The sequence below is a fragment of the Ursus maritimus genome, unplaced genomic scaffold (genome assembly GCF_017311325.1).
Source record: "Ursus maritimus isolate PB19 unplaced genomic scaffold, ASM1731132v1 scaffold_5, whole genome shotgun sequence".
Lineage (NCBI taxonomy): Eukaryota > Metazoa > Chordata > Mammalia > Carnivora > Ursidae > Ursus > Ursus maritimus.
Window position 1 is genome coordinate 79,402,923 of NW_024426663.1, and position 72,089 is coordinate 79,475,011.

The following is a 72,089-nucleotide window of genomic DNA, read 5'->3' on the forward strand; positions in this document are numbered from 1 at the left end:
TGATAAATGAATTCAGTAAAGTAGGAAGGTTCAAAGCTCATATAAAAAAAATCTATTGCATTGGGGTGCCTGGCTGGCTCAGTCAGTAGAGCACGTGACACTTGATCTCAGGGTTATAAGTTCAAACCCTACATAGGGTGTAAAGATTCCTTAAAAATAAAATGTTTAGGGATGCCTGGGTGGCCCAGTCAATTAAGCATCCCACTCTTGATTTCAGCTCTGGTTTTGATCTCATGGTTCTGGGTTTTAGCCCTATGTTGGCCTTTATGTTCGGCATGGAGCCTCCTAAAAAAAAATAAAATCTTTTAAAAAAAAATCTGTTGCATTTCTATATACTGCTAATGAAATAGCAGAAAGAAATTGAGAAAATAATTCCACTTTCAATTGTATCAAAAAATAATAAAATGCCTAGGAACAAATTTAATGAAGAAAGAAAAACACCTACAATCTGAAAACTATAAAACACCGATGAAAGAAATTGAATATGACACAAACACATGGAAAGATATACCATGCTAGTAGATTAGAAAAATTAATAAGGTAAAACTCTTCCCAAAAAAGTCCATTCTACCCAAAGCAATCTATAGATTCAATGAAATCCCTATCAAATAACCAATAGCATTTTTCACAGTACTAGAACAAATAAGATAAAGATTTGGTTGAACCACAAAAGATAGCCATTAGAATTTTTTCTTTTTTAACTTTTCACTTACAGTTTACCTACTGGAATATTTTTCTCTCAAAAGTTTTTGTGGTGACTTTTTGTCATTCAGATTTCACCTTATATAACACTTTTCCTGAGAAGTTTTTCCCTTGGTGATCTCTCTAGATTAAGGCTCTTGCAATCCTATCACATGAGTTTTTAGTTTTTCATTTAATTCCAGTTAGTTAACTTACAGTGTTATATAGTTTCATGTGTACAATATAGTGATTCAGCAATTCCATACATCACAGCTCCTTATAAAATCTTGAGGAAGAATTAAATTAGAGGATTCACAATCACAGACATCATTTTTTTACAGGTTGAGGAGGGAGAGAGAGAAAGAGGGAGAGAGAGAGGATCTCAAGCAGGCTCTATGCTCAGTGTGGAGCCTGATATGGGGCTTGATCTCATGATTGTGAAATCATGACCTGAGCCAAAATTAATAGTAGGATGTTTAACAAACGGAGCAACCCAGAAGCCCCTCACCATCCCAGATTTTAGGATATGTACAAAGCTATAGTAATTAAAACAGTATGCTCTTGGCAGAAAAATAGACACAGAGATGAATGGAACAGAATAAAGTGCCCACAATTGAAAGCTTGAGGCAAAAATATAAAATTTGAAATAGACAGTCATTTCCATAAATTGCATTGGAAAGCTGGTCAGCTACATGGAGAAAGAAGGAAATTAGACCACGTTCTTACACCGTGCACAAAAACAAACTTTAAAAATAGATCAAAGATCCAGCTGTGAGACCTGAAAACATAAAATAACTAGAAGAATACAGAGGCAGTAATCTGTTTGTTATCAGCCATAGAAAAATTTTTCTACATATGTCTCTTTGGGAAGGGAAACAAAAGAAAAACTATACTACACTAAATAAAAAGTTTTTGCCCTGCTAAGAAAATAATCAACAAAACATGAAGACAGCTTCTGAGTGGGACAAGATTTTGCAAAGGACATATCCAATAAAGGGTTAATATCCAAAATATATAAAGAACTTAAACAACTCAACACCAAAAAAAAAAAAAAAAAAAAAACCCAAACCAAACCAAAACGATAACAGTACAATTAAAAAATGGTTAGATGCAGAGGCAGGAATGAACCATTAGAGACTATGGATTCTGGGAAATAAACTGAGGGCTTCAGAGGGGAGGAGGGTAGGGAATGGGATAGGCTGGTGATGGGTGTTAAGGAGGGCATGTATTGCATGGTGCACTGGGTGTTATACACAAGTAATGAATCATGGAACATTGCATCAAAGACTAGGGATGTACTGTGTGGTGACTAACATAATATAATAAAAAATTATTACAAAAAATAATAAAAATAAAAAAATGGTTAGATGACCTGAATAGATATTTTCCAAAGAGGACATACAGATGCATAGTAAACAAATGAAAAGATCCTCAACATCATTCATCATCAGGGAAAAGCAAATTTTTAAAAATTTAACTTCTTTTAGACAACATAGAGTACATCATTAGTCTCATATGTAATGTTCAACAATTTATCAGTTGCATATAACTCCCCGTGCTCATCACATCATCTGCTCTCCTTAATGCCCATCACCCAGTTACCCCACTACCCCAAACCCTACCCTCCAGCAACCCTCAGTTTGTTTCCTATACTCCAGGGTCTCTCATGGTTTTTCTCCCTCACTGATGACTTCCCATTCCATTTTCCCTCCTTTCCCCTATAGGAAAATGCAAAGTAAAACAAAAATGAGATATCACCTCACACCTGTCATAATGGCTAAAACAAAAACCATAAGAAACAACAATTGATGGCAAGGATGTGGAGAAAAAGGAACCCTTCCTACACTTTGATTGGAATGCAAACTGGTGGAGCCACTGTGGCAAACATGGAAGTTTCTCTAAAAGTTAAAAAGAGAACTACCTTATGGTCCCATAATTCCACTACTGGGAAAGAGAAAGGAAACAAAAACAGTAATTTGAAAAGATATAGGCACCCCTGTGCTTATAGCAGCTTTATTTACAAGAGCCAAGATATAGAAGCAACCTAAGTGTCCATCAGTGGGCAAATGGCTAAGGAGGATGTGGTGTGACAGCCCTCTTCCTCTGGCTGCAGTGCTCCCCTACCAGGTTCCCAGATGCCCTTTTCCTCATCTCCTTCAGTCTTTGCTGAAACCTCACCTTAGAAGCAGGGCCCATCCTGACCCCTCCTTTCAAAATGCAAATCCTCCTGCCTGCACCAGGAAATGATTTGACATACACTTTTTTCCCCCAATTTACTATTATGCTTCTTTCACTGAAAAAATAGGAGCACAATTACAGCATTATTTGTGTCTCATTTGTTCACTAATCTATGGTCTCCATCTGAATATACCGCCTTAAGGATGATCATTGCCATGTGCATTGTTGAGGACCTTTGAAACCTTGACCACTTGGTACATAGTTGTCCAGTGATCAGTTGAGATGAGATGGTGCCTTTGGTCTGATGTTTTGGGGTTTGGTTCCTGTGTTATGAAAGAAGGGGGTACACTGCAGGGATATGAGCAGGAAAGAACCTCTACCTTCCCACAAGTCACACGTTAGCATGGGACCAAACTCTGTAGGGCTCACTTTGGAGAAACCTGAACTAACTGATCATGTTGATAATGTACAAAGAAATCTGGAGTCAGCACTTATCTCATTGGCCTGGGCCCTACACCAATATCAGGGTCATTTTGTTTTTCAACCAGACTGGTTTTTGAAAAATGTAATTTTTTAACAATGTAGTAATTCCAAAAAGAAAAATAAAAGCCACAGAATAAATAGCTTAAGTTATATAGTTATATTAGTTATAGTTTTTATTCTGTATTAAATATTGAATTGAATACTCAGCTTCGGTTATTACTTGAGCACTAGCATTTATATATATTTTAACTAAATCAATGTCGACTTCGACACTCCAAATTGAGCTATGGATCCATAGAAGTCTCAGCAGAGAAAAAAATTACTCTGGATGGCTGTACTTTGACTAGAGCCATAAAAGCCCTTTGTTTTCTAGCAGCTGAAAACAATGAGCACTCCAAGTGTACTTCCTCCTCTGGTCTTGTAGAACTCTCTGGAATCACTTATCAATTTAGGAAGAGACGTTTGTGACCGCAGGTGCTGACTTTAATTAAATCATTTCTGAGCTTATCAAGAGGATTTGTTATAATTTGTGATTCCTCTGGACAAATCAAGAAGCTCACTCTGCACAAACCAGTTTCCAGTCCTTGGGGATCCAGAACCCGCCCCTCCTACAGCCCTGGATCCAGGCCCCTGCACCCAGCTGCAGCCCATCAGAGGTGTCCCCTGCAGTGCTGAGGAGCTCAGATGAAGTCAGTCCTCTCCCTGTCTGCAGCTCTTGCATGAAAGAAGAGACCTGGCCATTTTTGCCAATTTGCTTCTTCAATTCCTTTTTTGTTTCAGATCTTCTTACGCTAACTAAGTCTTTTGTTTTTCACAGTAAGTCTCCTCTCTGTGTGGTCCTACTCCCACACTTAACCATTTTTTCCCTTATCATTTATTTTCTCTTCCGCTTCTCTCATCTCTCTTTCCTTTTCCATTTTTTATTCTTCTGTCTTCTCCTCTCATTGCTCTGCATCTCTAAGTCTCCTTGCTCTGATTAAAATTATCGAGTTTTTCTTTCACTTTGCAATTTTCAAACTCACCTGTTATATTGAGATTTGTTTTATTTTTAATATACCTTACATTTTATGTTTGTTTATGCCTTTACTGATCTTTCACCTTCTATGACTGTTTGCATCCATTCTCATTTCTCTGAGTTTATTTAGTCTTTAAAACTCTATTTTTAATTTAATCCTGAATTTTTCCCTGCTTTTCCTTTTAAACTCCAGTTTTGTTACTCCCTTTCTTTTCTGTGCCTCTGTTTTATTAAATGCATATGTTTTATTCCTTTCTGTCATTTCTTTACATTCTTTAACATAGTTTCTGTACTATTTTTCATTCTTCTATAAAGCCCTTTCATATAAGACTAAGCACCTGTTTCTGTCATTCATACGTGCTCTGCTTTCCTCTTGCACATGTTCTAATTTTATAATAAACTTAAAAACTTTTAGTGAGTTTATTTTCACTCTCGTTTATTCCTGTATAGTGTTCTTTTCATCTACATGTCTTCTATGTCTCTCTTTGCAAGTCTAATTTAAAAATCATTTAAAATATTTTTATGGACCAGTAATGTGGCACAGAATTCAGAAATTTTAAAAACATTAAGAAAATGTGGTGTATAAATTTCAATTCCTTCCAAACTTTACATATCTATATGGAATACTGTCTAAAAATATATCATTCCCACATTCAGATTTATAAACTAATGTGAAAAATAAAAGCTGCTTTCTTTAAGATGAATTTCTAGGTGTTTGCTTCCATGATTTTTACTTATCCAAGTTTGTATAAATTCATATTGTGATTACACTTTCTTCTCTTTCTTCTTCTTTTCCTACTAATTCAGTCCATTCCCTCCCATCTTTGTTTGTTATTAGTGTCTTTTTTTTCTCTTTCTTTCATGCCCACTTTTCTTTCTTCTTCTTCTTTTTTTCTCTTCCACAACTCTTTTTGTTGATTTGGAATTTTAATTTTTAATTCATCTCACCATTTGTTGCCAAATATGGTAATAAAATTCTTTTTTTTGTTTGTTCGTGAATTTTGTTATTAGTTCCTTATTTTTGATTGCTTTCACACTGTTCCTCACACTTGTAAGTGCTTTCTGATATTTAAATTATATCAATTTATATCTTTTTTGAGCTTTATGGTTCTTGTTGATTATGATTGGGAGGACATCCTTTTCCTCTCCTCTTTTATGTTGGGTCTGGGCCCTGCAAATTACACCTCCAAAAGACAGATGAACAGGAGGAAAAACCCCAAATTTGTTCATGGGCCTCTGGGAGCTCACAAAGAATGTCTTGTAAATTACTAAATTAGGAGTTTTTATACCCAAGCTCAATAAGGAAATGGAGTGAGGGTGAAGAGGATTTATGAGATGAACAAGTAGGTCCAGGGGAACAAAAGGGAGAAACAAAAAGTTTGGGATGATCATTGTCTATGCAGGTGTAAGTGGTATTTTTCATCCTTTTCATGGTCATAAAAACTACCCAGAGAGGGGATTTTTTTTTTCTAACAGTTTCATTCCCAGATGTTCCTACTTTCAGTGAGGGAAAGAAGCTCCTAGAAGACTTTTTTCCTGCAACCATTGAATCTCAAATGTCCTTACTTTAAAATTATCTTTATCATAACTTTGAAAGTTTAAGTGTGTCTCCACAATCCTATCTAAATGTTTTCAAAGCAGTTTGCTTCTCAGATAATTAATGCTTCTGGAAAAGTATTCTTTTTTCTTGATTTCCTAAAGTTCCCCATCTCATGATTTCTAATTTATTCTGATGGACATATATCCCAATATTTTTTCTATTTCTTGTTAAACTTTACCTTTACCATAATCCTCGTTTTGCTTCTGTGCCTTTTTTATTTGCACAATTTTCTGTAGCTGTTTGCCTGCCTCCACCTGTGTTCTGTTGTTTGCTTTCTCTCTCTCTTTCCCCTCATTGTGTTTAGCTGATTTCCCTGCTGGGATGACACTACCTCCACCCTCCTGTTCTTTCTAGTTTCACTTGATGCTTCATATTTATTGTCCCTCTCTTTACTTTTTCAATTCGGTTAACTGTCGTCTCCTGATTTTAATTCTCTTTCTCCTATGTTTCCTTTCATCTCTTCCACCTATTTCCTCATTTCTTTTAACGATTCTCTCCACATATTGTCTTGTGTTTCTTCATATTTCTTGGCTTTTCATCATCCTCTGATTTGACAAACAACATATAGAAAGGATTGGTTAAGTTCAATGCAACAAAGGGGTTTAGATTCTGTTGAAAATTGCATTTTGATTTCATTTCATAAATTTTGCATTTTATTTCATAAATTTTAAATATACATAACAATTGACCTTTCATGAGAGTGGATATTCTGATTTATAAATGTCAATGTAGTGTTACTTATTTCTGTCCTTCTTAACTTCTGTCTATTGATTTATATAATTTTATCCGAGAAATTTTTGCAAGAAATTTGAGATTATGCCATAATATTACTGTTATTGTAAATCTTTTATTTTCTAAAATTACATTGTCTAGTCAAGTGTGAGTTGCAGTATCTATTAAATATTTTTCTCTAGAGTTTTTTTTTTTGTTTTTGTTTTAAAGATTTTATTTATTTATTTGACAGAGATAGAGACAGCCAGCGAGAGAGGGAACACAAGCAGGGGGAGTGGGAGAGGAAGAAGCAGGCTCATAGCAGAGAAGCCTGATGTGGGGCTTGATCCCATAATGCCGGGATCACGCCCTGAACTGAAGGCAGATGCTTAACCGCTGTGCCACCCAGGCGCCCCATCTAGAGTTTTAACCTTATATTCAGTGTAGACAATATTATCCTCACTAAATGATAAAACCACAGTTTTTTGGACTTTTGGAGTGCTTATCCTTTACAATTCTTTACCACATATCTTAAGAGATAAAATGCAATAAAAATCGGGACCGGATAGTTGGTACAAATCTGACATTTTTGACTAATAAATATGCAGTGTTTCATAAAGTATTAGTTTGTTCTGTTTATATTAGGTTGCTACCTTGCACAGTTAATACTTTCCTTTGTATTTATAATACACTGTACAATTTTATTTTTATCCACTTATTTTATCCATTTATGATAAAATGGATATTAAATATATATGAATATATTTTTCCCATTTACTGTGATAATCATGCTTCTTTTTTCTTTAGGATGTTAATATAGACGATTATGTGAAGAGATTCCCTAAAGGTAAGACATCTTAGCATTTCCTGGTAAATCAACTCTTCACAGTCCATTATTCTTGTTTATATCTTGGTGCATACAGTTTACAATTATTTAGATGGATATTTATATATTTTATTGAGGTGAAATGAATATGACATAAAATTAACCATCTTAAAGTGTGCCTTTCAGTGGCATTTATAATATTTGCAATGTTGTACCACCACTACTTTGTTAAGTTTCAAAACATTTCATCACCTGAAAGAAAGCACAGACACCCCCTCCCCACCCAGTCACTCCTCTATCCTTCATCCTTCTAATCTCTAGCAACCACATGTATGCTTTCTGTCTAAGGATTTATGCATTTTGGATATTTTGTATAAATATAATCATACTACATGTGACTTTTTTATTGTGAGTGTTTTACTTCTGGGCTATGCTTTCTCATGCAAGTGCAGTCATGTCAGTAGTTAACTAGGGGATGACTGGTGTGTCATATGAGTTTTGATGTTGCTTGGAATGGAATGGCTTTGCATATAGTTTTGGAATTTGGCTGAAGATTTCTTCTCTGTGGTTGCTCAGCCCATGAAAGTCTAGGATGCGTCACATGGTGGTGTGGTGGGTTTGCAATGAGGTAGGACAGCAAGCTGCACCTAAGGGCACTTATCAAGATATTGCTTGTGCCATGTTTACTCTACTCAGACTGGCCAAAACAAGCCAAGTGAAAACCCACATTAAAGGGACAGAGAAAAGCCACCTCATGGGTGCAACCTCAAGGTCAGGGGAGAATTTATGGGCATTTTTGCAGTCTACCACTTTCCGGGATCAAGAGCAATTGAGATGTAAGAAATTGGAAACAAGGTATAGAGACAATTCCTCAGAGGAGAATGGTTAAAAAGAAAAGAAGACGTTGTTCAAGAAATATGCAAGAAACACAGTACATTTGCATGTTGAGGGGGGGAATTTGATAATGCCTGAGACAGAAAAGAATGACATAAGAGAGGATCTTGAGCAGGAAAGATATTTCCAGATTTATTGCACAAAGTCATGGATGGAATGTGACAAAAAACATAGACAACCCATTCTCAGAGCCAGAGGACAAAGCTGAGGTTCTGAGCAAGGATACAGAAAGTGGGATTGATGTACTGGTGGAATTTGGGGGAATATCTTTTGATTGATTTATTTTTCTAAATTAAATATGGAGATCATTGATGGATAAATGAATGAAGAAAATATGGTGTATACACATACACAATAGAATATATATACACACATATATATAATGGGATATTATATATAATACATACACACACACAATATATAATGGCCTATTCATACATATGATGGAATATGTATATATATATATACACACACAATGGAATATAATTCAGCCACAATAAATAAGGGATTCTTGCCATTTGCAAGAATGTGGATGGAACTTGCTGGTATTATGCTAAGTTGAGTAAGTCAAACAGAGAAAAACAAATACTGTATGACCTCACTTACATGTGGAATTAAGAAAAATTCCCAAAATGTCCACTGAATTCATAGATACAGAAATCAGACTGGGAATTGACAGAAGTAGAGATTGGAGGGTGGGTGAAATGGATGAAGGGAGTCAAAAGGTATAAACTTCCAGTTTTAAAAAAATAAGTCATGGGGATTTTATGGGCAGCATGGACACCATAGTTAATGGTGCTATACTGTATATTTGAACGTTGCTTGGAGTGTAGAATTTAAAAGTTGTCATTACAAGAGAAAACATTGTAACTATGCGTGGTGATGGATGTTAAATTGACTTATGATGTTGATCATTTTGCAATATATACAAATATCAAATTACTGTGATGTATATCTGAAACTAACAGAGTGCTTCATTTCAATTATATCTCAATAGAAAATATGCAATGCACCATCAATTGAATATGAGATTTTTCTTTTCTTTTCTTTTATTATTTTTTTGATGTAAAGTTCAATGATTTGGAGAGGATTTGTTGGTAGTTGGAGAATGGACAGGTTATGAAATAATCATCAAGAGGAGTGAGAAAGTGAATACTCAAAGAATACTCTAGAAAATTTAGTGTGATTGCTGGCTGAAACGAAAGCTTGCTGGAGCTAAGTGGTGAAGAATTTAATATAAGTTCACTTAATATGGTTATGTCTTTTTCTCTAGCCTTGTTTATCTGAGTAGAATGATGTGAACTAGGCAGACTATGTGTGTCTGTGGGGACTATAGAGGCAGGAATAAAGTGAAGGCATCATATCCCTTTGCAGGAAATGATTATAATCTTGGAGTAAGGAAGTTTAGGTGAAGAGGAGAGATGAGGAGATATTGTGGAGAGCAAAGAGATCAATGCTTTGCAGACACAGGTGATGTCAAAGTAATTTTGGAGTCAGAGATTACATAAAGTAAGCAAGAAATAACTCGTACCAGGAGGATTAGATGCTTGGAAGTGACACATAATGAATTTACAATATTGGCAATGACAAACTCTAGTATGTGGGTGGGAGAGTGTGGATGAGGTGGGGGAGGGCAGAGGAGGAGTGTTGGAGGAGAGGAAATCACAAATGTGAGAGGTTGAGGATACTGGAGAAGTCATTTGTGTGGATACTATGATCACCAAAAATGTGACAGGAGGTTAACTGGGGAGTGTTACAGTCAGTCAAGTGCTAAGAAAGGGAGTGATTTGGGGTGAGTAGATTACCTCCACATGGGCAGTGGTGGATGTAGACTGATGACAAGTTGCTTCAAAGCTGGAGTGATGAAGAATTATCTGAACATGCTGGGGATCAAAGAAGACATTCCCTCCTTCAGGCCTGGTATTATAGGGGACAGGGGAGAGATAAATCCCACTACCTGAGAGAGATTCAAGAGAATCAGTGACTTTAGTGTAGAATAAAAAGGTGTGTGAGTTTTCAAAACAGAACTGGAGGATGCAGTGTACTGACCCAGGAATGATATGATATCATGTACATTGAAAGGGTCTTGGAGTTGGGAAAGGTGTGTAAGAGGGTCAGAAAAGACATTTAAAGAGCCAGATGGTCATGCCTGACTGTGGGGTTGGAGTCTTCTCCTGATGAAAGATTATAACAATAATGTATGTGTCATGTACAATAGTAACGTAATTCTATGCATTAAAATATGTAATAATTTTTTATTATTCATGGCAGAAGATGGAAATTCATTCAAATATTTGAGCTTAAGTTCATAACATACATATAGAACATAAATGGAATCTGTATAAATCTGAAATATTTTTTGACGAACAAAAATAATCTACTTCAGATACTTATTTCTTAGAATTACAGTTATGTTTTCATAAAAAGCATGCTTTATCTCATCCAATATGTATTTCCGTGAAGTGACATCAATAATCCTTGATATTTACCTCTAGAACTAATTCTTACTTTCCTGAATGTTGTTACAGAGCATCTGCACAACTACTGATCATCATACCTTATGGGGTCTCCATATGATTCCATGATTTCCATCAGGCTTACAAAACATTTGGGGTTCCTTTTTAATCTGTGCAAGAGTGTATCAAAGTAAAGAGGTCAATGAATGTGATAGTGTCAAGTGATACTATTTTGGGAGTGTTCATTCTCTTTCAAATTGTTATTGCTTCTATTGGAAACAAATTGCTACTGGTTTTACTCATCAACACCTTCTTAGTCCCGCTACTTACAAAGAAGCCTATAGATGTGATATTTACCCATTGATGTTAGTGAATTTCCTGACAATTCTTTTCAGTGGGATTCCAGAGGTAATGAATGCTTTTGGAGTAAGAAATTTTCTAGATGACATTAGTTGTAAGGTAGTGATGTACCTGTACAGAGTCTTCCGAAGTCTTTCCCTCTGCACCACATCTTTCCTGAGTATTGTTCAGGCCATCATTATCACTCCCAGCAACTCTAGGTGGGCATGGCTCAAGCCCAAATTCTCCACATACAATTTTTCCTGCCTTCTGTTCTTTCTGGATCATCAACATGCTGATCTACATCTGTGTCATCATAAACTTTGTGGCCCCCTACAACAGCACAGAACATGACAAATTCTATTTTTGGACATACTGTATTGGGATGAATCATGATTACATTCAATCAGCTGTCTTTCTAGGGTGCATGGTCTTACGAGATTCCCTGTGTGTGTTCCTCATGGTCTGGACCAGTGTGTACATGTTAAAGTTCCTATTCACACATCGCAAGACAGTCCAGCATGTCCACAGGACCAGCCTCAGCCCAAGACCCTCTCCTGAAACCAAGGCCACCCACACAATCCTGGCGCTGGTGAGCTGCTTTGTTTTCTTTTACTGGAGTAATAGCTTCCTTACCATTTATGTAAGTTATAAACGTAATGTAAAAGGGCTGGAGAACATCACTATAATTCTATCCCATTGTTATCCAGCAATCTGTCCTTTGGTACTGATCAAAAATCAGTACAAATGATTCTGAACTGTGCCTTTGCAAAGATGAGAAAATCCTCTCAACACACAATTTCTGTCAACACACGATGCCCTCACATACTTTACTGACCCAAAGGGCCTCAATTAGAACGTCCCACCCTTAATGTAGGGAGAGTCAAATTGTGAAACAGTGCTAAGTATTTTCCCTTTGGACATCTCTCAAACCATTCAGCTTCGTGAACATAGGGGATAAACAGCTAGTCTTGTGGAATGCAACGTATTTGAGAGAGTTACACCTGGATGGGGCAATTTTTATTTTATAATACTTCTCAAAAATTCATTTTGATTTTTTTGCATTACCCTATTTTTAAGAGACCTTTCCTAATGTGACAGATCTATTGGTTCAGTTACAGTAACTACTCTTATCGGATTATGCTACACAGATCTTCCCTTAGACCAAATGACTCGTTATCTGCACTCTACCATACTTTACACCTTGGAGAGAATATACGAATTTACCATATATTCTCACTTATATCTGGTTTAACCATAAACAGTGATATGTGTAAATATAATCATGTTTCCCTCCTTTTATGAATAACACCCCAATCCATAAGAAACCATCTTCATATCCTTCATGAGTCCCCACTTTAATCCTTTATGCACACCTTTCAACCTATTTGCATCACTGGAGGTATTTCTTGAATAGGTCTGTTTTTCGAAGGCATGTTTTTTGTGTCAATAGCAAAATAATGTTTTGTTTGTAGATTTCTACTTTTAGAAAGAAATATGGAGCTATTCCCTTCTGTCACATTATGCTATATCAGAATACCTCAACAATTCTGCTAGAAAATGCTAAAATTTTCAAGAAAATATTTTAAAGTATTTTTTCCTTAAGAGCATGTTGGAACAAGTATAAGGGAGCAAATATCACTCTGAAAGTGAAGCTGTCCTCAGCACATGAGTGACTCTTACAGCACAGACCTCTGTGCTTCATAGTTTCTCACAAAAGAGAGAACTGGGAATTGGAGCCAGGGAACAGAGACTGACTGATGAGGTAAAAAACAAAGAAAAAAAAATTCAGCTAGGTAAAAACAAGAAAGGTATGAAGACACTCAAACGGAAAACAATTACAATATGCAAATACTAATTTTTAAAAGCAAATGTGAGTATTTGTAAACTGTTAGACAAAAACTGGGACTTGAGATGGAGAGGGCACTACAATAATAATAAAGGTTAAGAGAACTAGGAAGAAAAAGTTGCCCTGAAATTTTGAACCCTCAAAAGGCTAACTTCAATATAAGAAGAAAAATTATAAAAAGAAATCAGCATGTTCATGATTTTAGTGGGGGATTCACACATAATTATTCCAGTAATTGAAAAACTGTGCCCTTAAAACACATACCGTTGATCAATGCAAATCAAAACCATGAAAACATGCTAAATGGAAGAAGAGAATCCTTTCTTTTTTTTTTTCCAGAAAGAATGAATGGGGCATGGACAGAGGGAGAGAGAGAATCTCATGCAGGCTCTGTGCTGAGTGCAGAACCCAACATGGGGCTTGATCTCATGACCCTGAACTCATGATCTGAGCCAAAATCAAGAATCAGACCCTTAACTGACTGGGCCACCCAGGCACCCCTGGAGGAGCTAATCTTAAAAGACCATATAATGTACCATTCCACTTATATGAAGTGTCCAGAATAGGCAAATCCATAGAGACAGAAAATAGATTAGCAGCTACCTAGGGCTATGGGCAGGAGTGGGTGGGTGAGGGAGGGTAAAACAGGGAATGCTTCGACTGGGCTTAGAATATCCTCTAGCTGCGATGAAACATTCTAACATAGATTGTGTGGATGGTTGCACAGATCTGTGAATATACTAAAAACCGTTGAATTGTACACTTTAAATTGAAGAAGTATATGGTATGTAAATGATAGTTCAATAAAGCCATTATTTAAAAAAAGAATATGTATCATTCGACAATATGCCTAAAATTTTAATGTAAAGTACATATTAGAAATTATTTTCTTTTTTTTTTTAAGATTTTATTTATTTATTTGACAGAGATAGAGACAGCCAGCGAGAGAGGGAACACAAGCAGGGGGAGTGGGAGAGGAAGAAGCAGGCTCATAGCGGAGGAGCCTGATGTGGGGCTCGATCCCATAACGCTGGGATCACGCCCTGAGCTGAAGGCAGACGCTTAACCGCTGTGCCACCCAGGCGCCCCTAGAAATTATTTTCAACCCTGTGTTAGGGAATATACATTTGTTCACACGTACATTTAGACCATTTACAAACTTGGACCATTGAGAAAGTTGACCTGAGTGAGGAGGCCATAACATCCAAATTCCATATAGTGCCTGGAAAGTAGGTAGGATTTCCATGTTAAAGACCTGAGGTAGAATTTCTTCTCTGGCACGGTACCAATTTTTGCATGTAAAGCCTTGAAGTGATTGGATGACATCCACCCTCAAAACTGAAAAAAAAAAAATCCTCCTCACTTAAAACCAACTTACTGAAGTTGTTAAGTAGATGTATAAAATACCATTACAGGAACATCCAGACTATTGTTCAACCAAACAAGTAGGTCAAATGACACATAAAGTTTAATGATCACAGCATGGCTACTACAGCCCTTTGCTATCTGCAAAGAGTAAATGTAAAGCCTCTCTAAGCAGATGTCACCCAAAGCCTCAGATTCTTGTATGGTGTTTTATTTACCATGCTCAGCCTTTCAGGGAACATAACCTGAAAGAAAAAGCAAGATCATTGATGGAATGAAACACACACACACACACACACACACACACACACACACACACGGGGTACCAAATGATACACAAGTCATTTATAGAGTTCAAAATAACTGTATTGACTCTTGGGAAGAGAATTTAAAAGTCCAAAGTATGAACACAGGAAATAAAAATGGAAATGGGAGGAGGAGTTAAGATACCAGAGAAGTAGGGGACCCTAATTTTGTCTGGTCCCTGGAATTCAGCTAAATCATTTTCAAATCATTCTGAACACCTGTGAAACAACTGGACATCTGCGAAAGAATTCCTGTAAATCTACAAATAGAAAAGTGACCACTTTTTTTTTAAGGTGGGATGTGTGGAGATGTGAGTCTGAGGTGATATAATGGAAATAAACCACAGGGGTGGGGGAATGGGAGCCTCCATGAGTTGGGTACCAGAAAGTGTTATAAGCAGTGGAGCTCAAAGCAGTACTTTTAAAAGTCTGCCTGAAAGGTGCTCAGGGGGCAAAGCCAGCAGAATCCCAGGTGGGACAGCATGGTCTCAGGATCCCCAAGGTCACAAATAGAACAGGGGTGACTGTGCATGGCATTTCCCAAGCATCACAGAGTGAAAGCCAGCTACAAACAGTGAGTCCATGTGCTGGATTTCTGCTCAGAGTTGCCATAAACTGCAAACCGCTACATGGTCCAGTGATGGTTCTCCAAGCAGGGGCCCATCAAGAGACAGAACCAAGGCTAGACCCCAATCCTTTCCCCAGGAGGAGAGGCAAAGGTGCGGTGTAGGAGTCCATAAATTTTGGAGACTCAAAATGGGGTTGTGTGTCTGAGATAAAAGTGCTCGGTCACATGCTGGGGTGAACATAGAGTTTCAGTGGAAACCAGGGAGACAAAAGTGATTGACTGCTTTTCTGTGAGGGCTCACTGAAGAGTGCAGTGTGGGAACTATCAGCTCTGGGGCTAGAGATCAGGGTGCTGCCATTTTCATGTCCACTCCCCAGTTAGCGCTAAAAGCCTTCAGGGAACAACATAAGCACATAAAACAAACTGGTGCCCCTTGCACTGAGCCTGGGCCGCTGGAAAGGGTGGTACAATTCTTCCCAGGCAAACACAGCTGAGAATCAGTGCAACAGGCCCTTCCCCCAGAGGAGAAGCAGGAATTTCTGGCTATTACTGAATTTACTGATCATAGAGAACTGCAAAACTTTACCTCTTCGGGAAATCACTATATAGCGTCCATGGTTTTGTCTTATCATTCTTTAGACTTCTTATAGTCTTACTTTTTTTTTCCTCCTCAGCTGTTTTCTTATTTTATCAACTCTTTTTTTTTTAACTCTTTCTAATTTTCATTTTTACATTTATACCTATATCTATATATTTGGTTACCTTTCATTATATTAAATTTTATTTTTGAATGTATATAAGTTTTTCTTTCTTTCCTAATTTGAGATCTAAGTTCTTCTAACAGACCAAAATACACCCAGGATCTAGTTTATTGTTCTGTTCTATTCAACTTTTTGTTAAATTTTATTCTCTCTTTTTGGTTTCAGTTGTCCTCTTATTTGTGTAGTACATATTTCTCTGGTGCTTATTTTGCTGTTTTTGTATTTTCTGTCTCATTTATCTATTCATTTCTGGACATAATGACAAGACAGAAGAACTCATCCCAAAAGACAGAATAAGAGGCAATACTCACTGCCAGGGGCTTAATCCCTATGGATATAAATAAGATGTAGGAACTAGAATTCAAAACAACTATTTTAAAGATACTAGCTGGCTTGAGAAAAGCATAAAAGACACTAGAGAATCCCTTTCTGGAGAAATAAAAGAACTAAAATCTAATCAGGTAGAAATCAAAAAGGCTACTACTGAGATGCAATCAAAGATGGAGGCTCTAACTGCTAGGATAAACAAGACAAAGAGAGAGTCAGTTATATAGAAGCCGTTTTAATGGAGAATAAGGAATCTGAGAACAAGAGAGATAAACAACTACTAGATGATGAAGGGAGAATTCAAGAGATCAGTGATACCATGAAGCAAAACAATATACAAATCATTGGGGTCAGAGGAAGAGGAAAGACAGAGAGGGGCAGATGGTTTTTTGAACAAATTATAGCAGAAAAATTCCCTAATCTGGGGAAGGAAACAGACATTGAAGTCCAGGAGGCATAGATAACCCCCCTGAAAATCAATAAATATAGGCCAACAACTAGACCTATAACAGTGCAGCTTGCAAATTTCAGAGATAAAGAGAAAATCCAGAAAGCAGTTCAGAAGAAGACGTCCTTAAACAACAGGTGTAGAAACATAAGGCTAGCAGCAAACCTGTCCAAAGAGACCTGCCAGATCAAAGGACTGGCATAATATATTCCAAGTGCTAAAGGAGAAAAAACATGAAGCCAAGAATACTTTATTCAGCAAGGCTGCTATTCAGAATGGAAGAAAAGATAAAGAGCTTCTAGGACAACCAGAAACTAAAGGAATCTGTGAACATTAAACCAGCCCTGCAAAAATATTAAAAGGGATCTTTTGAACAAAGAGAGAGCCCAAAGGTAACAAACCAGAAAGAAACACAGACAATCTACAGAAACAGCGATCTTATTCATAATACAAGGGCATGGAATTCATATCTTTCAATAATTATTCTGACTGCAAATGGACTGAATGCTCCAATCAAAAGACATAGGGTATCAGGATTGGAAAAAAGAACAAGACCCATTCATTTGCTGTCTACTCTACAAGAGACTCATTTTAGACCTAAAGATGCCTCCAGATTGAATGTGAAGAGGTGGGAAACCATTTATCATGCTAATGAACATGAAAAGAAAGCTGGGGTAGAAATCCTTTTATCAGACAAATTAGATTTTAAACTAAAGACTGCATTAAGAGATGAAGAGGGACACTATATCATAATTAAAGGATCTATCAAAAAAAATCTAACAATATGCCTCAACTTGGCTACAGGCAATTATATAAACCAATTAATAACAAAACTAAAGAAACACATTTATAATAATACAAAAATGCTAGGGGACTTTAACACCTAACTCACAGCAAAGGACAGATTATCTAAGCAGAAGATCAACAAGAAAACAAGGGCTTTGAATGAAATACTGGACCAGATGGACTTCACAGATATATTCAGAGAATTTCATCCTAAAACAACAGAATACTCATTCTTCTCAAGTGTGCATGGAACCTTCTCCAGAATACATCACAGACTGGGTCACAAATCAGGTACCTGGTACCAAAAGGTTGAGATTATGTCAGCATATTTTCATATCACAATGCTTTAAAACTTGAACTCAATCACAACAGAAAATATGGAAGGAACACAAATACATGCAGAGTAAAGACATCCTACTAAAGCACAAATGCGTCAACCAGCAAATTACAGAAGAAAAAATCAGGGAAGCAAATGAAAATGGAAAAACAACTGTTCAAAACCTTTGGGATACAGCAAAGGCAGTCATAAGAGAGAAGTATATAGCCAAACAGGCTTTTCACAAGAAACAAGAAAAGTCTCAAATCCACAACCTAAAATGACACCTGAAGGAGCTGGAAAAAGAACAGCAAATAAAGGCTAAATCCAGCACGAGAAGATAAATAAAGTTTAGAGCAGATACCAATAAAATAGAAACCGAAAGAGCAGTAGGCCAATCAATGAAACTAGGAGGTGGTTCATTGAAAGAATTAAAAAATCAATAAACCCCTAGCCAGACTTCTCCAAAAGAAAAGAAAAAGGACAGGTATAAATAAAATCATAAATGAAAGAGGAGAGATCTCAACCAACACCAAAGAAATAGAAAGAATTAGAAGAAAATAGTATGAGCAACTATATGCCAACAAATTAGGCAATCTGGAAGAAATGGATGCATTCTTAGAAACATAAAATCTACCATAATTGAAATAGGAAGAAATAGAAAGCCTGAACTGACCCAGAACCAGCAACAAATTGGAATAGGAATAAAAAAAAAAATCCCAATAAACAAGAGTCCAGGAACAGATGGACTCTCAGCAGAATTCTACCAAACATTTAATGAATTAATATCTATTCTCTAAAGCTGTATCAAAAAAATAGACATGGAAGGAAAAACTCAAAACTCATTCTATGAGGCTGACATTATCCCAATCTCAAAACCACACAACGACTGCACCAAAAAGGTTAATTACAGACCAATATCTCTGATGAACATGGATGCAATGATTGTCACCAAGACACCAGGCAACAGGATACAAAAACACCAACCAATAGGATCCAATAGTACGTTAAAAGGTTTATTCACCACAACCAGGAGGGATTTATTCCTGGGCTGGAATGTGGTTCAACATTCAAAAATCAATCAATGTTATACACCACATTAATAAAAGAAAGGAAAGGGGCGCCTGGGTGGCACAGCGGTTAAGCGTCTGCCTTCGGCTCAGGGCGTGATCCCGGCGTTATGCGATCAAGCCCCACATCAGGCTCCTCTGCTATGAGCCTGCTTCTTCCTCTCCCACTCCCCCTGCTTGTGTTCCCTCTCTCGTTGGCTGTCTCTATCCTGTCGAATAAATGAATAAAATCTTTAAAAAAAAATAAAAATAAAAGAAAGGAAAGACTTATATGATCCTCTCAATAGATGCAGTGAAAGCATTTGAGAAAGTACAGCATCCTTTCTTGATTAAAACACTTCACAGTGTAGGGATCAAGGGAAAATACCTCGATATCATAAAAGCCATATCTTACAGCAATAGTTATTCTCAATAGGGGGAAAACTGACATCTTTCCCTCTAAGGTCAGCAACATGACTGGGATCTTCACCTCAGCACTGTTGCTCAGCATAGTACTAAACGTCCTAGCCTCAGCAATCAGACAACAAAAGAAATAAAAGGCATCCAAATCAGCAAAGAAGAAATCAAACTTTTTATTTCCAGATGACATGATGTTCTATGTGGAAACCCAAAAGACTCCACCCACAAATTTGTACAACTCACGTAGGAATTCAGCAAAGCGACAGAATATAAAATCAATGCACTGAAATCAGTTGTATTTCTATGCACTAGCAATGAGACAGAAGAACATGAAATCAGGGTATTGACCCCATTTACAAATGTACCAAAATCCATAGATAGCTCAGAATAAACCTAAGCAAAGAGGTAAAGGATCTGTAGTTTGAAAACTACAGATCCTTTATGAAAGTCATTGAGAAAGACACTGAGAAATGGAAAAACATACATGCCCATGGATTGTAAGAATAAATATTGTGAAAATGTGTATGCTACCCAAAACAATCTACACACTCAATGCAGTTCCTGTCAATATACCATCAACATTATTCACAAAACTATAACAAATAATCCTAAAATTTGTATGGAACCAGTAAAGTCCCTGAATAGCCAGAGGTATGTGGAAAAGAAAACCAAAGGTGATGGCATCACAATGCCTGACTTTGAACTCTATTACGAAGCTGTAATCATCAAGATAGTATGGTTTTGTCACAAAAATAGACACATAGAAAAATGGAACAGAACAGAAAACCCAGAAATAGATCCTCAACTCTAAGGTCAACAAATCATTGCAAAGCAGGAAAGGATATCCAAAGGGAAAAAAAAAAAACAGTCTTATCAATAAATGGTGTTGGGAAAATTGGACATGCACATGGAGAAAAATGAAATTGGATCATTTTCTTACACCATGCACAAAAATAAACTCAAAATAGTTGAAAAAAGTGAATGTGAGACAGGATTCCATCAAAATCCTAGAGGAGAACCCAGGTAGCAACGTCTTTGACCCTGACAGCATCAACTTCCTGCCAGTCATGTCTTCAAAGGTAAGTTAAACAAAAGCCAAAATGAACTATTGGAATTTCATTAAGATAAAACCTTTGGGAATAGCAAGGGAAATAGCCAAGAAAACCAAAAGACAACCTACAGAGTGGAAAAAGATATTTGCAAATATAACATCATATAAAGGACTAGTATCCAAAATCTATTAAGTAGTAGTAGAATGGTTAAAATGAACAACTTAGGAAACAACATATGTTTGTGAGGATGGAGAGAAGGGGGCACCCTCTTTTGCTGTTGGGGGGAATGCAAGCTGGTCCAGCCTCTCTGGAAAATAGTATGGAGGTTCCTCCGAAAGTTAAAATAAAACTACCCTCCAACCCCTCAATTGCCGTACTAGGTATTTACCCAAACGATACAAACACAGTGATCCAAAGGGCCACCTGCACCCCAATGTTTATAGCAGCAATGTCCACAATAGCCAAAATATGGAAACAGCCCAGATGTCTCTTCACAAATGAGTAAAAAGAGAGAATGTGGTATATAGGTACAATGAAATATTACTGAGCCTTCAAAACACTGAAATCTTACCATTTACAATGATGTGGATGGATCTAGTGGGTATTATGCTAAGTGAAATAAGTGAGTCAGAGAAAGACAATTTATCTCATGATTTCAGTCATATTTGGAATTTAAGAAACAAATGATATCATCATAAGGGAAGAGCAGGAAAAATTAAATAAGTTGAAAACAGAGAGGGTGAGAAACCATAACAGACTTTTAAGTGTAAGAAACAATCAGAGTTGTTGGAGAAGTGGGTGGGATGATGGGGTAGCTCGGTGATGGGCATTAAGGAGGGCACATAATGTAAGCATTGGGTGTTTAATGCAATTGATGAATCACTAAACTGTATCTCTGAAACAAACAATAAAAAAATAAAATAAAAATGATAAGGAAGATTCCAATTAAAGTTTTATTACTGATAATATGTCCAAGAAATTTAAATACTCATTTAATGTGTTTACTGTGGATAATAAAATATTGACAAGGAGGATTGACTTCTAGCATGACCAGATAAGGAGCTCTGTTTCCCCAATTCCCAGTGAAAGTAGTGAAAATTATTTCTTAAAAAAAACCCACAGGGATTTAAAGTCTCTGGAAATGGCCCTAAGGCAGAGCATCTGGAGAGATATCTATTCAAGAAAATGTATCAACATTCAGGAAAATATTGAGAGTCTGTGGTATTTTAACCCAGATTATATCCTTCTGCCCCTCCCACCTTTGTGAGGTGGAGACTTCATCCAGACTGCACAGCCAAGAATGTAGGGCTTACTTTCTCTCTAGATCTCAGTTGGGAGAGAAGAAGGGTATGTTTCTTTCTGGTTTTTTTTTTAATAGACATTTTTTTAAAGATTTTATTTATTTATTTGACAGAGAGAGAGAGAGAGCATGCACAAGCAGGGGGAGCAGCAGAGGGAGAGGGAGAATCAGGCTCTTCACTATGCTGGGAGTCCAATGTGTGACTCAACCCAGGAACTTGGGATCATGACCTGAGCCAAAGGCAGATGCCTCTCAGACACCCTAAGAAAGGGTTTACTTTCTATGTGGAGAAGACATGATATGGTGTGTCCCAAGTAGGTTGGTACAACGTACGAAAATTAGTTGATGTAATACATCAACCCAATAGAATACAGGACAAAAACCACGTTGTAATTGCAATTCATTTAGAAAAGGCATTTGACAAAACGCATTCCCCTTTCATGATAAATAAAACAAAACTCAATAGTACCTTTAGTAGGAAACTCTCTGAACATAACAAAGGCCATAGATAATAAAGTTGTTAGCTAATGCTATGGCAGTATTGCAATGTATAAATATATCAAGTCAACATGTGGCATATCTTCAATTTATGTAATATTACGTTTCAATGATAGCTCAATCAAGATACATTATAAATAAATAAGAAAAATAAAGAAAATCCAACATCTGTCATCATAGAAAAAGGGAAAAAAAAGAAAACTTTTTCTGTAAGATCAGCAAGAAGACAAGAATACCTAGTCCTGTGTTGCCTGGCTGGCTCAGTTAGAAGAACATGTGACTCTTGATATCAGGGTCATGGGTTTCAGCCCCATTTTGTGTGTAGAAATTACTTAAATAAATAAACAACAACAACAACAACAACAACAACAACAAAAGAATACTAAGGCACCTAGGTGGCTCAGTTGGTTAAGCTTCTCACATCAGCTCAGGTCATGATCCTATGGTCCTGGGATTGAGTCCTTCTTTGGGAGCCTCACTTGCTGGGGAGTCTGCTTCTCACTCTACCTCTGGCCTTCTCCCAACTCATGCTCTCTCTCAAATAAATAAATAAAAACTTTTTTGAAAAGCAAGAATACTTACTCTTGTTCATTCTATTCCATATAGAATTGGAAGTTCAAGACAGAGCAATTACCCAAGAAAAAGAAATAAAAGGTCTCCAAATTGGAAGGGAAGATGTAACTTTATCTGTGTTTGTAGATGACGTTTTTTTTATGTGTAGAAAATTGTATATATTCCACAAAGAAAATCTCTAAGAACTAATAAGTGAATTCAAGGAAATTTCACTGTACAAAAACAACACATAAAAATCAGTTAGCATTTCTACACATTAACAATTTAAAATTTGAAAGAGAAAAAAGAAAACTATCTCATTTTCTGGATCAAGAGAAAAATAAAATGCATTGGAATAAACCCAGAAGGTGCCAGAATTACACACTGAAAACTACTAAACATTGCTGAAAAAAATCAAAGGAGACACAATCAATAGAAACACATCCCATGTTTATAGATTAGAAGACTTAATATTGTTGAAATGTGCATATTACCCAAAGTCATTTACACAATCAATGGAATCCCAATCTCAATCCCAATGGCATTTGCTTTAAACAGATATGCATCCTAAAAATTAATATGGAATATGAGGCTCCCTGAGGAGGCAAAATCATCCTGAAAAAGAAGAACAAAAATTGTAGACATCATACTTCCTGATTTCAAAGCATACTACAGGAAACAAAACAATGGGATACTGGCATAATGACACATGTAGACCAATGGAAAAGAATAACGAGGCTTGAAATAAACCCTCATGTGTTTGGATTGACTGATCATGGTAAAGGTGCCAAGGCCACACAGTAAGTAATGGAGTCTTTTCAAAAAATTTTGCTGGGAAAACTGGGTATCTAAATGACGGAGTATGAGTTGGACCTCTACCTTACCCTTAAAACATGTGTAAAAATTAACTACAAATGGACAAAGACCTAAAGGTAAGACCTAAAGCTATAAAATACTACAACAAAGTATAGGAGAAAACCTTTATAACATTGGATTTGGGAATGATTTCTTTGATATGAATTCAAAAGCACAGGCAACAAAAGCAAAATAGGTAATTTAAAATATGTCAAACTTAAAAACTTCTTTATATCAAAGAATACAGAGCAAAAAGGGAACATATGGTATGGGAGAAAAAAATTAGAAATCATATATGTGATGAGATCAATATTCAGAATATATAATATCCAGAATATGTAAAGAACTTCTATAATTTAACAACAACAAAAAACCAAATAACCCAACACAAATAACCAATAGCATGTGCAAATTCCTCAACATCACTATTCATTAGGGAAATGCACATCAAAACCACAGTGATATTTCACCTTATGCAAGTAGGATAATAGTTATTTGTTTACTTTTTTCGTGTGTGTTCATTCAGCCTGGGTTATTAGCTTTCTATGTTTTCAAAGAGATTACATTTTTTACACAGAAATTGCACATTATTTTGGATTCATGATGATAAAAACTACTAGCATTGAAAATCTATTGATGACTTCCTAACTAATGATGAGAATTAACAGTTTCACTAAATGTCTTTTTTTTTTCTTTTTCCTTTCAAGGTTTTATTTAAATTCAAGTTAGTTAACATATAGTGTAGTATTAGTTTCAGGGATAGAATCTACTGATTCAAAATTTGCATATAGCACCTTGTGCTCATTACAACAAGTGCCTTCCTTAATGCCCATCACCCATTTAACCCATCCCCCCACCCACCTCCCCTCCACAACACTTAGTGTGGTCCCTATGATTAAGAGTCTCTTATGGTTTGCCTCTCTCTCTCTTTTTATATGACCTTATTTTTTCCTTCCCTTATCCCAAGTCCATCTGTTTTGTTTCTTAAATTCCACATATGAGTGAAATCATATGCTACTTGTCTTTCTCTGACTTATTTTGCATAGTATTACACTTTAGTTCCATCCTTGTTGTTGCAAATGGCAAGATTTCACTGATAACTGGATAATATTCCATTGTGCATCTATAGCATATCTTTATGCATTCATCAGTCGATGGTAAGCTGAAGGCTGAATAATACTCCATTAATTGCATATACCACATTTTGTTTAGCCATTCATCCACTGATGGACATTTGGGTTGCTTCTACCTTTTGGCTATTTTAAATATTGCTGTTCTGAACATGGATGTGCAAATATCTCTTTGAGACCCTGCTTTTAATTATTTGAGATATAAACCCAGATTGAGATTGCTAGATCATACTGTAATTCTATTTTAGAAATTTTTTGGAAGCCCAGATACTGTTTTCCATAGTGTTTATAGCCTTATACATTCCCAGCAACATTGCACGAGGGATCCACTGCTTATTATTTAAGGATAATCCCTATTTAAGCATAATAACACATGTTGGAGGGAATGTGGAGATATTGGATCTCTTTTTCTTGATATGTCTCTTCAGAGAAGGTGGAAAAGCAAAAATAAACTACAGGGAGTTCATCAAAATAGAAAGCTTCTTCACAGCAAAGGAAACAATCAACAAAGCTAAAAGGCAGCCTATGGAATGGGAGAAGATATTTGTCAATGACATATCTGATAAAGGGTTAGTATTCAAAATAGATAAAGAACTTAAACAATTCAATATGCAAACACCAAATAATCCAATTAACAATGGGCCTAAGATATGACTATGACTTCTTTCCAGGTTAGAGATGGCCAACAGACATATGAAATGATGCTCAACATCACTCATCATCAGGGAAATGCAAATCAAAACTATAATAAGATATCACCTCGCACCTGTCAGAGTGGCTAAAATCAACAACGTAAGAAACCACAGGTGTTGGCAAGGATGTGGAGAAATGGGAACACTCTTACACTGTTCTTGGGAATGGAAAGTGAAGCAGCCGCTGTGGAAAACAGTATGGAGGTTTTTCAAAAAGTTAAAAATAGAACTACCCTCAGATCCAGCAATTGCGCTATTAGGAATTTACCCAAATACTACAAAAATACTCATTCAAAGGGAGACATACACTCTAATGCCTATACCAGCATTGTCTATAGTAACTAAGATATGGAAACAGTCCTAGTGTCCATCGAATGATAAATGGATAAAGAAAAAGTGGTATCTTTCTACAATGGAATATTACTCAGCCAAAGAAAAGAGTGAAATCTTGCCATTTGCTATGACGTGGATGGAGCTAGAGAGTAGTATGCTAAGCAAAATAAGTCAGTCAGAGAAAGACAAATACCATATGATTTCATTCATAGATAGAATTTAAGAAACAATACAAATGAGCAAGGGGAAAAAAAGAGAGAGGGAAACCAAGAAACAGATAAGATCCACTGTATAGAGTATAGGAATAAACTGATGGTTACCAGGGGAAATGTAGGGGGGAGTATAGGTAAAATATTTGCTGGGTATTAAGGAGTGCTTTTGCAATGAGTACTGGGCATTGTATGGAAGTTCTGAGTCACTATTTTGTACACCTGAAACTAATGTCACACTGTGTGTTAACTAAATGGAATTTAAATAAGAACTTCCAAAAAGATGATGTTTGATTCAGTGCACTAATATTTTGTGGAGTACCTTTCAACCATATTTATAAGAAATACTGGTGTACATTTTTCTTGGGATGTTTTAGTTTGCTTTTGATACGTTTGCAGGAGTTTGAAAAAAGATCAGTGTTAATCTTATTAAGTATCTGGTAGATTTTCTCCATTACATCACCGATTAAGCTTTACTTTGTTTTGTTTAGAGGTGTTTCCTGTGTTTGGATTACTGTTTCAGTATCTTTACTTACTCTAAATCTATTTAGGGTTCCTATTTCTTTTTGAGTTAGCTTTGGTAGTTTGTGTGTTTCTAGGAATTGATGTATTTCATGTAGATTTTCCACTTTATTGATATGTATTTTTATAGTATCCTTTTATCATTTTGATGTCAGTACGTTTGGCATTAATGTCCCCACTTTCATTTCTTAATTTAGTAATTTGAGTCTTCTTTCTTTGTGACATAGTTGTTGTAGTTAAAAATTTCTCTCTTTAGGTGATATTTTGAAAGGATCAACTTTTGCATTTATTATTATTATTATTATTATATCCATTGAAGTATAGTTGATACATATGGTTACATTAATCAAGTGTACAAATCATGGTTCAACAAGTCTATGTGATGCTGTGCTCACCATAATGTAGTTACCATCTATCACCTTTCATTGACTGTTTTCCTTATGCTGTAACTTTTATCCCTTGACTTATTCATTCTGTAACTGGAAGTCTCTACATCCCCACCCCCTTTCACTCATGTTGCCCATCCTTGCACTCCCTTGTGCTCTAGCAACCACCAATTCATTTTCTGTATTTGTAGATCACTTTCTGCTTTTGTTTTTTCATTTGTTTTTGTATTTTAGGATTCACATATAAATGAAATCATATGGTATTTGTTTTTCTCTTCTGATTTCTTTCACTTGGCATAATATCTTCTAAGTCCATGTACATTGCTGCAAATAGCTGCAAATCTCACTCTTTTTTATGATTAATAGTTCATTTTGTGTGTGTGCACATGCGCGTGTGTGTATAACATTTTTACCCATTTATCTGTCAATGGATGCTTGATTTGCTTCCATATCTTAGCTATTATAAATCATGTAACAATAAAAATTTTTAAAAATCAGTGTTTTTGTGCTAACACAACTACATAACCATTAGACAAAGATGTTCCTTGACTCCAACACTTCAATTTATACAAAAATTGTTTCAATATTGACCAAAGAGCTAATACCTAGCTTGGAATCACAGACCATGGGCAAGTCATTTAGCCTTTCTGAGGCATTGATAAAAAATAAAAACCTTACGGACGTATTGTGTCAATGGGCTCACAGGAGGGCCTAGCACCTAGCATGATATATCTTATATATGCCTGTTGAATCTGAAGTCCAAAGCAGCTGGTACTCTTAAAGCCCAAACCACGGTGAGTGGATGACTCTTGTTATTTTATCACCTTGTGATATTAACTCAAAAAGGATATTTGGGTCAAGGATAATATCTAAGTCAACACAAAAAAGGGAGGAATACCAAGAGGAAAGTGTATGTTTTGACAAGTCTATGTTACTGGGCACTTGTAGACTATTTGATAACTACTCAGCTTTAACCGGTCATCCTACAGATTTTTTAGTACCTCTATCACCTTCAAAAGGGATTTTTCATAGGGCTTTAGACTAGGAAATCCATCAGAGAAGACTTCCCAAGGTTTGGACCAATCAGAGACATGTATATAAATGAATGCATTAGGGAGGGAGATGTCAGCTTGGACCATAACTCCCAACCCAGCATAGACTTCTAAGAACTTCCAAGGCCCTTCCCTTACCAAAGTCCATTCTTACATATTTAAAGTCATTGGCAGATCTTCCCCTCAAGGAACAGTGGTATTCCAAGTGTGGTCCATGAACTATGCTCATCTGCATATTGTTACTAGTTCGTGATAATATACATTCAGAAATTGAAAGTGCTTTGTAACTTCTTTAACACATTGATAGATTTTTAAATCTATTGAATATAAGAATAAAAATTGGGGTTCATATTTCAAAAAATATTGGCCACAGATCTAAATACACTAGCTAAAAATATAAAACTTCTAAGGATTTTATTCATTTATTTGTTTGAAGTATGGGGAGGAGTAGAGGGTAAGGGAGAGGGAGAGAATCTTCAGGAGACTCTGTGCTGAGCACAGAGCCTGACAGGCGCTCGATCTCATGACCCCGAGACCATGACTAGACCTGAAACTAAGAGTTGGACACTGAACTAACTGAGCCACCCAGACACCCCCCAAATATAAAACTTCCAAAATAAAACATAGGGAAATATCTTGTGACCTTCAAGTGGGCAAAAACTTCCTATGCAGGACAAAATAGCATTTCTTATAAAGAAAGTATTGAAAAATGAACTTCACCATAGTTGAAGGGGTGCCTGGGTGGCTCATTTGGTGAAGAATCTGAGCTTGACTCAGCTCATGATCTCAGAGTCCTGGGATTGAGTTCTGAGTTGGGCTTCCTGCTAGGTGGGGATATTGCTTGTCTTTATTCCTCTACCGCTCCCTTTGCTCATGCTCTCTCTCTTTTGAATGAATAAAATTAAAAAAAAAATTGAAGAATTGTACTCATCAAAAGGCTTTACTAAGAAAATAGAAAGAAAATACATTGAATGTGTATATCTGTCAAAGGACTTGTATCCATGCTGTACAAAGAACTCATACAAATCAAAAATGCAAATACCTCAATAAATAAATGGGAAAAATATTTGTATAAGAACTACATAATAATGCAATAAGGAAAATATCCACATGGCCAATATGCTAAAGCATATAGAAATATTGGCAACAGGGAAATGAAAATTAAAATCAGAAAAAGATGCTACTGATGAGGAAACAGAAGGCAAGCTGAGGACAAAGCAGAATCTGACACCCCACAAGCCCCCCACCATGGGATATATGTGACATTCCTCAGGCACTCATGGCTGACCTAAAGTTAAGGATAGGAAAAATAAATAATTAACTTAGAGATCACAGTCCTGTAAGACTTAAGTCTCCCTCAGTTTACAAATGTCTTAGCAATCTACAAGAACAAAGCATTTCTATCAATAACCTAGCTTCCAGAAGGAAAATCTAGGTACAATTTAATGTCATTTTAACCTGCAGCCCTTTGACAGGTACTTGAAGGAGACAGAGTATAATGTTCCTCCAAGAAGTTCCCAACTATCTTTTTCTTAATGCCTTGCTAGAGGGAAAAACAACATTAAATTGACAATGGCAAGGCCTCTGGTATCCTGTCAGTCTTCATTAACAAATATGAAAGTCCTTTCTCCACCTCCCTTTTTCCTTCCCTCCCCCAACCACTTAGTGTATAATCAGCCACTGCTCACAACCCAGGGCAACAGCTCTTTCTGCCCATGGGCCCTGTCCAGGTGCTCTAATAAACCACCATTTTCCTCAAAAGACATCTCAAGAATTCTTTCTTGGTCATGGGTTCCGGACTCCACCCCATCGAACCTCACCTGTATTCCAAAACAACTTCATACTGATGGGGGAAACAAAGGCAAAAGAAAAAATTAAAATTCCTTTGCCTACAGCCCTTTGGAAAGTCCTTGAAACAGGCCAAGTGATCTTCCTCTAGGAACTCAGCTGCCTCCACGTTCATATTTGGCTAACGGGAACAGACAATCTGAGCCAAACCACCCAGGATCCCGTTAGTCTACTTTAACATATAAAAATTCCTTTGGAAACTTCCTTTATCTCTATCCCCCAAGGTACATGCTGGCAATCATCCCCAAAGCATATGACCCACAGATATACACCTGATAGTGATGAAGGAACAGAAGGCAAGCGAGGACAAAGCAGAAACTGATGCCCTGCAAACAGCCCCCCCCCCATGGGATGTACGTGACATTCCTCAGGCACTCCTAGCTGCCCAAAAGCTAAGGAAATGAAAAACAAATGGTTAACTGACAGAGATCACAGTCCTGCAAGACCCATAATTCTCCCTCAGTTTACACATGTCCTAGTGATTTACAAGGAAGAAGCTTTCTTAATAATAGCCTAACTTCCAGAGACCCATTATTCAGTTTCCTGGAGCCCTAACATTACCATCCCCTCCATAAAATTGAGGGAGACTGAGGCAGAAGGAAATGTAAATAAAATGGAATTTCTTTTAAACCTGAAGCCCATTGACAAGGACTTATGATCATTTCTCTGGGAGACTCCCAACTGTCTTCATGTTTGTGCCTCATTAGAGGGAGGGACAGCCTTGGCTTGACAATAGCAAGGCCTCCAATATCCTGTGAGTCTTCTTTAACATATGAAAGTGCTTTCTCAGCCTCCCCTTTTTCCTCACCTCCCCCAACACCTTGGTATATAATCAGCCACCTCTCACAACCCTGGGTAGCAGTTCTTTCTGCCCACGGGTCCTGTCCCCGTGCTTTAATAAACCACCAATTTTGCACCAAAGATGCCTCAAGAATTCTTTCTTGGTCTTCAGCTCTGGACTTCACCCCACTGAACCTCACCTATATCCCACAACCTCATCAAAAGGACTCATGACTTTTACTAAGCAGTAATAAATGACCTTTTCCTAACAATAGCTAGCTCCCTCAAGGTCTGGGAAACTTTTATTGCAAGATACCTTGGAGGCCTAGGCTGTCCTTAACCCCTTCCCAACTTCAAAATATATAATGGGACACTCCTCATGACACCAGGGCAGCTCTTTCTGCCCCTGGGTCCTGTCCCCTGCTTTAATAAAACCACCTTTTTGCACCGAAGACATCTCAAGAATTCTTATAAATAAGGCATGTTTGTCTTGACCTTATCATTCCTCTGAAGTGACTTTAGCAATTCTTGATATTTACTTCTAGAACAAATTCTTCATTCCTGAATATTGGTAGAGCAACTGCACAACTTACTGCTGATGGTGATCATACCTCATGGAGTCTTCTTAGAGTTCTCTTATTTCCAACAAGCTTACAAATCATTTTGGTTCCCTTTTTAGCTCTGCAGAAGTCTATCCATAGAATAAGAGACCAATGAATATAATAGTTTCAAATGATACTATTTTGGAGTGTTCTTCATTCACAATTGAGGACTATTTCATTGGGAACACATTCCTCCTTGTGTTACTTATCAACACCTTCTTATTCCAGCCCCATGCAAAGAAGCCTATAGATTTGATATTCACCCATGTAACTTTAAGTAATAAGAATTGCTTTCAGTAGGATTCCAGAAGTATTCAGTGCCTTTGGAGTAAGAATTTTCTAGATGACATTGGTTGTAAGGGAGTGGTTTACACGTACAGAGTCACCAGGGGTCTTCCCCTCTGCACCACGACATTTCTCAGTATTTTTCAGGCCATAATTATCACTTCCAAAAACATCAATAGGCATGGCTCAAAACCAAAGTCTTCACATACATTTTTTCATCTCTCTTTTCTTTCTAGATCACTAACATCAGATGTACATCCATGTCATCATAAGTGCTGTGTGTAGTCCCCTTCAACATCAATGAAGTTGCACAAATGTGTTATCTGACATGCTGTAGCAGGAGAGAACCTGATAAACTTCAGGAGGCTGCTTTTGTAGGGGGCATAGGTTTATGAGATTTCCTGTTTGTGTTCCTCATGATCTGGACTAGTGTGTCCATGGTAACATTTCACAAGACCAGCCTGTGCCCAAGACCCTTTCCTGAAACTAAGGCCACCCACAGGACCCTGCTATTTTTGAGCTGCTTTGTTTGTTTTTGTTTTTGTTTTTACTCAGCCAGTATCTGCCTTACCATTTACAGAAGTTATAGACACAATGTATAAGGGCTGGAGAACACCACTACTTTTCTCTCTTCTTGTTATCTAGCAATCTGTCCTCTTGTACTAATGAAAAATAACAAATGATCCTTCCTAAACTGTGCCTTTGCAAAGACGAGAAAGTCCTCTCTATAAACTATTTCCCCCAGGAGTTTGAACACTCTCACACATTTCTCTGACACAAAGGGCATGTGAGTAGAATTTCCCACACCACAATTTTAAAAAGGTAAAATTTTGAAAAGGCATTAATAAATTTTACATTGGCCATTTCATTAAACCATCCAACTTCATGAACATACAAAACAAATGACCAGATACATGGACTAAAACATGCTTGAGGGGTGCCTGGGTGGCTCAGTAGATTGAGTGTCTGACTCTTGATTTTGGCTAGGGTCGTGGGACTGAGCCCCACATTGGGCTCTGAGCTAAGTGTGGAGTTTGCTTGAGATTCTCTCTCTCTCTCTGCCCCTCCCCCTGCTCCCACCCTCTCTCTGTATCTCTAAAGTAAATAAATAAATCTCTACAAAAACGTTTTAGGTTGTTGTACACGGATGGAGCCATCTTTGACCTTTCCTAAAGTAATTGTCAAACATTTATGCTTATGATTATTTGGATGCCCTTAATTTATTAGACATCTTCTCTAATGTGAAGGATCTATCAGATAAATTACAGTAACTACACTTGCTGATTATGCTAGACTGTCTGCATCAGTCAAAATATTTTATGTCTATACTGTTATATACCTAAAACCCAAACAATGCTTGAGTTTAGTATATGCTTTTGATTATATCTGATTTAAGTATGGAGGGTGATGTAAGTGTAAATATAACTATGTTCTGTTCCCTTCACACAATGAATACTGAATAGCATACCCACAACACAAAGGTATTCTACATTCTCAAATACTTTATGAAACCTACATACTACTTTTTAGTTATTTGGATTTATTTTGATTATTTGCATCACTAGAAGTATTTCTGTAGTTTCCACTCCATTTATATAGGCTTATTTTTTGTATCAATAGCAGAAATTTTATCTGTGTAGTTTTGTACTTCTATTAAAATATTTAAAAATTCCCATGTAAAATAGTATAACATATTAAAAATGTAAAATTTTTTCTTGAAGAAAATAAAATCTTAATAAAATAATTATAAGTATAAGTAAATGATAACTATTTTAATTGAATTTAAATAAAAAAAGATTAAATAAACTACTACAAGGAGTAAAAAAGTATATATATATTTCAAAGATTTTATTTATTCCTTCAGGAGATAGAGAGAGAATGACCATGAGTTGGCGGGGTGTAGTGGGAGAGGGAGAAACAGACTCTCTGTTGAGCAGGGAGACTGATTGAGGGCTTTATCTTAGGACCCTGACATCATGAGCGGAGTCAAGGGCTGACACATAACCAACTGAGCCATCTGGGTGCCTCAATAATTGGAAATATTTTTGAACTAAGTAGTGCACTCAAGTATAATTTGAATCTGACGAGAACAAAAAATGAGAAACCTAATGGTAAAAGTCCAGCTGTTCAGTTTCAAATATTGAAACTAAAAAAGGACAAAATTACAATAGGGTAATTGAGAGAAAGCTAAATTAACCTGATGTGAAATATGAGACAAAAACTTGCACTCGAAATGGAGAGGCTACTATAATAATGAAGGAAAATGATGGTGGTATTTTGATAGGAATTGCATTAAATGTGTAGGGTGCCATGGGTAGTCCAGACATTTTAACAATGTTTGTTCTTCCAATCCATGAACACGGGATGTTGTTCCATTTCTTTATTTCTTCTTCAATTACTTTCATAAATATTCTACTGTTTTCAAAGTACAGACCTTTTGCCACTTTGGTTAGGTTTATTCCTAGGTATTTTATGGTTTTTGGTGCAATTGTAAGTGGGATCGATTCCTTGATTTCTTTTTCTGCTGCTTCATTATTGGTGTATAGAAATGCAACAGATTTCTGTACATTGATTTTATATCCTGTGACTTTGCTGAATTCATGTATTAGTTCTAGCCACTTTTTGGTGGAGTTTTTCAGGTTTTCTACATGGAAAATCATGTGTGAATAGTAAAAGTTTGACTTCTTCCTTGTTGATTTGGATGAATTTTAGTTCTTTTTGTTGTCTGATTGCTGTGGGTAGGACTTTCTGTACTATGTCAAATTACTGTGCTGAGAGTGGATATCTCTGTCTTGTTCCTGACCAGGAGAGGAACAATTCCCAGTTTTTTCACACTGAGGATGATATTAGCCCTTGGTCTTCAGTATAAGGCCTTTATGATGTTGAGGTATGTTCTGCCTATCCATATTTTGTTTAGGGTTTTTATCAAGAATAGACAGGGATAGAGTTAGAGTATATTATGGTAAGTGAAATAAGTCAGTGAGAGAAAAGACAAATACCATATAATTTCATTCATATGTGGAATTTAAGAAACAAAAGAGATGAATATATAGGGGGTGGGGAGAAAGAAAAGTAAAAAGAGAGAGGAAATCCCTATAAGTGACTTTTAATGATAGAGAACAAACTTTGGGTTGATGGAGGGAGGTGGTTAGGGGATGGGCTAGATGGGTGATAGTTATTAAGGAGGGCATTTGTGTGATGAGCACTGGGTGTTGTATGTAAGTGATGAGATATTGAATTCTACACCTGAAACCAATATTGCACTGTATGGCAACTAACTAGAATTTAAATAAAAATTTGGAGAAAAAATAATGAAAAAATGTTAAATTAATTGAAAAGAAATATCTGTTCTCACATTTTGTACAATGAAAAAAGTAAATCCATAAAAGTGTAGTGCTATTAGAATCTCTGTGAACTTCGCTGACCATCAACTTTTTTGAGACTGCTGTAAAAATAAAGATGTTATATTTGAACCTGTCTATAATTACGAATCAAACACCTATAATAAATGCAGAAAACATAAAGAAAAACACTCCAAGTATAACACAAAAGAAAATCATCCAATCACAAAAGAAGGACCCAAGAAAAGAAGGGAACAGAGAAGAACTGAAAAGCAAACAGAAAACAATGAACAAAATGGCCATAAGTAGGGAGGAGTTAAGATGGCGGAGGAGAAGGGGACCCCTTTTTCAGCCGGTCCCCTGAGTCGAGTTGAATAGGTACCAGATCAGCCTGAACATCCACGGAATCAGCATGAGACGCAGGAAGATACATCTGTATCTCTACAAATGAACATCTCCAGCGCTGAGTATTGAGGTACGAAGCGGGGAGCTGTGAAACCGTGCACAGATATCAGAAGATAAAAGGAAGGGGGAAGGAGCTGCCGCATTCGGGCACTGGGAAGTGGTAGCCACCTGCACAGGGGAGTAGGCAGACTCGCGGACCGGCACCCGCGAGAGAGCAGACTGAGACTGTGAGCCTGGGAACGCGCTCCACCAGACTGAAACGGAGCTCCGGTGTGCTCACTGGAACCAGACTGAGATTGGGAGCTCCGGGAGCATGCGGGGATGGCTGGCAGCTGGCTGCTAGCGGTGTTAGAAACACAAAGAACAGAGACGTGTGGGCCCCGGAAGTGAGGGCTGGGACGCTGGGTGTAGGCTGCACATCTCGGGACACTGCAAGGTTGAGCAGCACCAATAGAAACAGAGTTAAAGTGGCCAGAACATCAGTGGAGAATGGTCCGTGATCCCTCTGTTCTGAGACAGAGGCTGAGATTCGGCCACTGCTTCTCTGACTCTCAGAAGAGGCACAGCAAACTGCCAGGGAAAGCTGCCAGAGAACAAAAGCCTGGAAATACTGGCTCACAGTGTGCCCATCCCCATCCCCCCTCGCAGGGGACACGGAGACTCTACCTAAACAGGGTTGCCTGCGTATCAGCGCAGCAGGCCCCTCCCCCAGAAGGCTGGCTGAAAAATCAAGAAGCCCACATCCCTAAGATCCCCATAAAACAAGGGCCACAGCCTGGGTCCCAGTCAATGATTTGGGCTCTGGACAACCATGCAACCTCTCCTCATCAGAATGACGAGAAGAAGAACACCCCCCCAGCAAAGAAATGATAATGAGTCTGGCCTCTGCCACAGAACTAATGGACATGGATATAACCAAATTATCAGAAATGGAGTTCAGAGTAACAATGGTCAAGATGATGTGTAGACTTGAAAAAAAGCATAATGAAAATGTTAATGAGAATATACAATCTCTAAGGGCAGAAATGAGAGCGAAACTGACAGAAATTAAAAATTCTATGAGCCAAATGCAGTCAAAACTAGAGGCTCTGACGGTCAGGGTGAATGAGGCAGAGGAACGTATTAGCGATTTGGAGGTTGGGTTAGTAGAAGAAAAAGCTAAAATAGAATCTGGACTTAAAAAAATCCACGCTCGGGAATGTAGGTTACGGGAGATTACTGACTCAATGTAATGTTCCAATGTCAGAATCATCGGCATCCCAAGGGGGTAGAGAAAAACAGAGGTCTAGAAGAGGTATTTGAAAAATTGTAGCTGAAAACTTCCCTAATCTAGTGAGGGAAACAAACATCCGTGTCTGAGAGGCAGAGAGGACCCCTCCCAAGCTCAACCACTACAAACCTACGCCATGTCACATCATAGTGCAATTCACAAATATTAGATCCAAGGATTCAGTATTGAAAGTGGCCAGGGCAAAGAAATTTCTCACGTACCAAGGCAAAGGTATCAGAATTACGTCAGACCTGTCTACACAGACCTGGAATGAGAGAAAGGGTTGGGGGGGCATTTTTAAATCTCTTTCAGAGAAAAACATGCAGCCAAGGATCCTTTATCCAGCAAGACTGTCATTCAGAATTGATGGAGAAATAAAGACCTTCCAGAATCGCCAGTCATTGACCAATTTTGTAACCACGAAACCAGCCTTACGGGAGATATTAAGGGGGGTTCTATAAAAGTAAAAAGGCCCCAAGAGTGATACACAACAGAAAGTCACAATCTATAGGAACAAAGACTTTACTGGCAACATAGCATTACTAAAATCATATCTCTCAATAATCAGTCTCAATGTAAATGGCCTAAAAGCTCCCATAAAACACCACAGGGTTTCAGATTGGATAAAAAGACATGACCCATCCATTTGCTGTCTACAAGAGACTCATTTTGAACCTAAAGATACATTCAGACTGAAAGTAAAGGGCTGGAATACCATCTTTTATGCCAATGGACCTCAAAAGAAAGCTGGGGTAGCAATTCTCATATCAGACAGATTGGATTTTAAACTAAAGACTATAGTTAGAGACACAGAAGGGCACTATATTATTCTTAAAGTATGTATCCAACAAGGGGATATGACAATTATAAATATATATGTCCCCACCAGGGGAGCAGCAAGATACACAAGCCAACTCTTAACCACAATAAAGAGACATATAGATAAAAATATGTTAATAGTAGGGGACCTCAACACTCCACTATCAGAAATAGAACACCCGTGTAAAAAATTGACAAAGAAACAAGAGCTTTGAATGCCATACTCGACAAGTTGGACCTCATAGATATATATAGAACACTACACCCCAGAACCAAAGAATACTTATTCTATTCCAATGCCCATGGAACATTCTCAAGAATAGACCATGTTCCGGGTCAAAAAACAGGTCTCAACCAATACCAAAATACTGAAATTATTCCCTGCATATTCTCAGACCACAACACTCTAAAATTGGAACTCAATGACAAGGGAAAATTTGGAAGAAACTCAAACACTTGGAGACTAAGAACCATCCTGCTCAGGAATGACTCGATAAACCAGGAAATCAAAAATCAATATAAACAATTTATGGAGACCAACGAGAATGAAAACACAACGGTCCAAAACCTATGGGATACTGCAAAGGCAGTCCTAAGGGGGAAATACATAGCCATCCAAGCCTCACTCAAAAGAATAGAAAAATCTAAAATGCAGTTTTTATATTCTCACCTCAAGAAGCTGGAACAACAACAGAGGGACAGACCTAATCCACACACGAGGAAGCAGTTGACTAAGATTAGATCAGAAATCAATGAATTAGAAACCAGGAGTACAGTAGAGCAGATCAACAGAACTAGAAGCTGGTTCTTTGAGAGAATCAATAAAATTGACAGAACACTGGCAAGACTTATCCAAAAGAATAGAGAAAGGACCCAAATTAATAAAATTATGAATGAAAAAGGAGAGGTCACAGCCAACACCAATGAAATTGTAAGGATTATTAGTAACTTTTCTCAACAGCTTTATGCCAATAAATTAAGCAATCTGGAAGAGATGGAGGCCTTCCTGGAATCCTATAAACTACCAAGACTGAAACAGGAAGAAACTGATTTTTTAAACAGGCCAATTAATTATAAAGAGATTGAGTCAGTGATAAACAATTTTCCAAATAACAAAACTCTAGGCCTGGATGGTTTTCCTGGGGGAATTCTACCAAACATTCAAAGAAGAAATAATACCTCTTCTCCAAAAGCTATTTCAAAAAATAGAAACAGAAGGAGCTACCAAACTCATTCTATGAGGCCAATATTACCTTGATCCCCAAACCAGGCAAAGACCCCATAAAAAAGGAGAATTACAGACCAATTACCCTAATGAACATGGACGCCAAAATCCTCAACAAGATACTTGCTAATAGAATCCAACAGTACATTAAAAGGATTATCCATCATGACCAAGTGGGATTCATCCCTGGGCTGCAAGGGTGGTTCAACATTCACAAATCTATCAGTGTCTTAGATTTTATCCAGAAAGAAAAATTCAAAAATCATATGATTCTGTCAATAGATGCACAAAAAGCATTTGACAAAATACAGCATCCTTTCTTGATTAAAACCCTTCAGAGTGTAGGGATAGAGGGTACATTCCTCAATCTCATAAAAACCATCTATGAAAAGCCTACAGCAAATATCATTTTCAATGGGGAAAAGCTGGAAGCCTTTCCCTTAAAATCAGGAACACGAGAAGGATGCCCACTCTCACCACTATTATTCAACATAGTACTAGAAGTCCTTGCAACAGCAATCAGGCAACAAAAAGGGATGAAATGTATCCAAATTGGCAAAGAAGAAGTCAAAATGTCTCTCTTCACAGATGACTATATGGAAAACCCAAAAGAATCCATTCCCAAGCTACTAGAAGTTATAGAGCAATTCAGCAATGTGGCAGGATCCAAAATCAATGCTCAGAAATCAGTTCCATTTCTATACACAAATAATGAGAAAGAAGAAAGAGAAATTAGGGAATCCATCCCATTTACAATAGCACCAAAAACCATACGTTACCTTGGAATTAACTTAACCAGAGACGTAAAGGACCTTTATTCTAGAAACTATAAATCACTCTTGAAAGACATTGATGAAGACACAAAAAGATGGAAAAATATTCCATGCTCATGGATCAGAAGAATAAACATAGTTAAAATGTCCATGCTACCCAGAGCAATCTACACTTTCAATGCTATGCCGATCAAAATACCGATGACATTTTTCAAAGAACTGGAACAAATAGTCCTTGAATTTGTATGGAATCAGAAAAGGTCCGAATTGTCAAGGAACTGTTGAAAAGGAAAAACAAAGCTGGGGGCATCACAATGCCGGATTTCAAGCTGTACTACAAAGCTGTGATCACAAAGACAGCATGGTACTGGTACAAAAACAGACACATAGACCAATGGAACAGAATAGAGAACCCAGAAATGGACTCTCGGCTCTTTGGGCAACTAATCTTTGATAAAGCAGGAAAAAACATCCGGTGGAAAAAAGATAGTCTCTTCAATAAATGGTGCTGGAAAATTGGACAGCTACATGCAAAAGAATGAAACATGACCACTCTTTCACACCATGCACAAAAATAAACTCCAAATGGATGAAAGACCTCGATGTGAGACAGGAATCCATCAAAATCCTAGAGAAGAACATACATCGGCCAAAGCAACCTTTTTCATGACACATCTCCAAAGGCAAGAGAAACAAAAGATAAAATGTACTTATGGGACTTCATCAAGTTAAAAGCTTCTGCACAGCCAAGGAAACAGTCAGAAAAACTAAGAGGCATCCCACGGAATGGGAGAATATATTTGCAAATGATGCTACAGATAAAAGACTAGTATCCAAGATCTACAAAGAACTTCTCAAACTCAATACGTGAGAAAGAAATAAACAAATCATAAAATGGGCAGAAGATATGAACAGACACTTTTCCAATGAAGACATACAAATGGCTCATCGGAAACCGGGGATATACTGTATGGTGACTAACATATATAATAAAAAATCATTAAAAAAAAAAAAGACTTCAAAAAAAAAAAAGAAAAGAAAAGAAAACCGGGGATGTACTGTATGGTGACTAACATAATATAATAAAAAAAGTTTAAAATAAAAAAAATTAAAAAAAAGAATTGAAGGAACAAAACAAATGAGCAAGGGAGAAAAAGAGAGAGGCAAACCAAGAAACAGATAAGAGTCTGTATAGAGCATAGGGAACAAACTGATGGTTACCAGGGGAAATGTAGGGGAGACTATGGGTAATATGTAATGGGTATTAAGGAGTGCAGGTGTGATGAGTACTGGGTGTTGTATGGAATTTCTGAATCACTCTTTTGTACTCCTGAAACTAATGTCACACTGTGTGTTAACTAACTGGAATTTAAATAAGAACTTCATAAAAGATGATGCTTGACTCTGTGTACTAATAGTATGTGGAGTACTTTTAACCTATGTTCATAAGAAATATGGGTCTATATTTTCTTGGGATGTTTTAGTCTGCTTTTGATACTTCACAGGAATTTGAAAAGATCAGTGTTAATCTTATTAAGAGCTGGTAGAATTTCTCCATTATATCACCAATTAAGCCATCTGGCCCTAGGCTTTACTTTGTTTTGCTTAGAGGTGTTTCCTGTATTTGGATTACTGTTTCAGTCTCTTTACTTACTCTAAGTCTATGTAGGCTTCTTTTTTCTTTTTAAGTTAGCTTTGGTAGTTTGTGTGTTTCTAGGACTTGATCTATCTCATGTATTTTCTACTTTATTGGTATGCAATTTTTATAGTATCCTTTTATCATTTTAATGTAAGTTTGGCAGTAATGTCCCCACTTTCATTTCTTATTTTAGTAATTTGAGTCTTCTTTTTGTGACATACTCAATGTAGTTAAAATTTCCTCTATTTTGGTGATATTTCCAAAGAAAAATTTTAATTCAATAATATCCATTGAATTATAGTTGATACATAAGGTTACATTAATCAGGTGTACGAATCATGATTCAACAAGTCTATGTGATGCCATAATGTAGTTACCATCTGTCACTATTCATTGACTGTATTCCTTATGTTGTACCTTTTATCCCTTGACTTATTCAACTGTAACTGGAATTCTCTACATTCCCACTCCCTTTCACCCATGTTGCGTATCCTCTCATCCCCTTGCCCTGTAGCAATCCCCTATTCATTTTCTGTATTTGTAGGTCAGTTTCTGCTTTTGTTTGTTCATTTGTTTTTGTATTTTAGGTTTCACATATAGATGAAATCACATGGTATTTGTTTTTCACTTGTGATTTGTTTCTCTTGGCATAATACCTTCCAGGTCCATCCACATTGTAGCAAGTAGCAAAAATCTAATAATTTTTTATGATTAATAATTCATTGTATATGAGTTCATTTGTGTGTGTGTGTGTGTATAACATTTTTATTCATTTATCTGTCAATGGAGGCTTGAGTTGGCTATTATAAATAATGAAGCAGTAAACATAAGAAAAATCAGTGTTTTCATGCTAACACAAACATAAACAAAGAGACAAAGATGTTCACTCACTCCAACTTTTCAATATAAACAAAAATTGATTCAATATTGAACATAGTTCTACTGCCTAGCTGGGAACCACAGACCATGACAAGTAATTTAACCTTTCTGAGGCACTGATAAAAATACCAACCTTACAGAGCTTTTGTGTCAATGGGCTCACAGGAGCACCTAGCACCTAGCATGGTGTATCTTATATATGCGAGCTGAATCTGAAGTCCAAAGCAGCTGGTACTCATAAAGTGGAAACCACTGTGAGAGGATGATTCTTGTGATTTTATCACCTTGGGATATTAACTCAAAAAGAATATTTGAGTCAAGGCTAATATAAATAAATCAACACAACAAAGGAAGGAATACCAAGAGGAAAGTGTATTTTTTGACAAGTCTCTGTTACTGGATACTTGTAGATTATTTGATAACTACTCAGCTTTAACTGGTCATCCTACAGATTTTTTAGTACCTCTATCACCTTCAAAAGAGATAAATTTTTCATAGGGCTTTTTGATTAGAATTTCCATCAGAGAAGACTTCCCAGGGTTTGGACCAATCAAGGACATGTGTATAAATGAATACATTAAGGAGGGAGATGCCAGTTGGAGCATATCTCCCAACTCAGCATAGACTTCTAAGAACTTCCAAGGCCCTTCCCTTACCAAAGTCCATCCTTACATATTTAAAGTCATTGGCAGATTTGCCACACATAGAGCAGTGGTATTCCAAGTGTGGTCCTTGAACTAATGCTCATCTGCATATTGTTAATAATTCGTGATGACATACATTTAGAAATTGAACGTGCTTAGTAACTTCTTTAACACTTTGATAGATTTTTTATATCTCTTGAATATAAGAATAAAAATTGGGCCAAAGATCTAAATATACTAGCTAAAAATATAAAACTTCTAAAGATTTTACTCAATTATTTTTTTGAGACATGGGGAAGAGGAGAGCGTGTGGGAGAAGGAGGGAATCTTCAGCAGACTCTGTGTTGAGCAAAGAGCCTGACACGGGGCTCTATCTCATGACCCTGAGATCATGGCCAGATCTGAAATCAAGAGTTGGACACTTAACTAACTGAGCCACCCATACACCCCCAAAATATAAATCTTCTGAAATAAAACATAGGGAAATATCTTATGACCTTAAGGTGGGCAAGAATTCTTATGCAGGATACAAAAACATTACTTCTAAAGAAAATATTGAAAAATGAACTTTATGAAAATTGAAGGGGTGCCTGGGTGACTCATTTGGTGAAGAATCTGACTTTGGCTCAGATCATGATCTCAGGGTCCTCGGATCAATCCCCGAGTTGGGCTTCCTGCTCAGTGGGTACACTGTCTGTCTTTCTTCCTCTACCCTTCCCCCTGCTCATGCTCTCTCTCTTTTGAACAGGTAAATAAAAATTTAAAAAAAGAAGAAAACTGAAGAATTGTATTCATCAAAAGGCTTCATTAAGAAAATAAAAAGAGAATATATTGAATGTGAAAAAAATATTCATAGGACATATATCTTTCAAAGGAGATGTATCTGTGCTATACAAAGAACTCATATAAATCAAAAATGCAAATACCACAATAAATAAATCAGACAAATATGTGTATAGGAACTGCATAATAATACAAAGAATGAAAAGATCCACATGACCAATATGCCAAAAAGTATATAGAAATATTGCCGACAGGAAAATGAAAATTAAAATCAGAAAAAGATACTACTGATGAAGACACAGAAAGCAAGCTGAGGACAAAGCAGAATCTGACACCCCACAATGCCCCCCTCCCATGGGATTATGTGACATTCCTCAGTCACTCCTGGCTGCCTTAAAGCTAAGGAAAGGAAAAATAAATAGTGAACTTAGAGATCAAGTCCTGCAAGACAAGAGTCTCCCTCAGTTTACAAATGTCTTAGCAATTTACAAGAACAAAGCATTTCTATCAATAACCTAGCTTCCAGAAGGAAATGTAGATACAATTAAATGTCATTATAATCTGCACCCCATTGACAGATACTTGAAGCAGGCAGAGTATAATGTTCCTCCAGAAGTTCCCAACTATCCTCTTGTTAATGCCTTGCTAGAGGGAAAAACAACTTTACCTTGACAATGGCAAGGGCTCTGGTATCCTGTGAGTCTTCTTTAACAAATATGAAAGTCCGGGGGAGGAGTTAAGATGGCGGAGGAGTAGGAGACACCGTTTTCAGCCGGTCTTCCGAGTCGAGCAGGATAGGTACCAGACCAGCCTAAACAACCACGGAACCAGCCTGAGACGCAGGAAGACGCATCTGGATCTCTACAAATGAACATCTCCAGCGCTGAGTATTGAGGTACGAAGCGGGGGCATCATGAAGGCTTGTGCACAGATATCGGAAGATAAACGGAAGAGGAGCCGCGCGTTCGAGCGCCGGGAAGGGTAGCCACTTGCACGGGGAGAGCGGGCGGGGCTCGCGGGCGGCACCCAAACAAGAGACTGAGACCGTGACCGGTGCGCGCGCCACCAGGCATCTCGCGGAACACCGAATCCTTGCCCACTGAACCAGCTGAGACCGGGAGATCGGCGCGGCGGCGGCGGCTGGCGGCTGGGGCATTAGAAACACAAAGGACAGAACGGCGCCCGGCCCTGGAAGTGAGCTGGGACGCCGGGTGTGGGGCGCACATCCCGGGACGCTGCAGGGTTGAGCAGCACCAACAGAAACAGAGTTAAAGTGGCCAGAACATTAGTAGAGAACGGGCCGCAATCCTTCTGTTCCGTGACAGAGGCTGAAATTTGGCCGCTGCTGCTCTGACTCTCAGAAGAGGCACAGCAAACCGCCAGGGAAAGCCGCCAGAGAACAAAAGCCTGGAAATACCGGCTCAGAGAGTGCCCATCCCCATCCTCCCTCGCAGGGGACACGGAGACTCTACCCAAACAGGGTTGCCTGAGTATTGGCGCGGCAGGCCCCTCCCCCAGAACACAGAAGGCAGGCTGAAAAATCAAGAAGCCCACAACCCGGGCGCCTGGGTGGCGCAGTCATTGAGCGCCTGCCTTCGGCTTAGGGCGTGATCCCGGCGTTCCGGAAAGGAGTCCCTCATCGGGCTCCTCCGCTGGGAGCCTGCTTCTTCCTCTCCCACTCCCCTGCTTCTGTTCCCTCTCTCGCTGGTTGGCTGCCACATAAATAAATAAATAAAATCTTTAAAGAAGAAGCCCACATCCCTAAGATCCCTATAAAACAAGGGGCACGGCCTGGGACCCAGTCAATAATTTGGGCTCTGGAAACCCCGCAACCTCTCTTCATCAGAATGACAAGAAGGAGAAGCCCCCCCCAGCAAAGAAAAGACAGTGATTCTGTGGCCTCTGCCACAGAAATAATGGATATGGATGTAACCAAATTATCAGAAATGGAATTCAGAGTAACGATGGTCAAAATGATGAGTAGAATTGAAAAAACTATTAACGAAAAGGTTACTGAGAATATAGAATCCCTAAGGACAGAAATGAGAGCGAATCTGACAGAAATTAAAAATTCTATGAGCCAAATGCAGGCAAAACTAGAGGCTCTGACGGCCAGGGTCGCAGAAGCAGAGGAACGGGTTAGTGAATTGGAGGATGGGTTAATAGAGGAAAAAATGAAAATAGAAGATGGTCTTAAAAAAATCCACGCCCACGAATGTAGGTTACGGGAGATTACTGACTCAATGAAACGATCCAATGTTAGAATCATCGGCATCCCCGAGGGGGTGGAGAAAAACAGAGGTCTAGAAGAGATATTTGAACAAATTGTAGCTGAAAACTTCCCTAATCTAGCAAGGGAAACAAACATTCGTGTCCAAGAGGCAGAGAGGACCCCTCCCAAGCTCAACCACGACAAACCTACGCCACGTCACGTCATAGTGCAATTCGCAAATATTAGATGCAAGGATACAGTATTGAAAGCGGCCAGGGCAAAGAAATTTCTCACGTACCAAGGCAAAAGCATCAGAATTACGTCAGACCTGTCTACACAGACCTGGAATGAGAGAAAGGGTTGGGGGAGCATATTTAAAGCTCTTTCAGAGAAAAACATGCAGCCAAGGATCCTTTATCCAGCAAGGCTGTCATTCAGAATTGATGGAGAAATAAAGACATTTCAGAATCGCCAGTCACTAACCAATTTTGTAACCACGAAACCAGCCCTACAGGAGATATTACGGGGGGTTCTATAAAAGTAAAAAGGCCCCAAGAGTGATACAGAACAGAAAGTCACAGCCAATACAAACAAAGACTTTACTGGCAACATGGCAACATTAAAATCATATCTCTCAGTAATCAGTCTTAATGTAAATGGTTTGAACCATCCCATAAAACGCCACAGGGTTGCAGATTGGATAAAAAGAAATGACCCATCCATTTGCTGTCTACAAGAGACTCATTTCGAACCCAAAGATGCATTCAGACTGAGAGTAAGGGGATGGAGTACCATCTTTCACGCAAATGGACCTCAAAAGAAAGCTGGGGTAGCAATTCTCATATCAGATAAATTGGATTTTAAACTACAGACTATAGTTAGAGATGCAGAAGGGCACTATATTATTCTTAAGGGAAGTATTCAACAAGTGGATATGACAATTATAAATATATATGCCCCCAACAGGGGAGCAGCAAGATACACAAGCCAACTCTTAACCAGAATAAAGAGACATATAAATAAAAATACATTAATAGTAGGGGACCTCAACACTCCACTCTCAGAAATAGACAGAACACCCTGGCAAAAACTAAGCAAAGAATCAAAGGCTTTGAATGCCATACTCGACGAGTTGGACCTCATAGATATATATAGAACACTACACCCCAGAACCAAAGAATACTCATTCTATTCTAATGCCCATGGAACATTCTCAAGAATAGACCATGTTCTGGGACACAAAACAGGTCTCAACCGATACCAAAAGATTGAAATTATCCCCTGCATATTCTCAGACCACAACGCTCTGAAATTGGAACTCAACCACAAGGAAAAATTTGGAAGAAACTCAAACACTTGGAGACTAAGAACCATCCTGCTCAGGAATGACTCGATAAACCAGGAAATCAAAAATCAAATTAAACAATTTATGGAGACCAATGAGAATGAAAATACAACAGTCCAAAACCTATGGGATACTGCAAAGGCAGTCCTAAGGGGGAAATACATAGCCATCCAAGCCTCACTCAAAAGAATAGAAAAATCTAAAATGCAGTTTTTATATTCTCACCTCAAGAAGCTGGAACAGCAACAGAGGGACAGGCCTAATCCACGCACGAGGAAGCAGTTGACCAAAATTAGAGCTGAAATCAATCAAGCAGAAACCAGAAGTACAGTAGAGCAGATCAACAGGACTAGAAGCTGGTTCTTTGAGAGAATCAATAAAATTGACAGACCACTGGCAAGACTTATCCAAAAGAAAAGAGAAAGGACCCAGATTATTAAAATTATGAATGAAAAAGGAGAGGTCACGACGAACACCATTGAAATTGGAAGGATTATTAGAAATTTTTATCAACAGCTATATGCCAATAAACTAAGCAATCTGGAAGAGATGGAATCCTTCCTGGAAACCTATAAACTACCAAGATTGAAACCGGAAGAAATTGATTCCTTAAACAGGCCAATTAATTATGAAGAAATTGAGTCAGTGATAAACAACCTTCCAAATAACAAAACTCCAGGCCCGGACGGTTTTCCTGGGGAATTCTACCAAACATTCAAAGAAGAAATAATACCTATTCTCCTAAAGCTATTTCAAAAAATAGAAACAGAAGGAAAGCTACCAAACTCATTCTATGAGGCCAATATTACCTTGATCCCCAAACCAGGCAAAGACCCCCTCAAAAAGGAGAATTACAGACCGATTTCCCTAATGAATATGGACGCCAAAATCCTCAACAAGATACTTGCTAATAGAATCCAACAGTACATTAAAAGGATTATCCATCACGATCAAGTGGGATTCATACCTGGGATGCAAGCGTGGTTCAATATTCGCAAATCAATCAGCGTGATACATCATATCAACAAGAAAAGACTCAGGAACCATATGATCCTCTCAATCGATGCCGAAAAAGCATTTGACAAAATACAGCATCCTTTCCTGATTAAAACCCTTCAGAGTGTAGGAATAGAAGGTACATTTCTCAATCTCATAAAAGCCATCTATGAAAAGCCTACTGCAAATATTATTCTCAATGGGGAAAAGCTGGAAGCCTTTCCCTTAAGATCAGGAACTCGACAAGGATGCCCACTCTCGCCACTATTATTCAACATAGTACTAGAAGTCCTTGCAACAGCAATCAGACGACAAAAAGGGATCAAAGGTATTCAAATTGGCAAAGAAGAAGTCAAAATGTCTCTCTTTGCAGATGACATGATACTCTATATGGAAAACCCAAAAGAAGCCACTCCCAAACTATTAGAAGTTATAGAGCAATTCAGTAACGTGGCGGGATACAAAATCAATGCTCAGAAATCAGTTGCATTTCTATACACGAATAACGAGACCGAAGAAAGAGAAATTAGGGAATCCATCCCATTTACAATAGCACCAAAAACCATACGTTACCTTGGAATTAACTTAACCAGAGACGTAAAGGACCTATATTCTAGAAACTATAAATCACTCTTGAAAGACATTGAGGAAGACATAAAAAGATGGAAAGATATTCCATGCTCATGGATTGGAAGAATTAACATAGTTAAAATGTCCATGCTACCCAGAGCAATCTACACTTTCAATGCTATCCCGATCAAAATACCGAGGACATTTTTCAAAGAACTGGAACAAATAGTCCTTAAATTTGTATGGAAACAGAAAAGGCCCCGAATCTCCAAGGAACTGTTGAAAAGGAAAAACAAAGCTGGGGGCATCACAATGCCGGATTTCGAGCTGTACTACAAAGCTGTGATCACAAAGACAGCATGGTACTGGCACAAAAACAGACACATAGACCAATGGAACAGAATAGAGAGCCCAGAAATGGACCCTCGGCTCTTTGGGCAACTAATATTTGATAAAGCAGGAAAAAACATCCGGTGGGAAAAAGACAGTCTCTTCAATAAATGGTGCTGGGAAAATTGGACAGCTACATGCAAAAGAATGAAACTTGACCACTCTCTCACACCATACACAAAAATAAACTCCAAATGGATGAAAGACCTCGATGTGAGACAGGAATCCATCAAAATTCTAGAGGAGAACATAGGCAGCAACCTCTACGACATCGGCCAAAGCAACCTTTTTCATGACACATCCCCAAAGGCAAGAGAAACAAAAGATAAAATGAATTTATGGGACTTCATCAAGATTAAAAGTTTCTGCACAGCCAAGGAAACAGTCAGAAAAACTAAGAGGCAGCCCACGGAATGGGAGAATATATTTGCAAATGACACTACAGATAAAGGACTGGTATCCAAGATCTACAAAGAACTTCTCAAACTCAATACACGAGAAACAAATAAACAAATCAAAAAATGGGCAGAAGATATGAACAGACACTTTTCCAATGAAGACATACAAATGGCTAACAGACACATGAAAAAATGTTCAAAATCATTAGCCATCAAGGAAATTCAAATCAAAACCACACTGAGATACCACCTTACGCCAGTTAGAATGGCAAAAATAGACAAGGCAAGAAACAACAATTGTTGGAGAGGATGTGGAGAAAGGGGATCCCTCCTACATTGTTGGTGGGAATGCAAGTTGGTACAGCCACTCTGGAAAACAGTGTGGAGGTCCCTTAAAAAGTTAAAAATTGAGCTACCCTATGATCCAGCCATTGCACTACTGGGTATTTACCCCAAAGATACAGACGTAGTGAAGAGAAGGGCCATATGCACCCCAATGTTCATAGCAGCAATGTCCACAATAGCTAAATCGTGGAAGGAGCCGAGATGCCCTTCAACAGATGACTGGATTAAGAAGTTGTGGTCCATATATACAATGGAATATTACTCAGCTATCAGAAAGAACGAGTTCTCAACATTTGCTACAACATGGACAGCACTGGAGGAGATAATGCTAAGTGAAATAAATCAAGCAGAGAAAGACAACTATCATATGATTTCTCTCATCTATGGAACATAAGAACTAGGATGATCGATAGGGGAAGAAAGGGATAAAGAAAGGGGGGGTAATCAGAAGGGGGAATGAAACATGAGAGACTATGGACTATGAGAAACAAACTGAGGACTTCAGAGGGGAGGGGGGTGGGGGAATGGGATAGACCGGTGATGGGTAGTAAGGAGGGCACGTATTGCATGGTGCACTGGGTGTTATACACAACTAATGAATCATCGAGCCTTACATCGGAAACCGGGGATGTACTGTATGGTGACTAACATAATATAATAAAAAATCATTTAAAAATAAATAAAAAAAAAATATGAAAGTCCATTCTCAACCTACCTTTTTCCTTACCTCCCCCCACCCTATAGTATATAATCAGCCACTCCTCCCAACCCAGGGCAGCAGCTCTTTTGGCCCACGGGTCCTGTCCAGGTGTTTTCATAAACCACCATTTTGCACCAAAGACATCTCAAGCATTCATTCTTGGTCGTCAGCTCCAGACTCCACCCACCAAACCTCAGCTATATTCAAAACCATATCATACTGATGTGGGAAACAAAGGCAAAAGAAAAAATTAAATTTCCTTACTGACCACAGGCAATTGGCAAGTCCTTTAAACAGGTCCAGTGACATTCCTGTAGGAACCCAGCTACCTCCATATTAATACTTTGTTAAGGGCAAAAGGCAATCTTAGCCCAACCCCCAGGATCCTGTTAGCCTACTTTAATGTATAAAAATTCCTTTAGAAACTTCCTTTATCTCTACCCCCCAAGGTACATGTTGGCAATCATCCCCAAAGCATATGACCCACAGATATACACCTGAAAGGACTCATGACTTTTACTAAGCATTAATAAATGACCTTTTCCTAACAATAGCTAGCCCCCTCAAGGTCTGGGAAGCTTTGATTCCAAAATACCTTGGAGGCCTGTGCTGTCCTTAACCCCTTTCCAACTTCAAAGAATATACTGGGCCACTCTTCAAGAGAAGAGGGCATCTCTTTCTGCCCAGGAGTCCTGTCCCTGTGCTTTAATAAAACTACCTTTTTGCACCAAAGGCATCTCAAGAATTCTTATAAATAAGGCATGTTTGTCTTGACCTTAACGTTCCTCTGAAGTGACTTTAACAATTCTTGACATTTACGTCTAGATCTAATTCTTCCTTTCCTGAATATTGGTAGAGCATCTGCACAACTTACTGCTGAGGGTGATCATACCTCATGGAGTCTTCTTAGGGTTTTCTTATTTCCATCAAGCTTACAAATCATTTTGGTTCCCTTTTTAGCACTGCAGAAGTCTAATCATAGTATAAGAGGTCAATGAATACAATTGTTTTCAATGATATTATCTTAGAGTGGTCTTCATTCTGCAATTGCCACTGTTTTATTGGGAACACGGTGCTCCTTGTCTTACTCCTCAACACCTTCTTATTCCAGCCCCATGCAAAGAGGCCTATAGATTTGATATCCACCCATTTCACTTAGGTAATAACGATTCTTTTCAGTGGGATTCCAGAAGTGTTAAATGCCTTTGGAGTAAGAAATTTGTTAGATGATATTGATTGTAAGGAAGTGGTTTACATGTACAGAGTCACCCGGGGTCTTTCCCTCTGCACCACGTCTTTTCCCAGTATTTTTCAGGCCATAATTATCACTTTCAACAACATCGATAGGCATGGCTCAAACCCAAAGTCTTCACATACATTTTTCCATTTCTCTTTTCTTTCTAGATCACTAACATTAGATCTACATCCATGTCATCACAAGTGCTGTGTGTGGCCCCCTTCAACATCAATGAAGTTGCACAAATGTGTTATCTGACATGCTGTAGCAGGAGAGAACCTGATAAATTTCATGAGACTGGTTTTGTAGGGGGCATGGGTTTATGGGATTTCCTGTGTGTGTTCCTCCTGATCTGAGCCAGTGTGAACATGGTAACATTTCACAAGACCAGTCTTTGCCCAAGACGCTTCCCTGAAACTAATGCTACCCACAGAATTCTGGCATTTGTGAGCTGCTTTGTTTGTTTTTCTTTTTGTTTTTCTCAGCCAATAGCTACCTTACCATTTACAGAAGTAATACACATAATGTACAAGGGCTGGAGAACATCACTACATTTCCATCTTCTTGTTATCCAGCAATCTGTCCTCTTGTACTGATGAAAAATAACAGATGATCCTTCCTAAACTGTGCATTTGCAAAGATGAGGAAGTCCTCTCTATAAACTATTTCCCCCAGGAGTTTGAACACCATCACACATTTTTCTGACACAAAGGACATGTGATTAAAATTTTCCACACCAAATTTTAATGAGGTAAAATTCTGAAAAGGCATTAATAAATTTTACTTTGGAAATTTCATCAAACCATCCCTCTTGGTGAACACAGAAAATGACCAGATACAGGACCAAAACATATTTGAGTGGTGCCTGGGTGGCTCAGTAGATTGAGTGTCTGACTCTTGATTTTTGGCTAGGATTGTGGGATCGAGCCCCACATCGAGCTCTGAGCTAAATGGGGAGTTTGCTTGAGATTCTCTCTCTCTCTCTCTCTGCCCTGTCCATGCTCACACCCCCCCTAAAGTAAATAAAGAAATCTTTACAAAAATGTTTTAGACTGTTGTACGTGGATAGAGCCATCATTAACTTTTCATAAAATAATTTTCAAAAATTTAGGCTTATGATTATTTGTAAGCCCTTATTTTTTTAGAGAACTTCTCTAATGTGAAGTATCTATCAGATAAATTACAGCAACTACACTTGCTGATTATGCTAGACTGTCTTCATAAGTCAAAAATATTTTATGTCTACACTGTTATATACTTTAAACCCAAACAAATCTTGAGTATACTACATGCTTTTGATTATATCTGATTTAGTTATGGAGAGTGATATAAGTGTGAATATAACTATGTTCTCTTCACACAGTGAATACTGAGCAATATTCCCCTAAAAACAAATGTACAATACATTCTCACATACTTTATGAAACCCACATGCTACTTTTTATTTATTTGTATTTATTTGGTTTATTTGCATTACTAGAAGTATTTTTTCAATTTCCACTCCATTTTTACAGGTAAATTTTTTGTATCAATAGGAGAAATTTTTATCTGTGTAGTTTTGGACTTCTATTAAAATATTTAACAATTCCCATGTATCACAGTATGACCTATTAGAAAACATAAAATTTTTTTTCTGAAGACAGATAATATCTCAAAAAAATAATTGTAAATGTAAACTAATAATCTATTATATCTTGTCTAATTGAATTTAATAAAAAATAATTTTAAATAAACTATTACAAAGAGTAAAAAAAGATATATTTTAATGATTTTATTTATTTATTTCAGAGAGAGAAAGAGCATGAGCTGGGGGGGGCAGTGGGAGAGGGAGAAGCAGACTCCCCACTGAGCAGGGAGACTGATTTGGGTTGTGATCCTAGGACCCTGAGATCATGAGCTGAGCCAAAGGCAGATGCTTAACCAACTGAGCCACATGGGTGCCCCAATAATTAAATATTTCCAAACTAAGTAGTGTGCTCAAACAAATATAATTTGAATCTGATGAGAACAAAAATGAAAAGTTTAATGGTGAAAGTGCAGCTTGTCTCCGTACATGTGTGAGTCATAAATCACAGACCTCTGTGTTTCAAAGCTCCTTGGGAAAGAGAAAACTCGAAGTTGGAGACAGATAACACAGATTTAAAGTAAAGAGAGATGGAAGTAAAACAATTCAACTACATTCTTCTTATAATAGCAACAACTAATGCATGAGGAAACTCAAACGTTGAAAGTAAAAAAAGACAAAAATTACAATAAGTTATTTGAGACAAAGTTAAATTAACCATATGTGAAATATGAGTCAAAAACTTGCACCTGAAATGGAGAGGCTACTATAATAATGAAAGAAAAATGCTGGTGGTATTTTGATAGGGGTTGCATTAAATGTGTAGGTTACCTTGGGTAGTACAGACATTTTAACAATGTTTGTTCTTCAATCCATGAATGTGGGATGTTTGTCCATTTCTTTATTTCTTCTTCAATTTCTTTCATAAGTATTCTACAGTTTTCAAAGTACAGATTTTTGCCACTTTGGTTAGGTTTATCTTATGGTTTTTGGTGCAATTGTAAGTGGGATCGATTCCTTGATTTCTTTTTCTGCTGCTTCATTATTGGTGTATAGAAGCGCAACAGATTTCTGTACATTGATTTGTATCCTGTGACTTTGCTGAATTCATGTATTAGTTCTAGCCATTTTTTGGTGGAGTTTTTCAGGTTTTCTACGTGGAGTATCATGTTATGTGTGAATAGTGAAAGTTTGACTTCTTCCTTGTTGATTTGGATGAATTTTAGTTCTTTTTGTTGTCTTATTGCTGTGGGTGGGACTTCCTGTACTATGTCAAATTACTGTGCTGAGAGTGGACATCTCTGTCTTGTTCCTGACCAGGAGAGGAACAACTCCCAGTTTTTTTCACATTGAGGATGATATTAGCTGTTGGTCCTTAGTATTTGGCCTTTACGATGTTGAGTTTAGTTCTGCCTATCCCTAATTTGTTGAGCGTTTTTTTCAAGAATGGACATGGATAGAGTTAGAGTGTATTATGCTAAGTGAAATAAGTCAGAGAAAGACAAATACCATATAATTTCACTCATATATGGAATTTAAGAAACAAAAGAGATGAACATATGGGGGGAGGAAGAGAAAGAAAAGTAAAAAGAGAGGAAAACCGCATAAGTGACTTTTACCGATAGAGAAAAAACTGAGGATTGATGAAAGGAGGTGGTTGGGGGATGGGCTAGAAGGGTGGTAGGTATTAAGGAGGGAATTTGTTTGATGAGCATGGGGTGATGTATGTAAGTGGTGAGTTACTGAATTTTATGCCTGAAACCAATATTGCACTGTATGGTAATGAGCTAGAATTTAAAGAAAAATTTGAAAAAAAAATAATGAAAGAAAGTTAAATTAACTGAGAAGAAATATCTGTCCTCACATTTTGTACAATGAAAAGAATAACTCCATAAAATCTTAGTGTTTTTAGAATCTGATGAACTTAACTGACCATTAATTTTATAGAGACTGCTGTATAAATAAAGATGTTATATATGAACCTAGTGGTAGCTATGCATCAAACGCCTATAATATATGCAGAAAACATAAAGAGAAAGACTCCAAGTATAACACGAAAAAAAATAATCAACCACAAAAGAAGAGACCAAGAAAGAAGGGAACAGAAAAGAACAGCAAAAGCAGCTAGAAAACAATGAACAAAATGGACATAAGTACATGCCTATCAATACTTACGTTAAGTGTAAATTTACTAAATCCTACAACCAAAAGACATGGGGTGCTGATGCATATGGAAAAACAAGACCCATCTCTATGCTGCCTATAAAAGACTCACTTCAGACCTAATGACACAGACAGTTTGAAAGTGAAAGGCGGGAAAATCATATTTTCATATGCCGTGTAAATGGAAATGAAAAAAAAAGCAGGGTAGCTATACTTAAATCATACAAAATAGACTTCAGAACAAAGAGTGTAGAAAGAGACAAAGACAGGTATTCCATAATGATAAAAGCATCAATACAACATGAGGATACATCGATTGTAACTGTGTATGTACATAGGAGCTCATAAATACATAAAGCAAAATTAAAAGACTCAAAGGGAGAAAACAGGAGTAACAGGTCATAGTAAAGGACCTTGACACCCAGTTACATCAATGGATGGATCATTCAGGTAGCAAATCAGAAACGAAACAGTGGCTTTGAATGACACATCAGACCAGATGGACATAACTGATATATACAGAATATAAGATCCAAATACAACAGAGTACACATTCATTTCAACTGCAAGGAACATTCTCCAGAACAGATCATGTTAGGCCACAAATTAAGTCTCAATCAATTTGAAAAGGTTAAAATCATATTGAGCATCTTTCTTGACCACAGCAGTATGAAACTAGAAATGACTTACAAGAAATAATTGGAAGAAACACAGACATGGGGAGACTAAACAACATGCTACTAAACAAGAAGTGGGTCCACCAAGAAATCAAAAATAAAATTTGATAATAAAAGGAGACAAGTGTAGATAAAACCTCAGTGATTCAAGTCTTTGCAAAAGCAAAGTTCTAAAACAGAATTTATAACAATACACTCCAATCTCTAGAAACAAACAAAAAAATCTTGAACAATCTAATCTTACCCTTAAAGGAAGTAGAAAAAAGAACAAACAATGCTCAAATCTAGTCGAAGGAGGAAATAATGATTAAAGCATAAATATATGACATAAAGTCTAAAAATAACAGAAAATTTCAATTAAACCAAGAGCTGATTCTTTGAAAATATAAACAAATTTGATAAACCTCAAGCTAGACTCCTAAAGAAAAAAAGAGGAAGGATGCCAATAAATAACATCAGATATGAAGGAGGAAAATAACAATCAACACACAGAAACACAAAAGATTTTAAGAGCATATTATGAGAAATTACATGTCAACAAACTGGACAACCTAGTAAGAAAAGGATAAATTCCTAAGAACATAAAATTTTCCAAAACTGAACCAGGAAGAAATAAGCAATTGGAACAGGCTGATTACTACTCATAAAATTAAATTAGTAATAAGCAAACTTTTAACAAACAAAAGTCTAGAACGAGATGGCTTTACAGGTACATTCCAGCAAATACTTGAAGAGGAGTTAATATCTATTCTTCTCAAGCTATTACAAAAATGCAAGAAAATGGAAAACTTCCAAATTCATTCTATGAGACCAGCATCAATCACACTGATACCAAAACCATACAAAGACACCACAAACAAAACAAAGCAAAACAAAAAAATGTTCAGGCCAATATCCCTGAAGAACACAGATGGAAATTTCCTAAACAAAATATTTGCAAACCTAGTTCAACTATACATTAAAAAATCATTTATCATGATCCAGTGGGGTCATTCCAGGGATGCAATACGCACAAATCATTCAAGATAGAATGATGGTGCACCTTACCAAAATGAAGGATAAAACTGATATAATCACCTCAGTAGAAGCAGAAGAAGCATTTGACAAATTTCAATATCCATTTATCATAGAACTCTCAATAAAGTTGGATTAGAGGGAACATAATTTATAATAACAGTCATATATGAAAAATCAATAGCTAATGTCATATTTAATGGTGAAAAACTGGAAGTGTTTCTTTTTTCTATATAATTTTTATTTTGTTATATTAGTCACCATACAGTACATCCCCAGTTTTTGATGCAGTGTTCCATGATTCATTATTTGCATATAACACCCAGTGTGCCATGCAATATGTGCCCTCCTTCATACCCATCACTGGCCTATCCCAATTCCCCAACCCCCTCCCCTCTGAAGCCCTCAGTATGTTTCCCAGAGTCCACAGTCTCTCATGGTTCATTCCCCCTTCTGATTACCCCCCCTTCATTCTTCCCTTCCTTCTCCCACCGATCTTCCTGCTATTTCTTATGTTCCATAAATGAGTGAAACCATATGATAATTGTCTTTCTCTGCTTGACTATTTCACTTAGCATAATCTCCTCCAGTTCCATCCCTGTTGCTGCAAATGTTGGGTAATCGTTCTTTCTGATGGCTGAGTAATATTCTATCGTACATATGGACCACATCTTCTTAATCCAGTCATCTGTTGAAGGGCATCTCGGCTCCTTCCACAATTTAGCTATTGTGGACAATGCTGCTATGAAAATTGGGGTGCATATGGCCCTTCTTTTCACTACGTCTGTATCTTTGGGGTAAATACCCAGTAGTGCAATTGCTGGATCATAGGGTAGCTCAATTTTTAACTTTTTAAGGGACCTCCACACTGTTTTCCAGAGTGGCTGTACCAACTTGCTTTCCCACCAACAGTGTAAGAGGGATCCCCGTTCTCCACATCCTCTCCATGGACATATTATCAGTAATAAAACTTTAATTGGAATCTTCCTTATAATTTTTATTTTATTTTTTTTATTGTTTGTTTCAGAGATAGAGTTTAGTGATTCATCAATTGCATTAAACACCCAATGCTTACATTATGTGCCCTCCTTAATGCCCATCACCGAGCTACCCCATCATCCCACCCACTTCTCCAACAACTCTGATTGTTTCTTACACTTAAGAGTCTGTTATGGTTTCTCACCCTCTCTGTTTTCGACTTATTTAATTTTTCCTGCCCTTCCCTTATGATGATATCATTTGTTTCTTAAATTCCAAATATGACTGAAATCATGAGATAATTGTCTTTCTCTGACTCACTTATTTCACTTAGCATAATACCCACTAGATCCATCCACATCATTGTAAATGGTAAGATTTCAGTGTTTTGAAGGCTCAGTAATATTTCATTGTACCTATATACCACATTCTCTCTTTTTACTCATTTGTGAAGAGACATCTGGGCTGTTTCCATATTTTGGCTATTGTGGACATTGCTGCTATAAACATTGGGGTGCAGGTGGCCCTTTGGATCACTGTGTTTGTATTGTTTGGGTAAATACCTAGTACGGCAATTGAGGGGTTGGAGGGTAGTTTTATTTTAACTTTCGGAGGAACCTCCATACTATTTTCCAGAGAGGCTGGACCAGCTTGCATTCCCCCCAACAGCAAAAGAGGGTGCCCCCTTCTCTCCATCCTCACAAACATATGTTGTTTCCTAAGTTGTTCATTTTAACCATTCTACTACTACTTAATAGATTTTGGATACTAGTCCTTTATATGATGTTATATTTGCAAATATCTTTTTCCACTCTGTAGGTTGTCTTTTGGTTTTCTTGGCTATTTCCCTTGCTATGCAAAAGGGTTTTATCTTAATGAAATTCCAATAGTTCATTTTGGCTTTTGTTTAACTTACCTTTGAAGACATGACTGGCAGGAAGTTGATGCTGTCAGGGTCAAAGACGTTGCTACCTGGGTTCTCCTCTAGGATTTTGATGGAATCCTGTCTCACATTCACTTTTTTCAACTATTTTGAGTTTATTTTTGTGCATGGTGTAAGAAAATGATCCAATTTCATTTTTCTCCATGTGCATGTCCAATTTTCCCAACACCATTTATTGATAAGACTGTTTTTTTTTTCCCTTTGGATATCCTTTCCTGCTTTGCAATGATTCATTGACCTTAGAGTTAAGGATCTATTTCTGGGTTTTCTGTTCTGTTCCATTTTTCTATGTGTCTATTTTTGTGACAAAACCATACTTTATGTTGGGCATGGAGCCTACTTAAAAAAAATAAATAAAATGTTTTTAAAAATCTGTTGCATTTCTATATGCTGCTAATGAAATAACAGTAAGAAATTAAGAAAATAATTCCACTTACAATTGTATCAAATATAATAAAATATCTAGGAAGAAATTTAATGAAGAAAGAAAAAGACCCATACTCTGAACACTATAAAACACTGGTGAAGGAAATTGAACATGACACAAATGGAAATACATACCATGGTAGTAGATTAGAAAAATTAATATGGGTAAATGTCCAAAAAAAAAAAAAGTCTGTACTACCAAAGCAATCTATAGCTTCAATGAAATCCCTATCAAATAACCAATAGCATTTTTTATAATACTAGAACTAATAAGATAAAGAGTTGTTTGAACCCCAAAAGATAGCCATAGAAATGTTTTGGGTTTTTTTTTTTAACATTTTCACTTCCAGTTTACCTACTGGAATAAATTTTCTCCCACATTTTTTTGTGGCTAACTTCTTGTCATTCAGGTTTCACGTTGTATAACACTTTTTGTGAGAAGTTTTGCCCTTGATGATCAATCTAGATTAAGGCTCCTGCAATCCTTTCACACATTTGTTTGGTTTTTATTTAATTCCAGTCAGTTAACATATAGTGTTATAGTAGTTTCATGTGTACAATATAGTGATTCAACAATTCCATACATCACCAACTGCTTATTAAATCTTGAGGAAGAAGAATTAAATTGGAGGATTCAGAGTCCCAATTTTTTTTTTTTTTGGAAGGGGAAGGAGGGAGAGGGAGGGGGAGAGAAAGAGAATCTCAAACAAGCTCTAAGCTCAGTGTGGAGCTGATGTGGGGCTTGATCTCATGAACCTGAGATCATGACCTGACCCAAAATTAATAGTAGGATGTTTAACCAATGGACCAATTTAGATGCCCCTCACAATCCCAGATTTTAGGATATGCTACAAAGCCTTAGTCATTAAAACAGTATGCTCTTAGCAGAAGAATAGACACCCAGAACAATGGAACAGAATAGAGTGCCCACAACTGGAAGCCTGAGGCAAAAATATAAAATGGGGAAAAGACCGTCTTGTCCCTAAAATTGTGCTGGGAAGCTGGTCAGCTACATGGAGGTAGAATGAAACTAGACCATTTTCTTACACCATGCACAAAAAGAAACTTTAAAATAGATCAAAGATCTGACTGTGAGACCTGAAAACATAAAATAACTAGAAGAATACAGAAGTAGTAATCTGTTTGTTATCAGCCATAGAATCATTTTCTACATACCTCTCCTTGTCAAGGGAAACAAAAGCAAATGAAACTACACTAAAATGAAAAGCTTTTGCCCTGCAAAGAAAACAATCAACAAAACATGAAGAGAACCTAATGAATGGGACAAGATATTGCAAATGATATATCCAATAAAGGGTTAATATCCAAAATATTTAAAGAACTTAAACAACTCAACCCCAAAAAACCAAACCAAACCACACCAAAACAACAGTCCAATTAAAAATGATCAGATGACTTGAATAGATATTTTCCAAAGAAGAAATCCGGATGACTAGTAAACACATGAAAAGATGCTCAACATCATTCATCATCAGGGAAATGCAAATTTTTTAAAATTTAACTTCTTTTAGCCAAAATAGAGTACATCATTATTCTCAGATGTAGCATTCAACAACTTTTTAGTTGCATATAACACCCTGTGCTCATCACATCATGTGTTCTCCTTAATGCCCATCACCCAGTTACCCCATCCCACCTCCAACCTCCCTTCCAGCAACCCTCAGTTTGTTTCCTAGAGTCCAGAGTCTCTCATGGTTTTTCTCCCTCACTGATGACTTCCCATTCTGTTTTCCCTCCTTCCCCTACAGGGAAATGCAGAGAAAAAAAAATGAGATATCACCTCACACCTGTCATAATGGCTAAAACAAAAAACACAAGAAACAACAGGTGTTGGCAAAGATGTGGAGAAAAAGGAACATTTCCTGTACTTTGATTGGAATGCAAACTGGTGCGGCCACTTTGGAAAACAGTATGGAAATTTCTCTAAAAGTTAAAAATAGAACTACCTTATGATCCCTTAATTCCACTACTGGGAAAGAGAAAGAAAATGAAAACACTGATTTGAAAAGATATAGGCACCCCTGTGTTTATAGCAGCATTATTTACAATAGCCAAGATATAGAAGCAACCTAAGTGTCCATCAGTAGACAAATGGCTAAGGAAGATGTGGTGTGACATCCCTCTTCTTCTGGCTGCAGGGCTCCCCTACCAGGTTCCCAGATGCCTTTTTCCCCATCTCCTTCAGTCTCTGCTGAAACCTCACCTTTAAAGCAGGGCCCTTCCTGACCCCTCCTTTCAAAATGCAAATGCTCCTGCCTGCACAAAGAAATCCTTTGACATACACTTCTTTTCCAATTCACTAATGATTATGCTTCTTTCACTGAAAAAAATAGGAGCACAATTAAAGTTTTATTTGTGTCTTGTTTGTTCACTAATCTATGGCCTCCATCTCAATATACCACCTTAAGGATGGTGGTTGCCATGTGAATTGTTGATGACTTTTGAAACCTTGACCACTTGGTACATAGTTGTCCAGTGATCAGTTGAGATGAGATGGTGCCTTTGGTCTGATGCTTTGGGGTCTGGTGCCTGTATTATTAAAGAAGGGGGTACACTGCAGGGGTATGAGCAGGAAAGAACCTCTACCTTCCCACAAGTCATGGGACCAAACTCTGTAGGGCTAACGTCGGAGACACAGGAAGTAACTGATATGTTGAAGATGTACAAAGAAATCTGAAGTCAGCACTTATCTCATTGGCCTGGGCCCTACACCAATATCAGCTTCATTTTGTTTTTCAACCATACTGGTTTATGACAAAATGTAATTTTCTAACAACTGTAGTAATTCCAAAAAGAAAAATAAAAGCAAAGAATAAATTGCTTAAATTATATAGTTACATTAGTTATAGCTTTTAATGTGTATTAAGAATTGAATTGAATATTTAGCATTGGTTTACCAACCTTGAGCACCAGCATTTATATATATTTTAATTAAATCAGTGTAGAGTTAGACACTCCAAATTGAGCTATCCATAGAAGGATCCATAGCAGTGTCAGAAGAGATAAATTACTCTCTGGATGGCTGTAGTTTGACTAGGTCAATAAAACATCTTTGTTTTCTAGCAGCTGAAAACAATGAGCACTGAGTGTACTTCCTCCTCTGGTCTTGTAGAACTCTCTACAATCACTCATCAATTTAGGAAGAGATGTTTGTGACCGCAGGTGCTGACTTTAATTAAATACATTTCTAAGCTTATCAAGAGAATTTGTTGTAATTTGTGATTCCTCTGGACAAATCAAGAAGTTCACTCTGCACAAACCAGTTTCCAGTCCTTGGGGATCCAGCAACCCGCCCCTCCTACAGCCCTGGATCCAGGCCCCTGCACCCAGCTGCAGCCCATCAGAGGTGTCCCCTGCACTGCTGAGGAGCTCACATGAAGTAAGTCCTCTCCCTGTCTGCAGCTCTTGCATGAAAGAAGAGACCTGGCCATTTTTGCCAATTTGCTTCTTCATTTCTTTTTTTGTTTCAGGTTCTTCTTATGCTAAGTCCTTTGTCTTTCACAGTAGGTCTCCTCTCTCTGTGTTCCTAGTCCCACGCTTACCATTTATTCCCCTTATCATTTTTTTTCTATTTCATTTCTCTCATCATTTTTTCCTGTTATACTTTCTATTATGCTGTCTTCTTTCATTGGTCTTCATCTATAAATCTCATTGCTTTGATTAAAATTATCGAGTTTTTCTTTCACTTTGCAATCTTCAAACTCAACACGTATATTGAAATGTGTTTTATTTTTAATATACCTTACTTTTTATGTTTGTTTATGCCTTTAGTAATCTTCCACCTTCAGGGACTGTTCTCATCCATTCTCATTTCTCTGACTCTATTGTCTTTAAAACTCTGTTTTTAATTTCCTCTTGAATTTTCCCCTGCTTTTCCTTTTATCCTCCAGTCTTGTTACTCCCTTTCTGTCTGTGCCTCCATTTTATTAAATGCATGTTTTATTCCTTTCTGTCATTTCTTTACATTCTTTAACATAGTTTCTGTAGTATTTTTCATTTTTCTATAATGCCCATTCACATAAGACTAAGTACCTGTTACTGTCATTCATATGTGCTCTGCCTTACTCTTGCACATGTTCTAATTTAATAAACTTAAAAACTTTTAGTGTGTTTATTTTCACTCTCATTTATTTCTGTATAGTTTTCTGTTCCAGTATAAGTCTTCTAAGTCTCTCTTTGCAAGTGTAATTTAAAAATCATTTAAAATATTTTTATGGACCAATAAAATGGCACACAATTTAGAAATTTTAAAAACATTAAGAAAAGGTGTTGTAAGAATTTCAATTCATTCCAAACTTTATATATCTATGTAGAATACTCTCTAAAAACATATCATTCTCACATTCAGATTTATAAACTAATGTGAAAAATAAAAGCTGCTTTCTTTGAGATTCATTTTTAGGTGTTTGCTTCCATGTGTTTCATTTATCCAAGTCTGTATAAATTTCTATTGTGTTTATACTTTCTTCTCTTATTCTTCTTTTCTTACTAATTCAGTTCATTCCCTCCTATCCTTTGTTTCTACTATTAGTGTCTTTTTTTTTTCTCTTTCTTTCATGCCCACTTCTCTTTTTTCCTCTTCTTTTTTTCTCTTCTCAAAGCTCTTTTTGTTGATTTGGAGTCTAAATTTTTAATTCATTTTTCCATTTGTTGCCAAATATGGTAATAAATTTCTTTTTTTTTTGTTTCTTAATTTTGTCATTAGTTCTTTATTTTTGATTGCTCTGACACCCTGTTCCTCACTCTTCTAAGTGCTTTTTGATATTTAAGTTATACCAATTTTATCTTTTTTGAGTGTTATGATTTTTGTTGATTATGGTGGTAAGGAGATCCTTTTCCTCTAGTCTTTTATGTTGGGTTTAGGGCCTGCAAATTAAAACTCCAAAGGACATGAACAGGAGGGAAAAAAACCCAAATTTGCTCATGGGCCTATAGGAGCTCACAAAAGAGTACCTTGTGAATTTCTAAAATCAGGGCCTTTTATACCTAATCTCAAAGAGGAAATGGAGTGAGTGTGAAGAGGAGTTATGAGATAAAGAAATAGGTTTCCAGGGGAACAAGAGGCAGATACAAAAAGTTTGTGATGATCATTGTCTATGCAGGTGTCAGTGGTATTTTTCATCCTTTTTACGGCAATAAAACCCCCCCAGAGAACGGATTTTTTTTAACAGTTTTATTCCCCAAAGTTCCTGCTTTCAGTGAGGTAAAAGAAGCTCCTAGAAGACTTTTTTTCTGCAACTGTTGAATCTCAAATGTCTTTACTTTAAAATAATCTTTATCATAACTTTGAGAGTTTAAGTGGGTCTCCACAATCCTGTCTAAATGTTTTCAAAGCAGTCTCTCACTCATATAAGTAATGCTTCTGGAAAAGTACTCTTTTTTTCTTGTTTTCCTAAAGTTCCCCATCTCATGTTTTCTAATTTACTCGGACAGTCATATATCCTAATAGTTTGTCTATTTCTTGTTAAACTTTACCTTTACTATAACTCTCTGTTTGCTTCTGTTCCTTTTTTATTTGCACGATTTTCTTTAGCTTTTTGCCTGCCTCCACCTGTGTTCTGTTGTTTGTTTTTTCTCTCTCTTTTAGCTCATTCTGTTTAGCTGATTTCCCTGCTGGGATGACACTACTTCCACCCTCCTGTTCTTTCTAGTGTCACTTGTTCCTTCATATTTATTGTCCCTCTCTTTACTTTTTCAATTCGGTTAACTGTCCTCTCCTGATTTTAATTCTCTTTCTCCTATATTTCCTTTCACCTCTTCCACCTCTTTCCTCATTTCTTTAACCATTCTCTCCACATATTCCTTGATTTTTTGTTCATGTTTCTTGGCTCTTCATCATCTTCTGATCTGACAAACAAAATACAGAAACGATTTGTCAAGTTCAATGCAACAAAAGGCTTTAGATTGTATGGAATATTGCATTTTGATTTGTTTTCATAAATTTTGCATTTCATTTCATAAATTTAAATATTGATAAGAATTGACCTTTCATGTTAGTGGATATTCTGATTTATGAATGTCAATGTAGTGCTACTTATTTCTGTCTTTGTTAACTTCTCTCAATTGATTTATATAATTTTATCAAAGAAATTTTTGGGAAATTTGAGATTATGTCATAGTATTACTTATTGTAAATCCTTTATTTTCTAAAATTACATTCTCTAGTCAAAGAAATAACTTTTAAAATCATGAGTTGCACTACTATTATACTATTTTTCTCTAGAGTTTTAACCTTATTTGCATGTAGACCATTTTCATCAGTAAATGATAATAATCACATGTTTGGGTCTTTTGGAGTGCTTATTCTTTTTAAATTGTTTACCACATATGTTAAGAGATAAAATGTAATAAAAACGGGGACCAGTTAGTTGGTACACTTCTGACATTTCTGACTAATAAATAATTATGTGGTGTTTCATAATGTATTAGTTTGTTCTGTTTATATTAGGTAGCTACCCTGCACAAAGTTAATAATTTCCTTTGTATTTATAATATAGTAGAGAATTTTGTTTTTATCCTAAATAGATATTAAATTTATATGAATGTACTTTTCCCATTTACTGTGATAGTCATGCGCCTTTCTTAAGATGTTAATATGGACAGCTATGTTAACAGATTCCCTAAAGGTAAGACATCTTAGCATTTTTTGGTAAATCTCAACTCCTCACAATAAATTATTCTTGCTTATAACTTGGTGCATACAGGTTACAATTATTTAGATGTATATTTCTATATTTTATTGAGGTGAAATGAATATAATATAAAATTAACCATATGAAAGTGTGCCTTTCAGTGGCATTTATAATATTTGCAATATTGTACAACAACCACTTTGTTAAGTTTCAAAACATTTTATCATCTCAAAGAAAGCACAGACACCCTCCTCCCAACCCAGACACTCCTTTATCCCTCATCTTTCCAATCTCTAGCAACCACATGTATGCTTTCTGTATACAGATTTATGCATTTTGGAGATTTTGTATAAATTCAATCATACTCTATGGGACTTTTTGATTGTGAGTGGTTTTACTTCTAGGTTAGGCTTTCTCATGCAAGTGTGGACATGTCAGTAGTTAACTAGGGGACAACTGGTGTCCCATATGGGTTTTGATGTTGCTTGGAATGCAACGACTTCACATATAGTTTTGGAATTTGGCTGAAGATTTCTTCTCTGTGGATTCTCATCCCATAAAAGGCTAAGATGTGTCACATGGTGGTGTGGTGGGTTTGCAGTGAGGCAGAACAGCAAGCTCCACCTAAGGGCACTTATCAAGATTTTGCTTGTGTCTTGTTTCCTCTACACTGATTGGCCAAAACAAACCAAGTGAAAACCCACATTAAAGGGACTGAAAAAAAACACCTCATGCATGCAACCTCAATGTCAGGGGAGACTTTATAGGCATTTTTGCAGTCTACCACTTCCCGGGATCAAGAGCAAATGAGATGTAAGAAATTGGAGACAGGGAGTAGAGACAATATCTCAGAGGAAAATTGCTCAAAAGAGAAGAAGAGAAGTTATTCAAGAAGTGTGCAAGACACACAGTACGTTTGCATGTTGATGGGGGAAATTTGATAATGCCTGAGAGAGAAAAGAATAACGGAAGAGAGGGTCTTGAGCAGGAAAGATATTTCCAGATTTATTGCAGAAAGTCATGGGTGGGGGCACCTGGGTGGCACAGAGGTTGGGTGTCTGCCTTCGGCTCAGGGCGTGATCCCGGCGATCTGGGATCAAGCCCCACATCAGGCTCTTCCGCTATGAGCCTACTTCTTCCTCTCCCACTCCCCCTGCTTGTGTTCCCTCTCTCACTGGCTGTCTCTATCTCTGTCGAATAAATAAATAACATATTTTAAAAGAAAGGGGGGGCACCTGGGTGGCACAGCGGTTAAGCGTCTGCCTTCGGCTCAGGGCGTGATCCCGGAGTTCTGGGATTGAGCCCCACATCAGGCTCTTCCGCTATGAGCCTGCTTCTTCCTCTCCCACCCCCCCTGCTTGTGTTCCCTCTCTCGCTGGCTGTCTCTATCTCTGTCGAATAAATAAATAAAATCTTAAAAAAAAAAAAAAGAAAATTGTGAAATCAGTTTTTAACGTCTGCTTTATTATTCTTTGTTGGACAGTCTTTGGGTATTTGGTTTTAGTTTTCCGTGCAATATATTTTTTATGATAGTATCTTTCTGTTACTTTAAATTGCTTTATTTTTCTAAATGAAATATGAAGATCATTGATGGATGAATGAATGAAGAAAAGATGGTACATATATATCTATATATATAGATATATACACACGCACACATGAATATATATACACACTTATACAATGGAATATTACATATTTTATATATATATTGTGTATATATATATATACATTGTGTATATATATAATGGCATTTTATTCATACATAATGGAATATGTATATACATACACACAAATGGAATATTACTGAGTCTTAAAAAACAAGGGAATCTTGCCATTTGTAAGAACATGGGGAGAACTTGCTGGTATTATGCAAACTTGAATAAGTCATACAGAGGAAAAACTAATATTGTATGACCTCACTTACACGTGGAATTAAAAAAAATTCCCAAAATATCCACTGAATTCATAGATAGAAAAATCAAACTTGTAGTTGACAGAAGTAGAGATTGGAGGGTGGATGACATGGGTGAAGGGAGTCAAAAGGTATAAACTTGTAGATATAAAAAAATAAGTCATGGGGATACTTTGGGCAGCATGGAGACCACAGTTATTGGTGCTGTATTGTATATTTGAAAGTTGCTTGGAGCGTGGAATTTAAAAGTTGACATTACCAAAAAAAAACATTGTAACTACATGTGGTGATGGATGTTAAATTCACTTATGATGTTATTTTTGTATATATTTTGCAATATATATAAAATTTAAATTGCTATGCTGTACATCTGAAACTAACATAATATTTCATTTCAATTATATCTCAATGGAAAATATGCAATGCAACATCAATTAAATATGAGATTTGTAGAGGATTTGTTGTTATTTTGAGAAAGGACAAGTTATGAAATAGTCACAAAGAGGAGTGAGAAAGTGAAGACTCAAGGAATACACTTCAAAAATTAGTGTGATTTCTGGCTGAAATGAAAGCTCGCTGGAGCTAAGTGGTGAAGAATTTAATATAAGTTAACTTAATATGGTTATGTCTTTTTCTCTACGCTTGTTTATCTGAGTAGAATGATGTGAACTGAGCAGGCTATGGGTGTGTGTGAGGACTGTAGAAGCAGGAAAAAAGGTGATGGCATCACATGCTTTTGCATGAAATGATTATAATCCTGGATTAAGAAAGTTTAGATGAAGAGGAGAGATTAGGAGATCTTGTGGAGTAAGGAGAACAACGTTTTTCAGACCCAGGTGATGTCAAAGTAATTTTGGACTCAGAGATTACATAAACTAAGCTGGAAATAGCTGGTAACAGGAGGATTAGATGCTTAGAAGTGACACATAATGAATTTACAGTATTGTCAATGACAAACTCTAGTATGTGGGTAGGAGAGTGTGGATGAGGTGGGGGAAGGCAGAGGCAGGAGTGTTGGAAGAGAGGAAATCACAAATGTGAGAGGGGCTGAGGATACTGGACAGGTCATTTCTGTGGATCCTATGAACACCAAAAATATGACAGGAGGTGAATTGGGGAGTTTTACAGTGAGTCAAGTGCTAAGAAGGGGAGCGATTTGGGGTGAGTAGATTACCTCCCAATGGACAGTGGTGGATGTAGACTGATGACAAGTTGCTTCAATGCCAGACTGCTGAAGAATTATCTGAAAGTGCTGGGCATCAAAGAAGACATTCCCACTTTCAAGCCTGGTGATATAGGGGACAGGGGAGAGACAGATCCCACTTCCTGCGAGAGATAGAAGAGAATCAGTGGCTTTAGTGTAGAATTAAAACCTGAAGTGAATTTTGAAAGCAGAACTGGAGGATGCAGTGTCCTGACCCAGGAATCATGTACATTGGAAGGGTCTTGGAGTTGGAAAAGGAGTGTAGCAGCATCAGGAATGGCATTTAAGGAGCCAGATGGTCATGTGCAACTCTGGGATTTAGTCTTCTCCTGGTGAATGACTATAAAAATATTGTGTGTCATGTACAGTAAAAATGGAATAATATGCATTAAAATACTTAATAATTTTCTATTATTCATGGCAGAAGATGGAAATTTATTCAAATATTTGAGGTGAAGTTCAGAACATACACATAGAACATAAATGGAATCTGTATAAATCTGAAATATTGTTTTTAAGGAACAAAAACAACTTCTTCAGATTACTCAATTTATTTCTTAGAATTACTATTATGTTTTCATAAAAAGCATGCTTTATCTCAACCCCTATACTCCTGTGAAGTGACATCAATAATCCTTGACATTTACCTCTGGAACTAATTCTTACTTTCCTGAATGTTGTTACAGAGCATCTGCACAACCTCCTGTTGAGGATGATCATATCTCATGGAGTCTCCATATGATCCCATTATTTACATCAGGCTTGCAAACTATTTTGGGTTCCTTTTTAATCTGTGCAAGAGTGTATCCAAGTATAAGAGGCCAATGAATGTGATAGTGTCAAGTGATACCATTTTGGGAGTGTTCATTGTCTCTCAAATTGGGATTGGTTTTATTGGAAACACATTGCTACTGGTGTTACTCATCAACACCTTCTTAGTTCAGCTACATACAAAGAAGCCTATAGATTTGATATTTATCCATTTGATTTTAGTGAATATCATGACAATTCTTTTCAGTGGGATTCCAGAAGTAATGAATGCCTTCGGAGTAAGGAATTTTCTAGATGACATTGGTTGTAAGGTAGTGATGTACCTGTACAGAGTCACCCGGGGTCTTTCCCTCTGCACCACATCTTTACTGAGTATTGTTCAGGCCATCATTATCACTCCCAGCAACTCTAGGTGGGCATGGCTCAAACCCAAAATCTGCACATACATTTTTCCTGCCTTCTGTTCTTTCTGGATCATCAACATACTGATCTATATCCATGTCATCATAAACATTGTGGCGCCATACAACAGTACAGAACTTGACAAATTCTATTCTCTGACATACTGTATTGGAAAGAATCCTGATTACATTCAGTCAGGTATCTTTCGGGGGTGTATGGTCTTACGAGATTTCCTGTGTGTGTTCCTCATGACCTGGACCAGTGCGTACATCATAAAGTTCCTTTTTACACATCGCAAGAGACTCCAGCATGTCCACAGGACCAGCCTCAGCCCAAGACCCTCTCCTGAAACGAAGGCCACCGACACAATCCTCGCACTGGTGAGCTGCTTTGTTTTCTTTTACTGGAGTGATAGCTTCCTCACCATTTATGTAAGTTATAAACATAATGTAAAAGGGCTGGAGAACATCAGTATAATTCTCTCCCATTGTTATCCAGCAATCTGTCCTTTGGTACTGATCAAAAATCATTACAAACGGTTCTTTCTGAACTGTGCATTTGCAAAGATGAGAAAATCCTCTCAACACACAATTTTCCTCAACACATGATGCCATCACACACTTTTCTGATACCAAGGGACTCAATTAGAATTTTCCACCCTTAATTTATGGAAGGTTAAATTGTTCAATAAGAATTGAACCTGTGGACATCTCTCAAACCATCCAGCTTTGTGAGCAAAGGAGATAAATGTCTAGACTTGTTCGATACACATTTTTGAGACAGTTACACCTGGATGGGGCAATCTTTATCTTATAATGGTTCTCAGAAATGCATTTTGTTTTCTTTGCATTACCCTATTTTTAAGAGATCTTTCCTAATTTGACAGATCTATTGGTTCAGTTACAGTAACTACACTGGCTGTATTATGTTACACAGATCTTCCCTTAGATCAAAAGACTTGATATCTGCACTATTCCATACTTTACACCTTGGAGTCAATATATGAGTTCATCATATGTTGTTAGTTATATCTGATTTAACCATAAGCAGTGATATGTGTAAATATAACCAATTTTCCCTCATCTTATGAATAACACCCCAATCCCCAAAAAACCATCCTCATATACTTTATGAAGCCCCTCTTTACTTCTTATATGCACACCTTTCAACCTGTTAGTATGTTCTTGAATAGTTCTGTTTTTTGAAGTCATGTTTTTTGCGTCAATAGCAAAATATGTTTTCTTTGTAGATTTCTACTTTTAGAAAGAAATATGGAGCCATTCCCTTCTATCACATTATGCTATATCAGAAAACCTCAAAATTTCTGCTAGAAAAAAGCTGAAAATTTCAACAAAATATTTAAAAATTTTTTTCGTATGAACTATGGTCAAATAAGTATGAGGGAGAAAACATGACACTGAAAATGCAGCAGTCCTAAGGACATGAGTGCCTTTTACAGCAGGGATCTCTGTGCTTCACAGCTTCTCAGGAAAGAGAAAACTGGGAATTGGAGGCAGAGAACAGAGACTGCCTGATGAGGAAAAAAACAAAATCAAAAACAAATTCAGCTAGGTAAAAGGAAGGAAGGCATGAAGACACTCAAACTGAAAACAATTACAATATGGAAATACTAATTTTAAAACGTAATGTGAGTATTTCTAAACTGTTAAACAAAAACTGGGACTTTGGATGGAGAGGGTACTACAATAATGATAAATGTTAAGACAACTGGGAAGAAGACTTTGCCCTAAAATTTTGGATCCTCAAAACGTTAACTTCAATATGAGAAGACAAATTATAAACAGAAGTCAGCATGTCCATAATTTTAGTGGGGGATTCACACATAATTTCAGCAATTGACACTCTATAGGGAAAATTGTGCACTTAAAATACATACCGTGGATCAATGCAAATCAAAACCATAATGAGATACTT

The 72,089-nt window shown here is 37.1% G+C and overlaps 1 protein-coding gene and 3 pseudogenes across 1 annotated transcript; all 4 read left to right on the forward strand.

Moving 5' to 3' along the window:
* The first annotated feature begins 11,046 nt into the window (after positions 1 to 11,046).
* LOC121100806 lies at positions 11,047 to 12,020 on the forward strand (annotated as a pseudogene).
* A 19,279-nt stretch (positions 12,021 to 31,299) lies between these two features.
* LOC103680649 lies at positions 31,300 to 32,264 on the forward strand (annotated as a pseudogene).
* An 18,937-nt stretch (positions 32,265 to 51,201) lies between these two features.
* LOC103680650 lies at positions 51,202 to 52,165 on the forward strand (annotated as a pseudogene).
* A 17,817-nt stretch (positions 52,166 to 69,982) lies between these two features.
* On the forward strand, positions 69,983 to 70,762 carry LOC103680651 (vomeronasal type-1 receptor 4-like). Its single transcript, XM_008710146.2, has one exon. It carries the CDS (start codon positions 69,983 to 69,985, stop codon positions 70,760 to 70,762), a length of 780 nt encoding a protein of 259 aa, XP_008708368.2.
* The last annotated feature ends 1,327 nt before the right edge of the window (positions 70,763 to 72,089 follow it).

What these genes read in the sequence shown, in the direction of transcription:
- LOC103680651 (XM_008710146.2), top strand. Translation starts at nt 69,983, where the DNA reads ATGACAATTCTTTTCAGTGGGATTCCAGAAGTAATGAATGCCTTCGGA.